General features: G+C 28.9%; 7 protein-coding genes across 10 annotated transcripts in view; 2 read left to right on the top strand and 5 right to left on the bottom strand.

The window, feature by feature from the left end:
• Window positions 1–2,712: 2,712 nt before the first annotated feature.
• Window positions 2,713–8,234, bottom strand: LOC111030025 (activating transcription factor 7-interacting protein 2-like). The gene is made up of 3 exons (XM_022309330.1): window positions 7,538–8,234; window positions 6,295–6,662; window positions 2,713–3,840 (listed from the first exon to the last, which is right to left on the bottom strand). Exons 2-3 carry the CDS (start codon window positions 6,651–6,653, stop codon window positions 2,946–2,948), a joined length of 1,254 nt encoding a protein of 417 aa, XP_022165022.1. The 5' UTR covers window positions 6,654–6,662; window positions 7,538–8,234; the 3' UTR covers window positions 2,713–2,945.
• Window positions 8,235–10,057: 1,823 nt separating this feature from the next.
• Window positions 10,058–15,665, bottom strand: LOC111030024 (serine/threonine-protein phosphatase alpha-2 isoform). The gene is made up of 7 exons (XM_022309329.1): window positions 15,611–15,665; window positions 15,357–15,488; window positions 13,521–13,751; window positions 13,245–13,459; window positions 13,064–13,177; window positions 12,857–13,000; window positions 10,058–11,145 (listed from the first exon to the last, which is right to left on the bottom strand). Exons 1-7 carry the CDS (start codon window positions 15,663–15,665, stop codon window positions 11,047–11,049), a joined length of 990 nt encoding a protein of 329 aa, XP_022165021.1. The 3' UTR covers window positions 10,058–11,046.
• A 3,688-nt stretch (window positions 15,666–19,353) lies between these two features.
• LOC111030057 (probable ATP-dependent RNA helicase DDX55 homolog) lies at window positions 19,354–25,991 on the bottom strand. The gene is made up of 11 exons (XM_022309374.1): window positions 25,705–25,991; window positions 25,532–25,642; window positions 25,160–25,438; window positions 24,872–25,080; window positions 24,634–24,813; window positions 24,446–24,537; window positions 23,162–23,367; window positions 22,912–23,086; window positions 22,299–22,425; window positions 21,932–22,229; window positions 19,354–19,682 (listed from the first exon to the last, which is right to left on the bottom strand). The coding sequence occupies exons 1-11, from the start codon at window positions 25,807–25,809 to the stop codon at window positions 19,638–19,640; spliced, it is 1,827 nt and encodes a 608-aa protein (XP_022165066.1). The 5' UTR covers window positions 25,810–25,991; the 3' UTR covers window positions 19,354–19,637.
• Window positions 25,992–27,529: 1,538 nt separating this feature from the next.
• On the top strand, window positions 27,530–29,380 carry LOC111030080 (zinc finger MYM-type protein 1-like). Its single transcript, XM_022309415.1, has 2 exons — window positions 27,530–27,818; window positions 28,083–29,380. Exons 1-2 carry the CDS (start codon window positions 27,530–27,532, stop codon window positions 29,378–29,380), a joined length of 1,587 nt encoding a protein of 528 aa, XP_022165107.1.
• Window positions 29,381–32,905: 3,525 nt separating this feature from the next.
• Window positions 32,906–60,160, bottom strand: LOC111030047 (isocitrate dehydrogenase [NAD] subunit gamma, mitochondrial-like). The gene is made up of 3 exons (XM_022309363.1): window positions 60,078–60,160; window positions 48,475–48,574; window positions 32,906–33,949 (listed from the first exon to the last, which is right to left on the bottom strand). The coding sequence occupies exon 3, from the start codon at window positions 33,922–33,924 to the stop codon at window positions 32,926–32,928; it is 999 nt and encodes a 332-aa protein (XP_022165055.1). The 5' UTR covers window positions 33,925–33,949; window positions 48,475–48,574; window positions 60,078–60,160; the 3' UTR covers window positions 32,906–32,925.
• On the top strand, window positions 36,440–41,937 carry LOC111030048 (RING finger protein 121). 3 transcript variants are annotated; one of them, XM_022309364.1, is made up of 9 exons: window positions 36,440–36,803; window positions 37,535–37,691; window positions 37,788–37,840; window positions 38,678–38,819; window positions 38,881–39,035; window positions 39,400–39,628; window positions 39,933–40,066; window positions 40,139–40,240; window positions 41,773–41,893. In XM_022309364.1, exons 2-9 carry the CDS (start codon window positions 37,662–37,664, stop codon window positions 41,891–41,893), a joined length of 966 nt encoding a protein of 321 aa, XP_022165056.1. In that variant the 5' UTR covers window positions 36,440–36,803; window positions 37,535–37,661. The 3 variants fall into 3 exon arrangements, with proteins under 3 accessions (XP_022165056.1, XP_022165058.1, XP_022165057.1); XM_022309366.1 differs by having other exon boundaries at window positions 36,675–36,803; window positions 37,547–37,691; window positions 41,773–41,937; XM_022309365.1 differs by lacking the exon at window positions 36,440–36,803 and adding an exon at window positions 36,840–37,460.
• Window positions 60,161–65,980: 5,820 nt separating the features above from the next.
• Window positions 65,981–72,089, bottom strand: part of LOC111030064 (T-box transcription factor TBX10-like) — a 15,170-nt gene continuing 9,061 nt past the window's right edge. For both annotated transcript variants that reach the window (XM_022309386.1, XM_022309385.1), the window contains 2 exons: window positions 68,291–68,519; window positions 65,981–66,148 (listed from right to left, as the gene is read on the bottom strand). In XM_022309386.1, coding sequence (XP_022165078.1) covers window positions 66,004–66,148; window positions 68,291–68,519 — 374 coding nt within the window. In that variant the 3' untranslated portion in view covers window positions 65,981–66,003. The remainder of the gene's footprint in view (window positions 66,149–68,290; window positions 68,520–72,089) is intronic.

The following is a 72,089-nucleotide window of genomic DNA, read 5'->3' as shown; positions in this document are numbered from 1 at the left end:
GCGGAAACGGAACGATTTCGTAAGTCCCATGCAAGTAAAAGCCTGGCATAAACCGGAAAAATGACACTTGCGTATCAAATCTAAACCAAAAATCAGGTATGAAATATATAGATATGCCGATATGCGTATGTACAATGTACATCGTTAAATAGTGATCGACAAAGAAGATAAAATTGTTCTATAGGTACATATTAACATATTCGTACAATATATTATGTACATTGTACATACAATGCATTATCGCATTATTATTATGTATTATCGCATCTTAAACGATACGAAATTTTTTCTTTGTAACTGTGAAACAGTCGTACGTACTGCACTTTTAGTTTTATTTCATCTCCCGTTCATCGCATTAAATATTAAAATGCCAAAATATAAGTGTCTTTCATTAAATGAAAAATATCAACTGATCGATGTACAAAAGGTCATTCAGTAAAACAATTACAAAATATATTTAATTGTGGAAAAACTCAGGTTTACGATACTCTTAAAAATCAAAATAGAATTAAAGAAGAATGGTTAAAAGGTTATTTTAGTTTAAATTTTATGAATTATAAAACCTATATTTTAGTTTAATTTTAATGAATTACATTGTTTAAAATAATAATTTGAAAAATATTCTTTGGTATTTATTTGAATTGAATAATCCGGAATTTTTCCGTTTTATTGAATAAAGCAGAAAACCGCTTAAAGTGGAATTTTTTGTTGGTCCTATGCGATTTCGCTTTAGACAGTTTTCACTGTATAGTATGAATACTTATTCTACAAATTTAAGAGAAGAAGCTTATCTACAGGTATAGCCGTATAGGCCATGTATAAGGGACGATTTTCGATATTTAATGTAGCTCTAAGACTTGTGATATTTTACTTCTTATAGTCACAGATTAACTTCTCTTCTCGTTTTTTTATTCTAGACCCCCTCAATAAACTGTGTTATCGGAAAATAAATACACAAGTTAATTTTCATAGCAATTTTCCAATCTATTGAAACCCCTTGAGAAACTCTTATTTCTATGGAAAATGTTAGAAACGTGAAGTTCCTAATGAGTAATGACGAACTTCCGAGTAACTTAAAAGTTTATGATCATATTGGCAGAAAAAATGTATCAATATTAAAATAAACTGTTTTAAATAAAAACTCACCATTGAGTGAGTTTAATGATTTAAATAATATTAAAGTGTTATAATATTTTCTATTGATTAAAAACGAAAACCACAAGTTTGTCATATAATTTCAAAAACTTGAGATAAAATCATTTAATTCCATAATATGTTCAATCTAATGGATAGAATTTTGCAAATTTTACCTGCATTACATTACATTATTTTTCTAATATTATTGCCAACCGCGAATCAGTCGTTCATCGATTTATGAATTATTATGAAATTTCAAGTATTTTTGTTGTATCCGTAGGCTTGCAGACATTATTAAATCATTTTAATTTAATTTTGAGGAATTAGTTAACATCAATTAGACCTAAATATTTAATTTACTAAGAAAAAATTAAACTAATCAACACAATTTTTATAATTTTTATTAAAAAATGTCTAGTAACCATCTAATAAATCTCTCCAAAAATATTTAAAATTTCATAATAATTCATAAAATTCTAGAATGATTGTTGAAAAATTCAATTTTGATTTTAGAGCTATGGTAAAAAAAAAAGGACCAAATTGACTTTAAAAAATTCGGTCTATCTGAATTTGGTATTCAAAACATCTGTTTCTATTAAAAAATGCAAGTTGTATTGCGCATGCACACACGGAAAGATCTAAAAATGTCAAAATTATCAAGAAATTTGTTTTTATGTATTCCCTATCTCCTCTCGAAAACTGCATATCAATCTGACGTCACTGGACAGAATTATCTAGTGTTACCCTTAAAAAGAAACACACTGTATCATATAATATTGAATCTTATAAATAAATTAAAAACAAAAACTTATCCACCATCGATCCCAAAGTTCACAACTTGGGGTGAAAATATTATGAATAAAAGTGACACTTTATTTGTACCCATGGACTAGCCTTAACGGGGAAACCACGATAAAAAAAATGGGCCATGTGTAATACCTCACGCAATCAAACAGACTTCGATATTCCAATGTTGTCGTTTTTGAGCAAAGGTGGTGAGGAAATTTGCACACAACTACCTGTTTGATAAATAAATTACAATTTTTATTTAATTTTTTTATGTATGTTATAAAGCCAATAACATCGATGTAAACATCACCTATGTATAATTATTATTGATTTTGTACACTGTGTTAACTCACGTGGTGGAGAGTTTACTTAAATAAAGTTGTGATAAATATGTAAAACAATTCTTAATTTTTCTTGAATGGTTTATCTTTTCCCAGCCAGAATTTGATTACAACTCTGCTCCTGGTTATTCATCAGGCATGCTCACCCTTTTTTCATCCATGATGCAGTTATTCAAGATCCAACTTTTGAAATTTTTAAATGCACTTGAAACCATATTTCCAAATTCTTGAGATTTTTTGTACCACCTAAGGAGAGCCTATGATGATAGAAACTTCTATTTTTCACATAGAATCCACTTTTTTACTGTAAATTATTTTGTCAATAATTTCCCTTAATATATTGATGTATTGAATTCAAAATTCGGTGTAGTTTTTCACTTATTTAAGTGATTGTATTAATGAAAATAGTCCTTAAAAGTGGTATTACAAAAGTAAAAAGTTCACGTAATATGTAAAATTATATATATTTTATTATATTTGAACCATAGATATCAGTAGACAAAAGTTTACAGTCAAACAAATTCAACAAGTCTTATAGTTTAGAGGTAGTTAAAAAAAAATGTAGGTAGGTACTCATTATTGAGAAAAAATTATTGTCTTACAATACTTAACAAATTGGCAAATAATTAAGTTACAACAAAAAGTTTACATACAAAAAACTTATTGTAAATTGATAACCTAAACCTTAGTTTTTAGTAAAGCAAAAGGTGCACGTCTGTTGTGAACATCCACAGCTCTCAGAGCAAAATAGTAAACATATCCTAAATCAAATACTTCTAGTTCACAAGCCATAGGCAAAATATCTGCTTCTATACAGCCTTTTTTTTTCCACATTGAGGCTTCTGGAGGTTTATCTGTTTCTTGGCATACAAAAAGTTCATACAGTTTTATTTCTGCTGTCTGGTAAGTCACATTCAAGTTCCAAGTTAATGTAACTTTATTTCCTGAAGTTTTGATTGTCATATTAGGAATTGGTGGCACGTTTTTCCATGACGGTTGATTATTATGTGGTGGTATTAAGGGATAAGGTGGTGGATACTTTAAACTTGAAGACTTAATGAGTAAATTATGATTATGCTTCTTGGGAACTTCTAATTTCTTTACTGAATTACAATTTAACAAATTTGTAGTATTTGATTTTTTGTTTTTTATATCTTTACACTCATTTAAACACATTTTTTTTTCAACAGGTTCCTTATTTACAGCCTTATTAGGAACTATATCATCAACAACCATCGTCTTTGATTTTGGCCCAGGTTTCCGTTTACGTATAGTTGTGGATAAACGTTCTCCATTACTTAAAGTTTTACTGGCTTCAGTATTCATGGGAAGTTCTTTATTATTATCATTGGTTTTGAAATCTTGTTTAGAAACAATTGTTTTCGATTTTGGACCTGGCTTATATTTAGCCTTCAAGTCTTGGGTTTCATTATCTAAATCGATAATAATTTCATCTTGAGTTTGTATTGCTTTGTTTTTTGACGTATCAGCCGTTATGACGATAGGGTCATCTTCACTATCTGATATGGTAAATACTTGACATTCCGTAAAAGAATCCTTATGATTGTTGGCCCTAAAAAATAGTTACGTTAATTACTATTTAGTAACTATAATATTATACATTGATTTATGGGATAGGTGCACTAAACAATTTGTTTATAAGTATGATAAATCTAATAAACAAGTGGAGTTACATTTAAATCCATAATTACCAACATAAATATTATAAGGAAAATTGTTCAATATTTGTATTAAATTAAAATTAATTAACATTTTAAAAAGAGAGAAAGTAGGTAACCATTCATGTAGTACCAAATGTACCTCAAGTCAGTCACTGTAAAGCATGTGTTAAATTTGAATCCAATGATAAATCATTAAGTACGAAAAAAGATTTGGATCAAAAGCAAACCGCCTTTTCGGTCTGTCCGCCTATATTACTAAGTATATTCGATGATATATTGCTATTAATTTAATTTATATTACTATTACTAAACAGTAGGTTGAATCAATTATTAGCGAAAAATCTTGCATTTGAAAATGTCATTGTGAGAATAAAATATAACAATAAATGTTTAAAGTTTCAAGTACCTAAGAATAAAATTTTTAAATTACAACAAAATAACTTAAATTGCAGTTATTAGCTTGAATTTATATATTTTGAGCTTTGTTGGTTATAATATGAACTACTTATGAGAAATCTTGTATTAATTTAAATACTTATATAAAAAAAAAACATGCCTATATATTTTTAAATAGCTATAACAATTTATGAGGAACCTTGAATTAAATTTTCAAATCTTGGGTATGATGTATGAATATTAAAAAATGTATAACTTTCAACTGCAAAGTAATTAGCTAATTTTGTATTATCGACAAATTTTGTCTACATTTTCACATTAAGCTTATAAAAAAATAATGTGACTATGTATTCACATTTCATGGAACTTTTTAATAGTAAATGCACAACTTAAGAAGAACTTCCTATTAAATTTTCAAGTTTTTAGAGGCAGCAAAAAATTATAATGATATTTAAAGAAAAAAATTGAAAATGTCTTTAAACAAGAGTCATCGATTTAATCATCTATATAAAATTTATTGACACATCTGATGAAAAATGCATGAATCCAAGATTTTCAAAAAAAAAAAAATTGATTTTATCAATCTAACTGGGTGCATAAAAAAAAATTGTTTTCAAATATTTGGAAAACTTGGAATTTTTACTAATGACTAACCAAACTACCAACTAAATTCAATTTGCTACCAGAAAACCGAAAATCAAGTAGAAAATCGAAGCATTTTTTGTTTTTTTAATAACCCAAAAGGTGATCACTAGGGAACAAATTTTAATTTAAATAAATATTTTAATCTAGTCTTAGCATCCGAAAGTTTTTGATATCTGTATATGTTGCATTTAATTTTAAATAATCTGATGTTAGTATTATTTTAAATATTTTAAAATATTTTAGAATAATAACAATTTTTTATAAATAAATACATAAAAAGTATGTAATATTGTAGAATTTTTGTGTACATTTTAAATATTTTACAAATAAATATACCCATTATGTATTATAAAAGAATTTCCGTTTTTATTTTAGTATTTTACGACACGATTAAGTCTCTGTACTGTACGCCTTTGACATCAAGTCATCAAATAATAACAATTCAATATCTTATCTTAGTAGTTGATAGTAGGTACTAAAATTTCTTATTTCAGTATATATGCGTTCGCTTTGTGATCAGTATTCATATGAGCGTTATTCGATCACGTTATTTTTGTATTGTGTTCAATTTAAATTGAAAAATATACTGGAAAAAACCCAGGATTTAATGCCGTTATGTCGATAAGGAACATACTATAAAACAAAACTCCAAAGTTTTCAGTATAATACAGATTAAAAGAATTAATGTGTACGAAATATGCACCTATCATGTCTGTTGATGTGGAGAGATCATTTAGCCGTTATAAAGCAATGCTAAGATCGGATCGTCGTCACTTTAAATTTGAAAATTTCAAGTTAAATTTTCTAACTAGTTTCCTCATGAAGACTATGATTCAGAATAAAGTTTTTTTATTTGCATTATTTTGTATTATATATTATTATTTTTTTTTTAATAAATTCTATCTTATTTTCAATTTAAATATTATACATTTATAAATAAATATTTATTAAGTAATAAACAAATATATATATTTAAATATTTTTAATTTTATGTTAAATTAAAATTTGTTCCCTAGTGATAACTGTCAGGAAAAAAAACACATACATCATTGTAAGATTAATACTTAGGTGGTACTGTTGATGGACGGTTTTCCCCCCTCAAGTCATTCAAGTCATGTATTATACTACCTTATTATCAAATTTACTTATTGTACTACTTGTTGTATAGATTATAAATATTGCATTAAAAAAAAAAAGAAGATTAATGCATTCATTGGTCCAAATCTAATTTGGTTGAATATCAACTAATTATTTAAATACAAATTACTTAATACTTTTAATATATTTTTTTATAAAAATCTTACATTTTTACATTTGTTGAAATGTTAACATTTTGACTAACTGAAGTAGACATACACCTCGGTGGTTGAGCAAACTTATCAGTTTCTAAATTTCTCTTAAAGCGGTGTATAATGCTACGAAGAATATTGGCTTGGTTTTCCAATTCTTTATATTTTGTTTTCCAACTCTGAACATTTACCAAATCATTCAGGTCAATAATATTATTTTCATTAGCCTCTTTTTTCAATATATAGTTGGTGATTTCTCGTTCTAATATATCATTGAAGGTTGATAGTGGAAGTTGAATTACACTGCCATCTAATTCGATAGATATTTGAGGTTTTTGTTCTATGTTGACTTGTTCTGACTCTTTGTTATTCATTTTTTTTTACTACAAATTAAAAATACAATACTAGATTAGCCAATAAAAATACAAATGTGGAAAACAAATAGGTAATATACTAATATGCTGCATGATAATAAATAATAGCTAGATAATGGTAAAGGGGGAAATGTATCTATTCTGTATTCTTGTAATAAAATGTAACTGAACCATACACCAGTAAGCAGGAAATACAATACTAATATTTGTATCATTTTTATAATATTTTTACTTCTATAAAAGATTTAGGGATCTAGTTCCCAGAAATATTCTGTAAATTAAATTACCCCACTATCGTGACACACTATTACACAAAATTGATTTGATTGGTCACAAACATATTGATATTTAAATAGTATATTAGATATACGTATACCTATTATATCATTAGCAATAGTAATTATTTATTTCCATAAGGTTACAGGTAGGTTCACAACATCATCTATAATTCAATGGAAAACATGTCCAACGGAAAAAAACATGTATGATAGGTTTATATAACTGATATAAGTATTAGCTAGGTGCATAGTTTCATCAACCAATAAATCATGAGGTAAAGACCTAATGGCACCTGAGTGCAGTGGAGTGACAAACAGGGATTTATGACTCTTAGGCATCATGAACATTTTTATGGTAGGTGGGGTGGTTGGATACATTATGGTAACCAATAACATAAAACAAAATTTTTAATATTTACATAATTTTTAATATATCATACATTATATTTAGGAGATAGAGAGTAGTTAATTACTGAAATATATACTATGCACCATGGTTTGGTAATGTTCACTGCCTGCCTAAGTGTAAGAATTGAATTAAATTTTGTACAGCAAAACAATATACCTTTCTAGACAATAATAATATTATATTATTTATTTATTTACCTCAATGACTGTCTGAGACCATGACAATAATGAAAACCACTGTCCGATAGAGATGTGCCGCAGAATGAGCCATACAGACAGGTACCAACTACTCAGTGCTCACAGATCATTTCGACCACCACAGCATTATCATAATAATATATCATCAATAATAATTATCATCACTGCAGTGAATTTAAGTGGAAATAGCAACTGTGCATCTAAACATTAAACGCCATAGAAAATATATAAACTCTAACAATATACATAGCATGTCATGGAGGATCGTTAGAGTTTTGAGCAAGGTATTTCTCTACAACTCCACAGTCGTGGTAGGCAGATTTTTTAGAATCTTTTCTATGGAGGTAAGCCGGTGATTGGTCAGTGAAAAGACCTTGGTTTTGAAATATTATGATTTCCAGATGTCTGAAATTCGAGATGTACAAAAAGAAACATAACCAATAAATTATTCGCTCGCATCCAAATTCCATAGAACTATAGAGATTTATCATCTATATGTTATATTCACGGTTTAAGATAGAATGGTCAAATTAAATAAATACATATAAAAAGTATACAGGGTATCCCGAGAGGATTTATTTTTATTACTCAAACGTCTCAAACATTTGCGGTCACAGACATTTTGATATGTTTATGATTGCGATATCTCCCGAGATAATAGTTATATCATACATCTGTTTTTTTTTTGTTTGACTCACAGAGACAAGGACAACATTTATTTTTAATTCAATTAAATTTTTTGGTAAAAAGTTAAGTTATTTTTGAAATAGATAATTGAATATAATATCCATCTGTTGAGTTTATTTTTCAGAAAATGTTGACCTTTCAGCATTTCATTTTTTATTAATTTCATGATTTTTAATCATTTTTTTAGTTTATAAGTAAAACGGAAAGTCGGCAACTAACCGGTTTTTGTCCAGACGGAGTCAATTTACGCCTAAATGGGTATATCCTCAAGGGTCACCCTGTATAATATGGAATTATTAGGCGGCGATCTATACAATCGTAGAACCATGATAGAAATAATTTCGTCATGCGTAGAACAATCCCACGGTCAGTCATAGAGTAATTACCATAATACCACAGATTCTGTGATAATACCATGATATGGATAACCGGGTAAGATAACCCACATGACTCTGACGTCACGAGCGCAACAAATATACACTGAAGTAACAACACATGTGGATTGTGGACATGTGGTGCACAAAAAATGCCATAAAGTGTTCGATGTTCAATGTGATCATACAAAACAAGAACGCAATACACACGAACATGATATTAAAACAAAAGTTATTTTTATCGGGGTAATTTACTATAATGCTGTTACTCTAAATCACAGACCGCATACTCATCGCGCATATTATATTAGAAAACAATTTAATCTGTGCTCATATCCGGAACATTGTAGAAGTTGCCATCGAGAATAAGAATCAACTATTTATTCTAATTTATCTCGATGGTAGTAATACAGCATAATATGATAGTTATTATTCTACAAATTACACACTTACATAATACGTTGAGTCTCAGAGTTGACGATAGTAATATGGTGCGTCCCGCGGCACCCACAAAGCTCCGAAGAACACTGCACTTGCGCACTATAGCGACAGACAACAGCCCACGATGGAGATAACTCAGATAACGCGGTGTGCCTTGAGCCGGACGCTTGTAGTCAGTACTCAGTTGTCAGTAGTCACTGTGTAGTGTCGTAGTCAGTCATAAATTTGGAATTTGACGTCATTTAGGGCGGGATGCGTCCGCCAGGTGCGCTAAGGCCGATTTTTTAAAAAATACTGTGTAGCAGTATAATACACATTTTAAGTATTTTTAACTTTAGGAACAAATATAGCTTACTTCCTCGTCAATTTTTTTTTAATTTATCCGTATACCTGTCGTGTAGTATTGACGACTACGTTTCTTTCTAACAGAGTTAGTCATAACACAAAATCAGTTAAATTTAATAATCTAGTCTGTGGTTAGGTATATTATAAGAAATAATATAATATTTATTTATAGTTAATAGTCGCAATGATCATTGAATTCAAAGTGAACACATAAATTACAGATAATGAAGGTAAACTTGAATCCTTTTTGTATTCTCTGAACCTACTATAGAACGGATTTCCCCATTTACTTTTGATCCAGCCCGATCAATTTTCGAATGTATTCAACAAGATAAGAATATGATACCTACATTGTTTTTTTCCAACAGTCGTATTGACTTGTGTTTAATTATTTTAATCGGGAAAATAAGGGGCAAAATTTTCGATCGACCTTTTCAGTGGCAACTACCATTACCAAATCATTCACAAAGATTACAATCAGGTAACTATAATGTTCAGAAACCATATATAACACCCATATATGCTAGGCCTAATAAATAGTCAAATATATATCCAACAAGTAATTTCTGTTCTTTTGTAATGTTCAAGATTGGCAGCAAATATATTTTAGTCTTTGGTATTTAATTTTTTTTTTGTTTTATTTATAAGGAGTTCAACAAACAAAAACACAATATTTTTTAATTTGGTTTATAATAAAATAATACATACGCTATCAACAAATTACAATAAGTGTTACGTAGGCAAAGAATTTGTTCATTGCCAAAAAAAGTAATCCAAGAAGTTCATTAAATAAATTACATTTTGCTACTTTTAATGTATTTGCATTAAAAATTTAATGCAAAACGTACATTTATAGTATAATTTTAAAATTAATATATTGATATTTACATTGCATGTGATTTATATATTATATCAATTGGGATAGTATTCAACATTTTCATATATGTTTTATGTTCTGATTTACGTATTTCTACTGAAAATGTACAATATAACGTTATAATAGTTTTATAACGAAAGTGTAATCTAAATACACAAAACAATAAATAACAATAATTATTATGTTGTACTTAACTTTGGGATTTTGATTTTTTAATTTTTTATAAAACAATAGTTTTATAAATACATCTTAGTTACAATAAAATAAATGAGCTAAAAATGTCTGATAAAATAACAAATATAGTTGATTTTATGATTCAATTGTAATTTATTTAGAACTATTCTAAATAAATTGCAACTTCTTTTTTTTTTTTTTTGTAGAAATTGTATGCAGTTTAAAGTATATGGACAAAACTAAGTTAGCAAAAATAAAATATAATTTAAGACTTAAACTAAAAACAAAAAAAGGAAAGGAAAAAACGACCGAGTATGAAAAAAAAATAAGTGCAAATACAATATATCAATAATAATATTAAATTATTAAAAAATACTCCAAATGACAAGTTAATAAAATTGATCTTGAGATTTTATGTTAACATTATATGATGGAGTATAAAGGTACTTAATGATATAAATACATTATTATTTAAACTAGTTACTCGGTATAGTTTTTTTTCTATAAAAAAAAATTTCATTTGTTTTTCATATTATATAACATTTAATTTTTAAAATTATACTTTGTTGTTGCATACCTAGATATAGAAATATATATTGCATCAAGATGGGTTATTTTTTATTTTTTCCTTGTTTACCAGATCCTCTGGGTGGTGTAACTGGTCTGCCTGATGACAATCCTCCATACATGTACTTTCGTTTGTCGGCCGGCTGGAATGAATATTTATAGTTTAAACAATTAATTTGACTATGAATTAATGTATAATTATTATTTCAATACTTGTTTGCATGTTAAAGTTAGTAATTAATAGGTACTACATAAAATATTTCAACAAGAATTATTTAGTTTTGAGTTAACAAGTTAAACGGTGGGTAAAATAATTTAATTCATCATAACTGTGTCAAGATATAGAGATTGGTTACCTCGAAGGAGTACATACAAGAGCAGAAAATTTAGCTATTGCCATTTTGCCTGTAGGCTGACTTTCTTTGTCGCTACTGAAGCGACTAATTGTCATACTTTAAGACTTAACTAGCAAGGTTACACCCAATTTGCAGGTACTTTAGAGATTAGTTTTATCGGATCGTTAAACTAAAATATAGACTAGCTTAATTTTCCACTGCCTCTTTAGTTCTTATATATCTGTGATAGCATCCTGAGTATGACTATGGTATTATATGCAGTTTTTTAAAGACAATATCCTTATACAGTATACACAATTCTTATTTTTATTACTCATACATATACACTACTGAACTACAAATGCTTTTGCAAACAGGCCAATATCCAGCATTATGAAAATAGTGAGTTAACAATCAAATATTTAGGAACTTTTCTGTTTAACTAGACATCCTTTTTCGTCAGTTATAACATGTATTGTTAAGTATGCTGATATCAATCTTTGGTGGGCTCATTTACTTGTAGTTAATTCATATTTATAGTATTTTCATATACACTCGGCATGGTCACTTACTCGGACAATCAATATCAAAAACATCCATTGACTTGTTGTTTAAAACTACCAGTGAGTCCCAGACTTTAAATAGCTAACTTAAAAACTAAGTATGACTTCCAAATTCTGACTTCACCATCGTTTTCAGCATGCTTATTAATCACATATGTTTAACATCAAAAATTGAACAAAAAAAGGGTGTCCAGTAAAATAGGAGTATACTAATATCTATATAACTTTAAAAATCACGTAATGAATAAACAACAATAAACACTTATCATGCTACTTTTATAGAAAAATGTATTAATACCAAGTTATGGCCAGAACTCTGTATGAATACATGTTAATTACATTTAAATTAATAATAAAAGGTAGGAATTGACATACTCAGATGATTTGGGACTCTGCTCTATCATAATTCGTGCAGTTAAAAAATTAGGTCAATATGAGAAAATAAATGTGAACAGCTATAGGAAAAGGTTTTAAAAGATTGCCCCATTTAGACTTACTAATTAGACAACGGAAAAGATGCATTAGCATCATAGAATTTTATGCGTCTCCAGTATTTGAATCTATCAGTCTTTAAAACAAATAAAACAAGTTTAAGAGTTATTTTTAATTTAAACTCTTTTACTATTATAGTTTTACATTTGTAGGGATCAATTTTCAATTATCCAATATGTTTTTAAGTTGGTAATTTAAATTTTACAAGATTACCTATATTAAAATCATAATATTCAAATTACTTTAATTAAAATGTCTAAAATAATATTTTTTACTTAATAAATATACACCTAATACTTGTTAGTACATTATTTTAACCAATTAAAAAAAATATAATATCTAAACCAAACTCACCCTAACACAGCTATGTCCCTTTTTAAAGTTAATGATATTTCATATTGTTTCAAAAAATATTAATTGTAATAAGCTCCAATTTAAAGAAATTAATTTAACAACAATCTTACCTTTAAAATCTGGAATGAGCACATTAGAGTTTCGTCGACAGACATCATTGCTCCTGCATTGTCAAACTCTCCACAATAGTTTGGTGCTGAAAATAAAGTGACCAACTGACGCTTTGCAAAGAACTCATAACCATCCTCTACAACCTAAAAATAAAATTACAAAATAAATTAACAATATGTTATTTAGTTGTTAAAATATTTACAAACCTGGTGAGCTCTACATATGAGATCAAAATCATGTTTATGCAAGAATTTTGTCACAACTTCAGCACCAAATGTAAATGATACACCTCTGTCATTTTCTCCCCAGCCCATTGTATCCTTTAAAAAATCACACAGTTAAATATTATTAATACATTTACAAGTATAAATAATAAAATATAATTACTTTGTCAGGATCAGACCAAAGCAAGTCGCATAATAGTCCCTGATCAGGAACATCTGTCGGCCTCATAATCCGCCTAATTTGTTCCATTGATTGCAAGTCAGGACTAAGACCACCATGACAACAAAAAATCTTTTCGTCAACAATTGCTGCCACAGGTAAACAATTAAAACAGTCCGTAAATATTTTCCAGAGCTTTATATTATACCGCCGTTTACCTAAAAACAATTTAAATAAATTATTACATAAGGGCTTAGAATTTGTTTGATGATTACTTACATTCATCATAAAATCCATATATTCTGTTTATACTAGCGCATTCGTGATTACCACGTAAAAGGAAGAAATTTTCGGGGTATTTTATTTTATATGCCAATAACAGACATATCGTTTCCAGAGACTGTTTGCCACGGTCGACATAATCACCCAAGAATAAGTAGTTTGACTCGGGTGGAAAACTGCCATACTCAAATAAACGCAGTAAGTCATAGTATTGACCATGAATATCCCCTTGAAAAAAAAAACAATTCACTTTAAATCAAGAACATTTAAAGCTATGTACTGTATAAGTACATATATTAATATACCTATATATATTCATATTATACAAATATTAAGTTGCATGTTAAATGAACTAAATATCAAACAATCTAGAAAATTTTTTAAGTATACTTATAACGTATTTTTAATTTTTAACAATTGTACATGTAGTATATTGTATTACGTTTTCTAAAGCATTTACATATTTCATTAATTATTCAATTATTTTAAATCTTATTTGTACAAAATATCATAAGTGACTACTTTTTTAACTGATAAGAGTTATTACAACACAAGAAACAGATAAAAATATCTAGGAAGTTTAAAACACTAGTATATTTTTATGTTTTTTTTTTAAACTTTGATTATATGTAGGATACTAATCTTAAGAATATTTATGAAATTTTATCATATTTCCCACAAATTCTTATTTAAAAATAATAAATATTATACACTTAATAGCGAATAGTCAAAAATAAAGCTTTTAGAGCAGGAAATCTCAAACTTTTATAAACACTGTACCCTTTTTTATCAATACATTTTGTTGAGTATCCCCACTTAGTTACTAAACTAAAATATATGTAAAATAAATGTAAAGACTTTTAAAGAATGTTTCCCTTGTTGGTTTGTTGGCCAGTCTTGTACCCCTTAACACATTTTGAGTACCCCCAAGGAGTACGCTTACCACAGTTTGAGAACCCCTGCTTCAGAGTAATTACGGTACTTCTTTTTAAATTAATAACTGAACACATTAAAGGGTTTAATGCAGTTAAAGATTTTTTATCGACAAATTATGGACAGAATACACATTTACTTAGTTAAATCAATCATATTTTCAAATAATGTTGGTTTCCTTTAAATACAAAAAATATAACTACATTTTAAGACTAATTAGCTATGAAGGATACTTTTTGTTCATAAAATATGATATTTATTCCAATTTAATTTAATAACTACACCATCTCAAAAGACAATTATCAGATGACCGATTTATGTCAGTGCTGCACATCTCCCACCAACTACCCGTTGTTAGCGTGATCTTGTAGTTCTCAACATGCGAATCACATTGTCCATGATGCGCGAAAAGTATATAAATTGTATTTGTACTCAAACATTTTAGAGAAAAGAATGAAGGATTTAATAACTTATCAATATTCATATATTATGAAATAGTTGATTAAATTGAATAAATAATTTTAAATTGGAGTATTTCAGAATAACAACTACAATATTGTTCATTTAAATATTTGAGATAAAATAGCATTAAAAATGAGTTTAGGCAAGAAATTTGATTCTATTTGTTGTGCATGTACTTAATAAGCACAGAAACAACCACTACATTGTATTTGTTTGGTGGCGTATACTAAACACGATATTACAGTGGACTTTTTTTCCGCTCACCATTTACATTGCACATTTGCACGTTATTATAGAATACGACTACAAGATACCCAAACAACACACCGATTACAGTAAACAATGTACCTGGCAATAATAAAATCAGTAATAGTTAGGGGGTATGGCCAACAGGCACGTAAACACGACATCCAGAATCGGAGCGGTGGAGGTACTCACCACATATTTTCAACGGCGCCTCGAGCTCCAATAGTATGGGTTGCGACAGGAAGATCTCCCTTGACTTGAGGCACAGGCCTCTAATTTCGCCTTCGGACAGCTGAACGTTCTTGCCGGGTCTAGCACCGCGCACTGTTGAACAGTTACAACAATTGTTACAAACGAATCACCATTGGTCCAGGGAACTGACCGAAATGGGTGTCCAAAGACGGACGGCGGAATCGCGTTCGCGATATGGCCTACCGGCGGCTTACCTTCCAAGAGTCTCGAAATTATGTTGTCGATGTTCAATTTGTCACTGTCTGTCATTGTTTCGGCGTGCGCGGTGTGTATGTGTCGTGATTATTGTCGTGCCGGAGTCCGTGGTCGTGGTGATAGTCGTAGCCGCCGCCGCCGCCGCACACGATGCTCGATGGGATGACCGGGTGCGATGTCAAGCCGGCGTACGAGGTTCAGGTGCGTGCAATTGACGCGGACGCTGCTAGCTGAGAGGTACGCGGATTTGCCTTGCGGGAAGCCGAATAAAATTAATAAAATAAAATATTTTTGTTTACGTTATCGCGACCGACGAAAAGGGAACGCCGTCGTACTCGTCCCGAGTATGTAAAGTGAAATGACTGAAATGGCGTAGTTCGGACGTTACGTCATCAACCATTTTTTTCCTCTCTCGCTACCCCTCCACCGCACCCGGTATCGTTTATTCTTCCAAGACGGGTACCGAATACCGACCGTTTTTCAAATATCACACGAAACTATTACGGTGGTGGGGAACTTGGGGTATGTCATCTGCGTCTGCGGCGGCAACGGCGTCTTCTTCCTACTTCTTTTTAACGAATTTTATGATTTTCTATTCCAAAGAACATATTAATAAGTAAAAGAAAAATAGGTGTATGAATTATTATAGTAATTATTGGTATTATTGGTATAAGGTACATACTACATAATTATCATTTATCAGTAATTGACAATATTGTACTTTAAAAACCCGATTTTGTAGATAGTGACCATTTATTGTTTAAATATACAAATAGGTACACCTCTGTTAAAAACTTTGCACAATGAAAGCTGCTCCGGCCATTGAAATGCTTTGATACGGCAACAAGTAACAACCCGTTTAACGAGTCCGGAATACGTTCACGATTAATGAGCAACGACTGCGAAAAATTGGTTTCTATAGATTTGTTTTCGCTCCGATGTAGTAAAAAATTGAAAAAATATTTATATTCGTACAATATTCTCAACGAGACGCGACTAGCACGATTCTAATCCTTTATAGTTTCGCATACCTACGTATGTATTAAATAATTACTGTGCAGGCGTAAACAGGGACCGAGGTCGCGACGGGACCGTACGGTTAAATTTTTTTCTACGGAATCGAGACTTGTCACCTGTGTGATTCTATAGTGGATAATCGCCGTACAGATTGGGACCACAGATCATAGATAATAAAGAAATTATTTATCTTTATTATCTATGCCACAGATATCTAAATTATCAAATTACAGATATCTGTGATCGAGACGGAGAATCGTGGAATGATGAATGAATGATCGAAATAAACCATAGAACTATATAATCTTAGTTGTATCTACTACCATTGATAATAAAATATAATCAACGCTTACTACCTATCTGCATCATAGAGTAATTATAATATAAATATTATTTATTATATTATAATATTCATCATAGACTCTATGGTCTGCATCTTGGATAAAAAAAGCCATTGAAATAGAGCTACGGGATAAAAAAGACACGGATTTATTTTTGTACCAAAACAATTTACTACAAATGTCATGCTAAAATGTACAATTATTTATTTTAAAATGTAATACAATTAATATAATTTAAAAAGGTTATAGCTTAAAATACGCGAAATATTTTGAAAATTAAACTATATAATTTAAAGAAAATACCAAAATACGTGTCTTTTACGTGACACATTTTAAGTCTCCCTAATATTATATTATTATTAGTACGCTATACTAAATAAACTACATTGTCTGATCATTTTTCACTATTAATTAGACTAATCTTATCTTAATCGTATTACGTATATACCGACGTATTGGTGTTCATATCATGTAGACAATAATTTGGAACACAAATGTCTAGATGGAAATTGAACAAATTACTGCGTGATTGTGTCTATAATATAGCAATATTATTATAGGTTGACAGAAATATAAGAACAAATATGCCACCGGAGGCAACAGATTTGGTAGATTATTTTGGTATCACGTATGTCCATGGAAAGTGTTCAATATAATCCAAATAAAGGTCCCCACACACTGCAGCGGTGGCGGTAAAATTCTCTTGTCTTGGCGGTGCCGTCGCGGTGGCGGTAAATATTGTGTCCGGACTCATTTCACCGCCACCGCTGCAGTGTGTGGGGGGGGACCTTAATGGTATCAGATTTTGAAATATTCTACCACTCTATAAACCATCAATATGGATTGTCCATCAAACTACCCTTGATAATGACCATCAAACCAACAACCAAACTGAAGGGTGAAACCATTGGTTTTCAAAATTAGTAGGTCACAACCATCCTTCTATTTGGACGTTAATTTAAAAAATGAGGTTAGAGTTGTCTTCTGACGATACAAAGTTAGCCCAATTTGCTATAGGCAATTTAAATAGTAAAAAAAAAGCTTTTGAAAACATGCAAGGCAAATTATTTAAAATATGTAGGGATAAGTCATGGCTTAACACACCGGAACATAGATGAATATTTGACAGCTATTGTTTACACAATAAGATCAAAATAACTTTTTTTTTTATTATATTTTAATTTTATATTTTTAAATTGTAGATTGTAGTAAATTGTTTTGGTACAAAAATAAATCCGTCTTTTATATCCTATGGATTTTTTACCAATGCCTTTTTTGTCCGGTTACCACCTATCTAGTATCTATTATTCCGTGGTGTTATGAATGATCGAAAAGTATAGGCTACAGTGCATCATATAATTAATAAGTCCATTGTCTATGACCCAAGTCAAAAACACATTCATGCATGGTTGAAAAACAAAACGTTTTCTTAATCTTAATTTTCGGTGGTTCAACCTTAACTTTAATAAGTTGTTTGTAATAGACAATAGTATAATTCTAGAACTCAGGAGTTAATAATTAGCACTACACTGCATAGGGCGTAGCACTACAATAAATAATTATTTGGCAATAAATTCTGATGACGTATAACGTATTAGGATATTTTTATAAAACAGACGGCAAGCATGTATAAATAATAGAAAACTGTAATACGACTATTTTAATGTTATTATTTATTTACTGTAAATTTATTGTAATATAATATATTTATTATTTACATTGTCGTTTGTCGCAAGTTGCAAACTCGCAATCGTAATGAGGGACGGACAACGGGTGGGCACAGTGACAAGTACAGCAATTATTCACATTAGGCACGCAATTATTGTTTTTGCCGAGAAAAACATTATGGTATGAAAGCTGCTTCACTTTATGAAGTATTTCGTGCTCCCGAATTGTTATAGGACAATAATGTAAATAATAAACCGTAGGTACGTCTGTAAATGTTACACAAACAGCAATTAGGTACTCAATAAACCTTATAACTCCAAATTTGGGTTGCATTTTGCATCCCCTAATTGTGTTAATGTACGTGTGAACTGTACATTTTTTTTCTGTTACACAATAATGAAGTTAACTTTAAAATTAGATATAGGTTGAAATTACACTTTCACAAACTCGTAAAAACTTGTAAGAACTTAAGCCCGAACATATTCTAAAATATAATAGTAGTGAAAAGTGTTTACATTTATGAACAAAATGAAATTAGAAAATCTTATGTCATATACACATTTTGAACTTTGTGCTTTATCTACATATTATATTATTAAAGATTCATCCAATATAAAATAATCATTTCAGAGCAATGAACATTAAAATATAATATTATAAATTTATAAATGATAATATTATGATCCATTGAAGAACAAATAATATTAACAATAATGTAGCCTTGACTCTTGACTCTTGAGTATATTATTTAATTGAATTTAACTACACACTTCCTTGTTTATTTAAGAACATTTCAAATATAAACATACCTTCAATATAGAAAATTATTGTTTAAAAATAATAAAATAACAAGATCTATTGGTTAGATATCAAGATCCAATTAATTCTTGATATTTTAAAACTATAAACAATAAAATAAGCATTTAAAAAAAGTTACTGTCATAACAATAATTAACATTGTTTTATTTATAGTTTTATATAATTAAATACAATTACATTCTTAAACATCTTCTCCAAATTCCATATCAAATTGTTCTTTAGATATCTGAAACAAACATTCAAGAAGGTACTTAATAGGTATTTCAAAAATAATAATTATATTTTATTAAGAGACCCACACGCATCTGTCGTCTCTATTTTAGTATTTTACTAATGCATAAAATATATCAACATTTATATTCAGCAGTTCCAATGAGTATTAATTATATAAATATTAATATTTTATATGGTCATTTAAAAATTAAAATATTGAAAGACACCACCCGGGGAACACAAAATAAATAATGTTCTCACATTTGAATTTGTTAATAGGATCATTCTAATATTTAATATAACCACAGGCATAAGGATATAAGTTGGAACCACAGGCATAAGATATTATTAGATATATCTTAGCCCCCGGTTGGAACTACTGAACATAAATTTAGGTATATCATACTATGTTACATAGATAGATACAGCACTTACAGACACAATAACTATAAGATAATATAAATTACAACACAATGGCATGCATCAAGTATGTATTATAATTTATAATATTTATTGCTTATTTCATTAAAGATAAAATACGTAATAGTATAATAGTTAAATTTATAAAAGATACAAATAGGTGAGAAAATTTACATCATATAACCGGCACTATAAGTGACCCTGGTGGCCTGGTCGTTATGTATTATATTCACTAGAGATGATACAAATATCAGTATGTCACCCCATGTTGACAATATCGCTGTTGAATGTTGTACAGCACCACTAAGTGACACTCTCGCAAAGGATAATTAATAATTTAAATGTAAATATAAATGTAATTACTTATGGAACCAAAATGTTAATGCACACTGTATATTCATTTTAGTATTCATGATAAATCATATTTATATATTATAAGCTATGTGCACAACAAAATTGTAAATACATAGTCTAGTCACATAGGCAGAATGATGTTTTAATGACCCAATTAATGACCAGTTATTTAAAAATGTTCAAAGTATCATGTACTCCCTTCAAATGAGTTATATATTAATTACTTTAATTTAAAATATGTATGATTTCAATTTGCAAGTTTATGTGTAAAACTTTTATGCCTTTTTATTTACGAGTTTATGACCTTTTAAACTGTATTTTAATAAGTTGATTACAACACTCAAAGTTTGTTGTTAAACTGCCAATTGGCATTCATTTTTCTATTTCAAACATATAAATAGACCATTTTGTATTAAAAATTCTCAACAAATTATTACAGAAGTTCATTAAATTAAAAAATATGTACTATATAGTTATTGTTTTTATTGTATTATAGATCTCTGCTGTTATAATACTGGCTGAAATGAAAATTATTTACTAATGGATATGATTCTAAAAACCAGGATAATTTTTATTAAAATGTCATCACCATTATAACACATATTTTAACAGCAGGTATAAAAAATGATAGGAGTATTAAGTAGGGACACATTTGATAACTTATACCAATTTGTAGATTTTAGAATCAAGATTTTCAAAGAAGAAATTGGAGTGTATCGATTTTGAGTGTTCAAGAGTTACATGTGCAATATAAAAGCAGTACATGCTGACCTGTATTGGACTCAGACTCCGATATGAGTCGTTACATAATTATTGCCTATTGATATGCATCAAATTTTTCTTCTTGAAAATCTTGTCTATTTTTTAAGTTTTCGACTTGGTTAACTTTTGTACCAATGGGATATAAAATACTACTAAATTTTACTATTAATTTTATAACATACAAATTAAATATTTATTACGTTTCAATAAAATTAATGAATCCTCTGATTATTATTTTTAATTTTGATAAGAAAGAGTACCAGTGTACTACCTATACGATGCAATGGTTCTATTCATTATAAATTAGATTATGAGTTATAAATAACACTCTGTTAAATATTTTCCTACTACTTTTTATTAAAATATTTTGAATTTAGTTTATATATTTTTTATACTTTTAAGTTGCATAGACATATTTAATTTTTTTATATTAAGCATAATATACATCATGTATATTTCAGCAGTCTATTATAAACATGTATTATACTCTGTTCAACTTGGAACATACTCAGCAGCTGAATTATGCACAGGGGTAAGTTTCATAAAACGGCAGGTGTAAGATTCAGTAGGGTCAACAGGCAACACACAGGGCCTGACAGCTGTCGGATGAAAATTGTTTGTTGCCAAGTAGAGAAGTTAAGAAGTTAAGAAACACTTAAGTTTAAACATTTTTTTACCAAATAAATAGAATTTTTTTATTTACTGTATGAAATGTTCAAAAATTACCTTTTTATTTTTAAATTTTTTCATTAGGGCAATATCTTTAGCTAAATCGTTCAAATCTTCTTGACTGAAAGCCTGTTCTCGTTTCTTTTTTGCCTTAGCTTTTCCTTCTAACTCCATTTGTTTTCGTAATTCTTTTTTCTTTTTACGTTTTTCTCTTCTTTCAAGTTTTTTCTGTTTGGCATCAGCCCATGCAACAGTTTGTTTTAACCCTTTTTTATGTTTCATTTGACCAAGCCAAATTCCAGTTTCCATGTAATTTTGTAACTTCTTTTGCCGTGACTCTTCTCTCTCATTATTTCTAATTTAAAACATATATATTATTATAATGAAAATATTCAAAGAATCTACTCATCTGTAAACAACTTACTGGTATTTAATAGAATTGAAATCCATATCAACAGGAATAAAATCACTGGTATCCTTATTTTTTAATTCTGGCATTTTTGGGAGTCTTAAAAGACCAAAGCCAGTTGCAAGTTTGCCGAATTCCAAATCTGTAGATAACAAATTAATATAACAATACCTTTTTCTCAATGTAATTTAAAATAAATACATTTTAAATTATACACTCAACACTTTAGATATTAGATTTTACAAGTATACAATAATTATCAACTTATTTTATGCTTAATTCAAAATAAAACAATGACTAAAATCAGAAATATATATTTTACATGAAATGGCTAATAAAATATAATATAAGTCAGCTATAAAAAATTTACCAACATTTAGATAAAATATAAAAATTACGTTAAACATACACAAAACATTAGGCTACCAGTCAAATCAACATTCATATCTCAACGTATATCCGTACTTCATGGTTGATAATATAACACCATTGTGTAATATTATAGTATCACATTAGATATAATTCATCATAGCCAATAGTAAGTAATAATTAATAAGTATAAATAGTAGTTTTGGTCATCGTATTATTTCTAATAAGTAATAAAGCATCAGTCACAAAGATAAATTACCTTTTATACGTAATAGTAAATGACATTCGTGTTTTGAATAAGCTTGAATGTAAGATACAAATGCTTTATTAGCTTTATCAAATATTGTTCTATCTTTGAGTTGACGCTTTCTAACTTTTTCTACTACAAGATCCAAATTTTCAACTTCTAATTCAGGCATCAATTCCAATATTACCTAAGAACATTTATAGTTTATACACATGATATTGTAACATATATTCTATAAAATTAGTTCCTTTTATATATTTACCTTTTGATTTGAATAAATAAAATGTATGTAAGCATCTTCATTTGGCATCAACATAACTAATGAAGATCCACTTTTACCTACACGAGCTGTTCGACCAGCTCGATGTACAAAAGAAGATGCATTATTAGGAGGATCATATTGAATCACCCAATTTACTTCTGGTATGTCAACACCACGGGCCATTACATCGGTACATATCAAAATACCTGAAATATATGCATTTTGTTAGTAATTAGTTTGAATATATTAACAATTTAATTAAAACAAGTAGTTAATATAAATAACAGATGAAACAATCATTAGATTAACCATTTCATTTTAAGAGATTTCAACAATAAAAACAAAAGTTTTGTCTAACACTATTAAATATTTGTCAATGAGAAACAAAGCTTTTGTTTTATTTCTGTGATCAGTGTAAACAAATCATTAACAATAAATACGGTGTGTCCCTTAAAGATTTACCCATTGCGATATCTCCTGAAATAATGGAGATATCATAAGTTGTGGTTCTTTAATAAAACTCACAAGGACAATAACTAAAAATATTTCATGTTTTTATTTATTTTAATATTTTGGTAAAAAGGTTAAAAAATATATTTTTTTATTTATTTTCAAAAAAATTGAAGATAACTATTCTGAAAATATTGACGTTCCAACATTTTATTTTCATTCATCTCCTGATTTTTAATATTTTTTCTAGTTTCGAGAAAAATTGTGGGCCTCACTGAAGACGTTTGCCGGCCGTCTGAGCACAAGTTATATGTTTGATCCTAGTCTATTGATCAATGGTGTTAAATAATTCAAAATTAGAAAAAGTATTAAAAATCAAGAGACGAATGAAAATAAATTGTTAAAACATTAATATTTTCAGAAGAATAAACTCGTCAAAATAGTTCAATTCAATTTTTTTGAAAATAATCAAATTAGAAAAATATTTTTTAACCTATTTACCAAAATATTAAAATAAATTTAAAAAATATTATTTATTTTTTATTTATTTATAAATTAATATTTATAGTTCTTGTCCTTGTAGGTCTTATTAAAAAACCACAACTAACGATATTTCCATTATTTCAGGAGAAATTGCAATGGGTAAATCCTCACGAAACACCCTGTATATACATCATTAGTAATGTACTAAATTTGTATATTTAATTGAATGTATGTAAATGAACAGATATTAAAATAACCACTATTAATTAGATCTGCTAAATTCACTGATCATTATAAATGAACTTCAGTTTCTTCTTCAGTGAAAATGATATTCATAATATTAATATTTACCTCTCTCAGCTTTCCAAAATAGTTCAAATATTCTGTAACGTTTATTATTCATTTTCCCATGTAAGCTGAACAAATTTATTTCAGGAATCAAACTACGAATTACAAAAATAAAAACTTTAAAATCATAAAGGAAACGTATACCTATAAAATGACACAAAATTCAAATCGCATTAATAATTAATACTTACCTTCTTAAAATTATTGAAAAGTATTCAACACAGGCACATGTTGATAAAAACAACATATATTTTGAATTTAATCCATTTTTTTTTAAAAAAGTTACTAAAAATGCTAACTTTTTATCGGCATCACATATTGTATAAAAATTTTTTAATGCTGAAGGTGTAGATATAGATTCAATTTGATTACTGAAAATAAATAGTAACTTATTATCACAGTATACAATTTAATAATATTATAAAATACCTTTTTGGGTTCAAACAATGTTTTTCCTTTACAATAACCATGATAGGATTTCTGAGTCCTGCCTTAACAAGCATTGCTACCTGTTTAGTTTGAGTGGCTGAAAACAAGCCTGTTCTTCTTTGCGTAGGCAAATATTGTAAAACAGTATTAATGGGCTTTTCAAAACCTAATTCTAACAGCTTATCAGCTTCATCTAACACCAACATTTCCTATTAATAAATTCAAAGTCATTCAATAGTTCTAATGAACTGTATGTATTTCATTATTTCAATGTATTCAACTTCTTACCAATGACTTAAGTGATTTGTGTAAATGAAAATTTGGTATCTTTCTAGTTAATAAATCTTCCAGTCGTCCAGGAGTAGCCACAAGAATATTTGCTCCATTTTTATTAAATGCTTTAACATCAGTTTCTATTGGATTGCCACCTAAAGTTAGCATCTGTGTAACACCTTCAATATTCTTCAAAAATTCAGCCAATACATGACTGGTTTGAGTAGCTAATTCTCGAGTTGGAGATATGATAAGGCCACCAACTTCATGTTTCTTCAAAGGATCACTGCGTTTCTAATAACACAATATTTATTTAAGTATCATACAGGTACAATGGTACATACAATATATTCTAATTGTTTTTGAATCATGAGAAGTAAAACTTACTAGAATCAATTCTAGCATAGGAACTAAAAATGCCAATGTTTTCCCGCTACCGGTGACCGCTTCTGCAGCAACATCTTTTTTTTTTTCTAAATAATTCTTGATAGATTCGACCTGAAACAATTATATTTTAATTATTAAGTATGTAATATTTTTGCTATGTTGCAAACTATTACCTGTATTGGTGTCATACATTTAAATTTAAAATGTTCTTTGATTGTTTTTAGAACAGGTTCAGACAGATTTAAAGATTCCCATTGCAAAGATGGTGCTAAAGACATACTTACATGTCTTTTATGAATGAATATTAGAAGGAATTTAATATTACAAAATGTAACTTTCACAAATTAGTGAATACTCAATTCTATTATTAAATATTAATTACAGAAATACTGAATAATACTGCCAATTGTCATATTATCTCGTAGCGTCACACGTGTTGTTGAAATACATTTTTATCACAGATGTCCGTGTTTTTTATCATATTTTCATGTTTTTATTTATCAGTAAATGATATTACACTATCACCTATAATTGTTCTGTACTATCAGTTATCACCAACTAACCTAACCTAACCGAATTCTATGACTTATCATAGTCTAAGACCGTGGCAAGGTTAGGTTAATAAGCTGGTTTATGGATAATATTATACCACAGACTCGGATTTGTTATTTACACGTACTTACTACTTATGTTCATTACTTTTTATATCTCTCGAAAACTTACTTGAGCGCCAGAGCTCCCTTGTACTAACAACGCCTGAATCAAGGAGACCCATTACCCCCACCCCTCCCTAGATCCGGAATCGTAGTAAAAAAAAGCGGGTTTATTAAGTTTAATCGTGAAATATCGATCTGCAACTCATAAAGTGAGAAGTGTCAAGAAATTCACTGTAATGGATGGTATTAAATTTAAAATTCAATGATATTGATATAATATCATTGTATACGAGAAACGATTCTGAGTGGAAACGGTATGTCAGTCTGGGATATTTTATATTGTTATTTACTTATTATTAATACGGTTACCGGTAAATTATTTTTCAGTGATGCTGGAAAAATATTATATAATATGCTACTGTAAAATTATTCTGTTTTGTGAACCGAATTACAACAAAATGACAAAAATCGTTATTCTTAATGATATGTAATTTTGTCTAAATTTGACCTTAAAAAAAGCTCTGTTTATGTTTATTTTTAGATTTTTTGGTTACAGAAATAACTACTTACGTAGAACCTTGTTATAAATTTTCAATACTTGGGTATGAAAGTTGAACATTTAATACATTTTTTAACTACAAAATTATATTTTTCAATTTGTTAAAAAATGTCCAAATTTGAACTTTAAATGCTTATAAAAAAAATCGTGCCTATATATTTTTAATATTTTTCAACTGCTATTGTAACAATTTATCAAAAGTATTATATTAAATTGTCATGCTTTTTGACCCAACCAATACAATTTTATGGACATTTATGAAAATGTCTGTAAACAGCTCAAAACTAATCAAAATGTTTTGAAAATGTTATCATGTGCATAGGCGTGCGCACGGGGTGTGCAGGGTGTGCAGCTGCACACCCTGCAAAAATGTGTGCCTACTTTAAATTGTTGATGAAACATTGTTTAATTATTTAAAAATGATTATTGAGAGTTGGTATAATTAATTCTGTATAATATGTATACATGTATAATATATAACATAATTATGTATTATACACTATTGTAAATTACATAAATAATAGTCCGTTCATCGAGATAACGCAATACCTAATAATAATATTTCATAAAGAATGGTTTAAGAGTTTCAGCTGGCTGGAATACAGCGTTAAACTAGATCGTGCATATTGTTTCAGCTGTAGAGTTTTTTTACACTCTAATGGAAAAAATAATGGACAATTAGATAAGACCTTCTCTCATTTGGGTTTTAATAATTGGCGTTTAGGAACTAATAAGTTTAGAACACATCAGCTTTCCAAGTCCCATATTAACAGTAGTACTTCAATGAGTAATTTTTTGAACTGTAAATCTATAGATGTTCTGATAGACAAAGGAAATGAAATTCAACTTGCTCAAAAAGAGAAACAAAAATTGCATAACAGACAAATAATGTATCGTCTTATTGATGTTACTTTATGCTTAGGACTAGGTGGCCGTCCATTTCGTGGACATATTGAAAAAAGTTCAGAATTACATCAAGGGTTGTTTTTAGAATTAGTCAATTTGCTTAAAAAATATGATCCAGTATTAAAAGATCATTTAGATAATGGACCTCGGAATGCGTTATATACGAGTAACCATATCCAAAATGACCTAATCTTATCAATTTGTAATATTATTCGAAGAAAAATTTCTAATGAACTTTGTGGAAAAAAAGTTTCAATAATCGCGGACGAAACTAGTGATGTTGGTCACAATGAGCAAATGTCTTTTGTTATCCGATATTATTCATCCGAGCAAAAAAGACCAGTTGAAAGATTTTTTTGTTTAAGAAGATTATTACATGGAGATGCTCAAACTATTTTTTTGGAATTATGTGATGTATTGAACAATATAGGTATTGAATGGCATAATGTGTTGTCGGTTTGCTTCGACGGTGCTTCTACAATGTCTGGTCATGTAGCAGGCGTCCAAGCTAAATGTAAAGAGATGAATTCAAAGCTTTTCTATGTTCATTGTTATGGGCATTGCTTAAACCTTGTGTTAGTAGATTCCATTGGAAAAGAAAACCGTGTGACATTTGATTTTTTTGGTACTGTTCAATTAGTTTACAATTTAATTGAAGGTAGTTGTGTACGTCATGCTATATTAGAGAAAATTTCAGCTTCAATGAATATAAAGTTAAAAACATTGAAGACACTGTCAACTACAAGATGGGCATGCCGTTCTGAAGCAATTGAGGCAATTAAACATAATTATGTAGCAATATTAAAAGCATTGGAGGAAATATCAGACTCAACAAATCTTCCAGATGTAAGAGCCAAAACAAAAGGTCTCATTTATTCTTTGAAAACTTTTAAATTTGTTTTTGCTATGTGTATGTTAAGCCCTATTCTAAATTTAGTAAACAAAGTTAGTGCTACATTACAATCACCTAACTTGGATTTACATACAGCAGTTACACTAATCATTGCTTTACAAAACTCTCTTCAAACGATGAGATCAGACAAAACATTTAATACAATTTTTGATGAAACTAAAGTGGCTTGTACTAAAATTGATGTATCCATACCTGAGATAAAAAGGCGTAAAGTATCAACTAAAGTAGATTATGAGCATCATTCGCAACATTTTTTTGAAAATACAAAAGAAGAAATGAAGATAACTGTGTATAACAGTGTTATTGATAAAATGTTAAATGGCATCAAAGTTCGTTTCAGTCAAGATACATTAAATTTAATCAATAGTGTTGGTAACTTATTAAAACTAGAAATAGAAAAAAAACATCTACAGACTATTTCTGATACATTTGGTTTATCTTTTGATCAACTCAACACTGAAGTCAGACTGTTTACACAAATAGATGACATACCAAGAGGAAGTAATAATAGTACAATAACTCAGTGGTTGAGTTGGATAACTAAAGATGGAACAGACCGAATGAGAACTTTTGAAAATATATTTAAAGTTCTACAAGAATTTACTACCATACCAGTCACTAGTTGCTCTTGTGAAAGAGCTTTTTCAAAAATGGCAATAGTTAAAAATAAATTAAGAAGTACAATGGCTCAAGAAAGGTTAGATGCCTTACTTACAATTTTTGTTGAACAGGAAATTGCAAAATCTTTAGATATGGAGGAAATTATTGATGAATTTAAAACACTAACACCAATACAAAGAAGATTACCATTATAAAATACCTATAAATGTAAATGCTAGTTGTATAATATGTAAACTAATAATTATTTTATTTTAAAATTAAAATTTATTATAAACTAATTATTATAATATTAAGACAGTATTTATCTTACTGAATTATAGTAGGTCAAGTAACCCTTACTAAAATAATTCTGCACACCCTGTGAAAAATTCCTGCGCACGCCTATGATCATGTGTAATGTGTATGCATGATAAACTAAAAATATGGTGTACATTTTAAGTACCTATCTACAGTTATTCGTTTTTGACAACAAAATTAGGAAATCGCTACATGGGAAATCTAGTGAATATCCAATGTTGTAAAAATTTCAATTTCAAATTCTCATTCAGATTTAATTAAACTTTCCGGTAAATTTTTTTTTTTGATATAGGTAGACAAACTTATAAGAAATCTTGTACTCAGTTTTCCATTTTCAGTTATAAAAATGATTTTTTTATGAATTTCTAACCTAAAATAATTTTCTTGATTTTTAAGTATTTTCTCGAAATTTAAAATTCAGAGGCTCATAAAAATATAATTGTAGATCTACGTTAAACTGTTTTTTTTAATTTTCACTAACAACAACTTATGAGGACCCTTGTATTATATCTTCAAGTTTTTAACTGAATGAAAATTTTTTTATCGACATTTGTAAAAAAAAAAAAAATAATAATCGAAAATTTCATATAACTAAAAGTAGTTCAACATGAGTTAAAATATTTTGAATTATTTAAATTGTATGGTGTTTAGAAAACGGGGATATAAACATTCAGTGGAAATTTCATGTATTTACGATATTTTTTTTTTTTGGAGTTACATCAAAAACAAAAATCGATTTTGTAAAAAGCCGGGTTTCCGTAAAAATTTCCGTTTTTCCTTATTTTTTTGTTTTTTTTTTTTTTTATTAAATAAAGTTTTACTGACTATGGCATCTTAATTTATTGTTAATTAATACATTTTTTTTTTAACCTATGAAAATTGATAAAAATTAGTAATAGGTAATAGATAGTAGATACTATCAAAAATACATTTTAAAATACTTAAATCAGAAGAATTAAACTAAATAAAGTTAATAAATAAAATTATAATGACAGGTCGTGAGGACGTCTACGCTTGAGTCGGCGTACAAAAGGAGGGTCACTTAATCTGTACTATTTCGCACTGTGAACAGCATTGATGTGGTCGAAGAAGTTGATAGTACATTTTTTTATGTAGGTACTCTGCTATTGACTATTGTGGGTAGCTGGAAGTCTTGATGAAGTGCATCATTGCAGCGTACAAACCATGGGACATTAGAAATGGTTCTCAGAACCTTTGATTGTAAGATTTGTATTTTGTGTAGGTGGGTTTTTGCACAACTTCCCCCCACAGGGGCTGCGTAAAGAAGTAATGGTCGCAATATTTGCTTATATAGCATTAGCGAAAATCTCCAGCTTAAAGCAGTTTGACCGTGAATCAATGGGTAAAGAACTTTTAACCTTTGGTAGCCTTGTTGTGTTTTGGAGGTGATATGTGCATTCCAGGTTAATTTCCTGTCCAATATTACACCGAGGTATTTGATATTAGGTGACCAAGGAATACTATTACCGTACATTTTTAAGTTTCCAGGAGTTTTAGGGCGCCGGTTGGAGAAGAGTACCGCTGTACTCTTTTGAGGGTAGCCTTGTTCTAATATATTATGATTTATGATTTATGAGTTATAGGGCCCGGATTTATATGCATTTGCAAGTTTTTTTTAACAGCCCAAAAAGTAGCTAGATAGTAAGCTATACATTTGAATATTAAACTAATGTGATAGGATAGTATATGTAAAATTTAATGTTGCCTATTTTTGCATATTTGAACCAATTAAAATTGTTATACATTTTTTTAGATTTTTTCTAAAATATGATATATGACTATTGTAATTTATGGTTGTTTTTGATCAAACTTTATAACTGATGTTTCATGAATAGGCTTGTGAATTCGAATGAAAATGTGTATTTTTTTTAGCTTACTTTTGTAAACTTTTATTTACCTACTAAGATTTGAAATTTTTCCGACGACAGACCGGCGGTTGGTATGCGAATCCGATTTCCTAAGCAAGGTGTCTACTTTAAAAAAATAGACAAGATATTGGATAACCTTTCACGTTCGATTTAAAAAATGCATTTACAATTAATGGACTTTAATTCTATCTTTCTAAGTATATGAAGGAAATGTGAAGGTGCTTGTGGGCAAGCGAATAGGTACCTAATGCATTTTAAAAAACATAAAGTAATAAGGCATCCAAAAATAACAGAGAAAGTATAAGACATGTTTAAATTCATAAAATGTGAACTTTAATCAAATTTAATTCCGAAATATTAATATACATTAATAACAAGATTGATAGAAGTTCAGACATAGCCACATATAGGGTTAATTTATTTTTATGTGTTACCGCTAAAGATTGCCAGAAACATGTTTTATACAATATTTACTATTTAGGAAAATTAAATATGAAAACAATTTGAATAAATAAAACATTTTCATACTTTATTATATTTTATAATATACTGTAAATAGGAACGGAATAAAACTGTTGTAGCTTGTGAGTATATATCATAACAAAATATCACAAAAAAAAACATTTATAGTTTTTACTAGTTCTCTATCGATTTATAAGGTACCTTTATGGCTTCAACCTTCAGACTTTATACAGCATTGAAATATTGTTACACTTAATTTGTTTCAGTTGTAAATTTCACCACAAATTTTTAATATTTTTCTATTTATTATTTGGTAGATGGTTCACCCACTAGCCACTAGGAGAAAGTACTCATGTAAATCCTAAATGTAACAGTCAACAGTCAACTTAAAAATATTTTTATTTTTAATCGTTAATTAATAAAACATTTAAATAAAAATGTATATCGAGTATCTAATGGTACTGTAAATAAACCATAGTATTGTTGTACTAATTAATTATTGATATCTAAACAGAAAAAACCATCATGATTATTAAATTTGGTTTTATTTTACATGATTACATGTGTTTTTATGCAACGACATAACATCATTAAAGTTGATCACGAAATACTGAAGGTGGGTATGCAATGTTAGAACACGAACGTGTCAAAGGTGTGGTCGAATCCATGAATGTTTTCACTAGAGGCAGTTCTACAAAGTTGGTCCGTAACTGGCCAAAAACTGTAATGGGTGCAGTAATAAGTCACAGCAATCCACAAAGCCAACATTATGCAATTGACGGATGGATTGTGTTTGGAAGCTTGCATAAATATGTTTTCATTGAATTAACCAGACATCAATTTTGATCACATGATTATTGACAACTGTTGCACTCATTTGGTGTCTAATCCCCATCGTAATGTCATGCCCAACTTGTATGGCTCGATCGTATCAATTAATGTAATATTATTATACAAACATGTAAAAAGTATTTCGGGTACAATATATGATCTATAATTATGTTTTATAATGAACTGGGTATCTAATATAAGTCTATGAAACCGTATAGATTTATACCATAGATACCTACCCAGTTCAATACAAAGCACGATTAGTTTCTACCCGTAATGCATTTTACGTGTTTGATAATATTTTGTACCACATCAGAACTTTTTGCAGTACCATTTAGATCAGCTGTGTGCACCTTGTCTTCGTTGAGAGTTTTACATATAGCTGTTCTGATCTTATCGCAGTGCACTTGGTGACCCAAGTGTTCTAACATGTCGGCCGACGCATTTAACATCGCCACTGGATTTGCAGTGTTAGTGCCTGCAATAGATGAACCAGTGTTTCTGGTTCCTGGCTCAAAAATTGCATAATGATCCCCGTAGTTTTTACCCGAAATTATGCCCGCACCACCAACTAGGCCGCATATTACATTTGACACTATTGAACCATACAAGTTGGGCATGACCATCACGTCAAACTGATGGGGATTAGACACCAACTGCATGCAACAGTTGTCGATAATCATGTGATCAAACTTGATATCTGGGTAATTCAATGACATATTCATGCAAGATTCCAAAAACAATCCATCCGATAATTTCATAATATTGGCTTTGTGGATTGCTGTGACTTTATTCCGACCATTGTTTTTGGCCAATTCAAATGCGTAACGGGCCAACCTTGTAGAATTGTTTCTAGTGATAACTTTCATAGACTCGACCACACCTTTGACACCTTCGTGCTCTAACATTGCATACTCACCTTCAGTGTTTTGACGTACAACTATAACATTTACATTCTTGTGGCGACTTGGTATGTTATCGTACGACTGCGCATGTATGGCGTTCACAAATAAATCGAGTTCGTTACGTATGGTGACATTACGCGAAATGATACCAGAATCGAGGCTTTGTGTTTCAATGTTGCCTTTGATACATACGCCGTTTCTACGAATAGACATTATGGCGTATTCCAGATCATCGTTATTTTCACATTTTGGATCGATCTGAATTGTCTCGAAATCGATTGGTATGCCACCTTCTAAAAACACTTCTTTTACATAACCCATCAGCTCTGGTCCAATGCCGGCGCCCGGCAACATAGTGACTGCATTTTTCCCTCCATATCTATAATTAAAAATAAATAATACTATACTGAGATCAACAACTCAGGGTGTTGAATTCCTCGCCATCCAAGTATCCAACAATGCCTCAGAATAATGATGGTGATTAAATATTGAACAGAAGCCATTGCTATACGACCGTACAATTATTGGTTCCTACACGACTTGGCCTAGAAATTACCTGGCTCTAGTAAATTCGACTTGTGTTGGGGCCATGGGTTGCTTCTGTTGGATATCGAAATTAATCGACGATATCTGACGAACAGTTTGCGAACCTGCTTTTTTAAGCAAGGTACGCGTCTTTGAAAAAATAGCCAACATATTGGATAGGTAACCTTAAACGTTCGACTGGAAAAACAGTGATCTTGGTTTTTGATAGCTGCAGAATCGTCTCTCAGCGGGCCACACTCAATAACTCGTAACACTGTAATAGTAACAGGCAACAGCCAACAGGAAGTATCACTGTGGTAAGACTTAAAAGAGTAAAATATGCTATAAGAATAATAAAAGAGTAACGAAAACCTCAAAAGTTAAAACTGGACTGGAGAAACTCTTGAACTGTACCGGTCCATACATAAAACTATGGTGATATGTTTAACAGTATTATTTAATAAAGCCAATATATTTTACAATCCATCTGGTTTCAATAGTATTTATTATGTATAGGTGTATTGTTATCAATAGGTTTTACATTTTTATTGAGCGAGATAAACTTTTAAGCACACTTCCAAATACAAACTAAAAATGTGAAAGATTGTCGTAGACAGTATTGTAGGCATTTGCCTACAGCAGTAATTTCCCCTATTAAGGGGAAAACCTCGGAGAGGGGAGCTTGATAATAATCATGAAAACAAACGTTCGCTTTCAACATCCTCATAACATAAATAACGATTAACCCCAAGGATTCTCGGGGTTGGAAAGGGCGTAATTGTCCAAATCAGATTAATACACGTGTAAATGTGCCGAAATGTTTTATCTTTTATGTCAAATACTATCTGCAGGACATCTCCAGGAGTTTCTGCCGTTCCGTTCCGTATCAAACAGTTACGCCAACGTCAACGTGAATCGAGACCAACTAGAACAGTTCACTATGGATTATTATTGGATGACTACAATATCGATAGAAGCAGCAGAGTAGTGACAACACATGGTGTTATATGACGTGTGGCTCGTGCGGGAAAACCAATACTTATTTCAGTTTTGGGTGAAATAAAGCCCTCGTCTGCGATTCGTGACGACTGAAAATTGAAATAAGTAACTCCCTCACTTCCTGCCCATAGAAAGTCGCCACGCAATACACTATTTCACGTCACAGCTCATCTAATATTCAGGTGTACATTTTTATTGACATCATTTTTCCATCTATACGTCCGAACTTTTTTTTCGAACTTTCATTGTTCTGTAAAATTCACAGTTTTTGACTTGTATAATATTGGCTATTGAATTTAAACAGGTATAGGTATCGAGTTAGACTACAATATCTAGCTTCAATATATCGGTCTGCATCATGATTATTGATTGGGCTCCTGGCCCAGTAGTTTTAAACTAGCCTCAACGCCCCATAAAAAAAGGAAAAAAATTGGACAACCGTAAATTGTGCCCAATACATTTCAGGAATAAATTTCTCTGTGAGACATCGCGCCCTGCAGCAGAGGCTATTTTTAAGTAATATTATTTTTATGACAGGCATTTAGCCAGCGAACACCACGAGGATGTGACTAACACTGTTCTCCAAAAATTGTTTTTTTTTTTATTTGGTTAAAATTTAAAATTTTTTTAAAATATTATGGCTGTATACCGATACCTATTAGGTTATTAAATTTGTTTTTGCTTATTTAGTGAATTATATAATATATAGAGTAAATAATAATATAATAAGTTATACAAAGTAAAAAATATTTTAATGCATTTATAAAAGCTTATACAAATGCGATCTTTATATATGTAACGGTTATATACTTGTATCTACAAAGTTTAGTATCATAATTATATTATACAAAACACCAACAGAATTCGTACCTATTCACACGATTATTATTTCATACAACAGTATCATAGACGCAAAACACTTTTGATATTTTGATGGAAGGGGAGTGAAGCCCTATTACAATAGTGTTGAAAAAACTCAAAAAATAAATTTTAAAAATGTTTAGAGAGGCTATTGAAATTATTTTCTGGGGATGCTTAGTCCCTAAAGCCCTCCCCATCATATTTGAGCCTATCAACAATTTATAAACTGTAGTGCTTAACAAATTAGTAATATCGCTAAGTATATCGTACACTGTAAGTCTGTAAATTATAATGAATAATTGAGTTACATACACTTGGTTATTATTATAAAATCAATGATTTTCACCTTTTCTGTGATATTACTACACAGTGCAAAATGTAACAAGTAGGACAAATTGTTTGTAGAAGAATATGACTGAACCCCGTTTATTATAGATAATATTATATTGATTAAAGATTAAAAAATTTAATGATTACACATCAAATATTGTAAAGTAAGAACAAAATATGTCGAATACCCATAACTATTATCCTAAAACTTACTGTGGTTCGTGATATTCCGTGGAAGTATTAATTCATCTTTTATCACTATACAATGCAATAAGTAGATAGTTAATTGATATTATCATAGAACAATATTATTTACAAAAGGTAAATATTGATAGGCTACCTAAAAAAAAATATAGTTTACATTGCTACTGTATACTTCCTGTGATGTTTTTTTACAAGTTGTATAAATAAATTCACTGGTTGTGACAATTTAGTCGAACCTACTATTGGTTTACCCGACGTAATTTTTAAGACGTCTGTTTTTCTTTTAAAAATTATCTCGATATTTTATTTTGAAGGTAAGTGTAAAACTTTTTTTTTATTATTAAAATTATTTACAATTTATACAGTACAATAATTGTGATGAGTAAATTTGATGGTTAATGGTTATTTTCTTATTGACAGGTTAGTATTTATCAGCAGTACCACCCTACTAGGTACTTTTTAGACATTATTGGTTTTTCTACATTACCAGGAAGTGAGATAGATGATAGTTGCTTAATTAACCAGTTAATGTGAGAGTTTAAGTTAGTTTAAAAATTTAGTAATATAATTTCACCAATTAATTAAGGGTAGTAATTTTTGTTTGTGAAATACCAAAGGAAAGACGTTACTAGTTGTAAGCAGATGGATTGAATGCCTAAAGTGTTTTGGTATTAAATGGCTTTGTAAATGGCTTTCCATAATTGAGTACCAATCTGGTTTTTCCAAACTGGTCGAACTATTGATTTGTATAAGTTAAGTTTATTGGATAGGGAGAGTTTGGATTAGGAGGTAAAGCTTTAAGTTAACAGTTTTGTGTGGGCTCAAGGTTAGGTGCTTACCTAGAGTTAGTCCAAGATATTTAACTTAAAATTGGAATTGTCAGATTATTTAACGTAACAGGTGGTGAATCGAGATTTCTAAGTGAAAAGGTTACTTACAGATTTAGAATAGCTTATATTATCCATTTAATGGTATGTTCTTATTCAATATAAAACTGTGTTTATATTATTATATAATTAATGTTTTGTTATCAACTATACTTAAGGTTTTATATTAGATATGGTCAACTGATATTCAATGATTTAAATACATTCAACAATGTGTCAATAGTATTGCTAGAAATTTCCCAAATATTAGTGAAGTAATCAGTAAACATTAGTCAAAATCCAGAAATGGACGATATAAATATCACAGAGCTGGCCGTGAGTATAATTTGAACATATAAATTAATAATGAGCAACTATTTACATATGCAAACATAAAGTATCATTGATAAATATTTTTATCATTTTTTCTAGATTGAACCAGCGGAAAATGTCACTAGAGTTTTGACCCGGGAAGAACAAATGAGGTATGCACATTTTAATGTATTAATATACAAATCATTAAAAATACAGTTTTATACGATTAGTTGTACAAAATACAAAATACAAATTGTAAAGTGCTTAACATAGAATATTTTACGATCAGCAGATGACATTTAGGTCCGTTACCTTAAAAATTAGAGTGAATTGGCTTATAAAATTTAAAGGTAAGATTTACCGAGGTCTTCTTGTGAGGTTTTTATCATATTTTAATTTCAAAACGAGTTATGAGTATTTTAAAATTGTAAATTGTCCGTACATCTTAAAATACTTATAATAATAACAACGAGATGACATAGATAATAATCTTATATTTACATTTAATTAGAGGTAAATTAACTTTAATTTTTTAAACCATCAAAGTTAAATGTGATCTGATGGGTGTAAAATTTGGTATGTTACGCACTTGTAAAACGGAGACAATAAATGTCAGTGTAAAGTCCTCTTAATAATTAAGGGCTATTGACTATTGTAAGACATCAGTTTGAGCAGATTTCTTTTCTAATACAATTTTATCTGACATTTTTAGTTACAGAAATAAAAATGAAAATTCAATATTTAATAATAGTTATAAGTTTTTTGTTTTCACATTGTAACTAATAGTATAGTTAGAAACAAATTGTATGAATTAATGAAATATAAATAAATAATAAAACCTCAATATACTTATGTCTTATAGAAATTTATACCTAAAAATTGTTATCCATAAATCATAACTTAAAATTATTATATATAAAAATTTTAATTTTTTTTCACAAAGAATTCTTATGTTGTATTATGTTAGGTTATTATTTTAATTTATTGTATAATTTTTTGATTCTTAGAGAAGAGCATAGAAAACTACATGAACTGCATAAAGGCCACGAGTCAATGCATGCTGAGATGTTGATAATTTTAATGATTACCATGATTGTTGCACAAATAGTGCTATTAGAATGGAAAAGAAGACATTTTAAATCATTTCAAGTAAATTGTATTTTTAATATTTATATTATGTTCTCTTGTGCTAACTGATTATTTTTTTTAGGTTGTTACATCTTTAGCTTTATGGATAATACCATTTATTATGTCTATTCGTATGTCATATTGGAGGTTTATTATATTTTGGACATTATTTTCATTGATCACAGGACTAGTGGTACGAAAAGCTTTAGAAAAACCTTTACAAGGATCAACACCTAGGTATGTTTTTTATGCTTGTCACAGGGGCGCCCCTTGAAAATCAGTGCAGTTTGTGCATAACGTTAATCTCCCTCCCCTAATTAGCAATCTCCATTGAATTAAAAACAAAATAACTAAAATCAAGATTAAGAATATTTTAATTTTTGATTCTTGAGTAAGTAGTAAAAATAATAATTTTACTATATATTAAATATATTTTGATACCAAAATTTGGGTTTCAAAACCATCTTGGGTAGTTTTCAACCACTTTCCCATTACAACCATAGTGGGCGCCCTTGGCTTGTCATATTTATCGCTAAGGCGAGTACTTATATAACATAATACATCATGTTGTATATAGTGTGATGGCATAAATGTTATCCAGATTGGTGTACAAATGGTTCTATTTCATCTACAAACTAACTTATGTACTTGGTATTGTTGGATACTTTATCATGGTTGCTGCATTCTTTGGCATCAGTGTTGTATTCAATGTTAACCCAGCTATATGGATGGATTATGGATTGATAATTATGTACTATGGGTTGTATTTTGGTGTCTTAGGACAAGATATTGCTGAAATATGTGCATCTAAAATGGCTGCACACTTGGGAGTAAGAGTTTAAAATTTATAAAATAAATTGTTCAATAACTTAATAAGTATACTTTGTATAAAATATTTAATTTCTTAAATGCACTTTGCTAAAAATAGTTTTTAAAGAAATGCACATCATTAATAAACTCATCAATTTTGTGCTTGGATTATAAAACTTAAACACTTAATTACAAATATAGTCCCATAATATCAATCTCTTTATAACATTAAAAAATGTAATGAGTAAATAGTTATAGACTATTGATAAGTCATTTCACTATCTAAGTATTATTATTTATTTATTGTTGTATTAATATTATTAGTATTATACACCTCAAGGAATGCCAACTAGAAATTTGGATAAAAATATTTGTGCTGTTTGTGGTAACAAATTATTAGTGAATGCTGGTGAAGAAGGTATAATTGAATCTACTTTCCAATTAACATGTGATCATACGTAAGTTTGTTAAAAATTGTTAAATTTATATTAGAATAAAATTATAATCAAAATATATTTTTACATTTTTAGATTTCATGAATTCTGTATTCGAGGATGGTGTATTGTTGGTAAAAAACAAACATGTCCTTATTGTAAAGAGAAAGTTGATTTGAAAAGAATGTTCCGTAATCCGTATCCTTTTTAATATAAATATTTTATCTAAGTTGAAATATTTTAAGAAGATATTATTTAGAATAATTGTATAAGATTATTTTACTAAAATGGAATTTGTAAATTTGTTGACGTCATCTTCTATGGAAACATATAACCATAATAGTTTTGTATAAAATCTCATTGTTTGTAAACTAACATCACTAAATAGTATATTATATATTTAATAGAAAATAACAATTTATGGATAGTTAACCGCCAACAAGAAAACTAATTGTAATGAAGCAGTTATATATTTTAAATGATTTATCTGGAATGAAAAATAGCGTAGGAAAACTCGCTAGTGCCCCCAGCAAACAAAAAAGCGGCTTTTTACCAATTAAAAAATTGACTTAATGCTATCTTTTTAACCATTATTTTCATAACAACAATTAATGAAACACAATTGGAATATTCCTTGTGCTATTTTCATAATTTCATCATTAAATCCACACGTAGTGTGTACAAATAAACAAAATCATACACATTTCAAAATATATTATGTATAATGAAAAAATGTTGTTTTTAAGCACAAAGTTTGCCATACTCTTGCTTTATCACTGGTAATGAATAAAGATTTATTCATTTTCAACTTCGAGTATGGTTATAAACAACTGAGTTGAGCATTCAAAACATTATAAATAGTTCCGTCACAATATATAATCTTCACTGTTACAAAATTTGGTTGCTCAATTATCACTATTTATTTTACAATATTTATTTAATAATCTTATTTGTGCAAAACAGTTATCGACAGTGAAGATTGATTGAAGATTGATAGTTGCATCTTAGTATCTTACTCGTAAAATTATTAAAATATGAATTTGTCTTTATATTTTAAGGTAATTTATTCTATTATTCAATAATACTAATGGTTTAAATTTTGCAATCAATAGAATGTTTTTAATTCTTTTTTAAGTATTTAAATTTTTATCAAGGCTTTGAACCTGAATAATTAAATTCTGGATTTCGGTTTTGGCTCTTATTTTCTTATCATTTGTGTACGGAAAACCAGCATTGTGTTTAAATCTTAATAAGTGCGTCAAATGTTTATTTTCTGTGATAATCAGATTTTGCCTCAATTATTTAATATTAACTATTTTCATGGATAAAAAAATGTACTACTCTCTATCAACAATAAATTTCTCTGTCTCGCAATGTTGAATAATAGGATTAAAGTTGTCATTTTATGTACTTGTTTTTATGGTAGAGGATTGATTTAGATTCAAAGTTATTTAAGAAATTAAAAGTTGACAATACATTATAAATACCAAATGTATGAATAAAATGTCCAATTATTTTAATATTATGTATTAAATTATATATAATATTATTATGTTCATTTGAAATAGTTCATATAGGTCACCTATCAAATTTAAATCAGCTATATTTTAATAGTAGGTCTCTATTGTTGTTACTTTGATAAATGATAGTTCACTTATGTTAATTTTTAAATGTGTGCTACCTACATTTTAATGTAATTTGTACTTTTTCTTAACTATTTAATTGTTCAGATGGGAAAAACCTCATGTTTTGTATGGCCAATTATTAGATTGGCTACGTTGGTTTGTGGCTTGGGGACCAATTATAATGAGCATTATACAATTTTTAAATTATATTCTTGGACTGAAATAGTTCCATATTTTACAATAAACATGAATTTAAAATTTTTGTGATTACATGATATTATAATTATTTATTTATTCACAAATGCATCTCGTGATCTAACCTGGGCCTTGATTTTTGTAATGGTAGGGGGGAAATCTTTCCATTTTGAAATTGTGTTCATTAAAATAAACAAAATTATAATAGGTATTTAAAAATAATAGTTACAACAGTATGTATAAAATGTTATTTTAGTTTCAATATTTTCTATTTGTCACATTTCGATATAAACTGGATTTTAATGAACATAAAAATACTTAAGTTTTTGTTTTTACAACTTTATACCATTAAACTCCATCCTAAAACAGCTTCTTCATAAAGTAATGTGTTCCTTTAGTTCATAGGGTCCCAACCTATGGTCCGCGGACCACTAGTGGTCCGCGAGACATTGACATGTGGTCCGTGAGCCATACTTACAAAATGTAAAAATATTTTAATAATTTCATTTTCCTTTGAGGCATAACACTAACTATTGACAATCGTGTATAGTAAGTCGTTTCTTTATAAATTTATATTACATAGTGAAACCCATGTTATTAAAAGCCTTTATTCATGTAATAATAATCAAAATTCTAAAATATGTGAAAAAAAATTGATTCTTATTTATAAGAAAAATAAGGTATACAATTGAGGTGGTCCGTGACGTATCGAAAGTTCTCATAGTGGTCCGTAGTACCAAAAAGGTTGGGAACCACTGCTTTAGTTAATCATATTTTTAGTTGACTTACAGATTCAATATAAAATAATATGTTTATGTTTAAACATTATACTAATTACATTTTTGTATGGAGCTCAACACACAAATTTATGTTTCGCAGAACCAATCTGTGTTGTTAGCTATAATATTCAATTTACTATAATAAAACTTTAAGCTGGCTCTTTTCTCATTTTCCAATTCATATGCAAACTCTTAGCAGGTATGTAAAATATACACTTTTAAAATACTAATTTTTAATTATTTGTTTAATTCAATTTATTGGTTTTATTATAATACCTACCACCCAAGACCTAGTACATTATTACACTTTACACATAAGAAAAGAGATATCATTAAAGATTAAATGTTTGACAAGAAAAAAGAATGATACAAAGTTTAATAATAATTATTACAAAAAAAGAATTATATTGCAGACAAATTAAAATACCATTAACAGGCTAATGCGCTAATGTATAAGCACAAATTATGTTCTTAACTTTAAGTTTAATGATATGTCAGTTACTCTGATATTAGTTATCTAACAACACTAAATTGATTTTGCTGAACACAAATTTGCCATGTTATGGGTCAAGCACTCAGAGATAGACAATAAATATCGTGTTGTCATATTTTTAAGCACTGTATTTTCAAATATTTGGGATTAAGATGAATTTTTTCAGCATTTGAAATTTAAATAAGATAAAAATAATCATGCCTAAGTATATTTTTGAACTACTATTAAAGCATCTTATGGGAACCCTTGCATTAAATTTATTTCGAGATGTCAAAATTCCCAGTAATTTTCAAAAGCACACGATAAAACAAAACTAAAACTAAAAGAAAAATATTTATGAAATTTTCATTGAATATTTATATTACCATTTTTTACATGCCATAACATTTTCAAAATATTACCACTCATCTGAAGTTATTATTTTGACACAATTCATTAAAATCACGAAAAAGTACAAATCATTTTGGGTTTTAAAAATGTTATCTAAGAATATTTAACATAAGATTCTCTTATCCGTTTGTCTGCTATTAACAAAAAAGAAATATCCACTGGAAAGTCAAATTGAATTTTTATCAGTGATGGAGTTCAAATTTTTACGAAGTAGGTAATCGCCCAATTTTTCATGGAACGATTTTCATTTATTGTTGTAATTCAAAAATGAATAACTATAGATACTAAATTTCACCAGCTTTCAGTTTTTATTGTTTTCCATGCGTAATTATCGCATACAATATTTTGACTCGTCTTAAGCTTTTTAAAGACATTTGAAATTTTCCATTTCTTTACTTTTTTTTCTATAAATATCAATACAATTTTATCGTTGAGGGGTCAAAACGCTTGGAAATTTTAAACAAGGCCTCACACATTGCTACAATAGCAGTTTAAAAATATTAAACACTTAAATTAAAAATGTTGACTATATTTAAAATTTGAAAATTATTTTGTCGTTAAAAATTTTAAATGTTCAGTTTTTATAACAATGATTGAAAAATTTGAAAATCTAAAACAAGGTAATCTAGTACAAGGTGAGTACTAAGTTTAGCAGTTTATACTAAAACAAAAAAATTTAAAAAAAAATTTAAGACATTTTAACTTCAAAATTTGTCCGAAATTAGATGTTTGAAAGAAGGATAACGATTTTAGTTATTTTGTTGTAATTTCAAAATATTATTTGTGAGTTCTTGAAACAATTGAAATATGTTATTACATTTTATTCACACAAATGGCAATTTTCAAATACAATTGTTTAGCAAAAATGAATTTAGTTGTATTTTATTGTAATTTAATGATTACATATATGATATATATATTATATATACATATGATTATCTATAATAAAGCATCCATTTAAAGCCTGGACACAACAAGAAGAGGAAATATCTATTCGTTGGCATAAAAACATAAGGTAACCAGTCGGATTTGTGTTTAGTTTTGTTTTTTTTACAGGCCTCTTCCATACTGTTGGTAGCTAATTTCGTTTTGTGGATGAGTGTCTCAATAGTCGGATGAGTGATGACTGTTATCAAACTAAATGACTTAAACTGTTATTCCACGATTCACATAGGTACATTATTCGTCACCGTCAATCGTTGTTTTATGAATATTCCGAGTATCCGGATGAGAAAGTGGAATTATTTTTTTTAAATTTAAATTTCGTACCAGCCCATACTTTTCTAAGTGGTCTATTCACGTAGGTTGCGTCAAATAATAATAATAACACATTTACACATTGTATTTACCTTTTATAACAATATGTATCTTCATTTATGAAATTGATATTGAATGCTTGATTATTGTTAGTTCTTCGGTTTCTAATTGTTCGTTTTACATCACTTTCTTTTCGTAAAAACAATAAAGCTTCGGCTGGTATTTTACTTACAACTTGCACATAATATATCTGACTTGGTTTATCACAAGATTGTCGTTATTTGACTCCACGTGGTTGTGTTCAATTTGAAGTACAGAGCTTGCTAACTGCGACGATGGAGACAGTATTCCCAGGCAATTATACTAAGTATTTTTTATTACATTTCCATCGTTTTGTTTTTGCTAAAGTATGTTGAAGAGTATATGAATAACCTCACTCACAACTATGTTAGTGCCTATTTCGTTTACTTGTACCTACGATTTCTGACATTGTTTTCTTCAATAGCAACTAATCAATCAACAACATTTCGAACCATACTGACAAAAACGACAACTATTCAGTTATCGTACGTACAGTATGTACACGATGGATATATACCCACCGACCACCACCAAGGCTGGGCAGTTTCATAGATACTAATATATTTTAAGATACGTATTTGTGATACAATTGTATCGTGTATTTAAATACTTTTCTGACTTGTATCTGGAATCTTTTTATGATTAAGATACTATAGATACATTCGAAAATTATGTTTCATTTATACAAATATTTTTCTGATTGCCCAATAAGTTATTGTTTAAAAAAATTAGTCTTTTTAAAAGGTGACCAGGAATTTATTTCAAAACATGGATTAATATAATTATATGAATACCTAATCTAAATTTAAACATTTAATAAATAATGAATTAATAAATAAACATTGCTAATTTAAAAATAAAAGTTTATTTTTTTTCTTAACATTTACTTATTGTGTAAGTATTTTTTAATGGAGTATAAATCATTTCTTTTTAAAATAAAAAAAAGCTAATTTGTATCCAAAGTAAATTATTGAATAAATATATAAAGTATCTTCTATCCTTAAGGTAGAGGACTGTATCTCGTAACTAGTATCTTTAAAAATATTATAGTATCATGTAGGTAGATACCTTGTATTTAGATATTATAATTACAAATGTATCTGGTATTTAGATGCTTTTTTGAGGTATCTTGTCCAGTCCTATATCGAATGTATACGCTATATAGGCTATACGAGTAAAACTCGACAAACCAGATAATCAAGATAAAAGCTAAAGTATTTAAATATTGCATGCTGCAAAAAGTCAAGCCGCGCTCAAACTCCAAAAAAGTTGTGATATTGCCTATATTGGCTATATTGGTAAGTACTTATACCTACAAGAATTTATTTTATTAATTTCATAAGGTAAAAATAATTTAGTTTCAATTCATATTAATACTAATTGGAACGTTTGATATTGTGTACCACATCGTATTTTTCCTTTTACAGAATAAATTATATTATGTACTATTTTTCCTAAGAATTTTTTTACCTCAGAATTTTTGGTAGTCTACCAATAAATTTAATACGTCCATTACTGTGACTTCTCGTGACGACTAATGTACAGCAAAGCGTTATCAACTTAACCGCTTTTTATTGTTGGGTAGTACCTACCTATATAATAATATCTTGTACGTGTCACGTGTGTAAGTCTGTGACTTAAACTTATCCTTTGAGCACAGATTCCCAAATATTTTAACTTGTGGTCACATTTGATACTTCTATAGATTTCCACTACACACACGCGTATTTTATTAGAGACGTATAACTGTCGAAGGCAACATTTATCTGAACAATTTCAATAAACATAAAAAACCGAAGTCTTCAAATGAATGTGAAATTATATTATGAAATACCTATTAGGTAGGTACACACATAAAATTAAAATTACAACAAATACCCACACGGCATAGATACGCGGAGAATTTCACGACACAGTGGTCGGAAATTCCTGGATTAAGTAAATAAGAACTGTAATTTACCTACATAAAATAAAAGGAGTAACCGAAATGATTCCCATTTGAAAAAGGTATATTAATAAGTTGAGTCCAAAAATTGGTTCCCGTTTGTGTTCAGGTCAAAATAGTTTCAATTTTCATTTTTAAGCACTCCTTTGCAATAATAAATTATATGTTTGTATAGTTGGTACAATATATAAATTATATGGTATAAAACATAAATGTACCTACACTCCAATACTCTTATAGGCAATAAAATGGCGATAATTTTTGTATTGGTGTTGTATTCAATTTCGAATTATAATAATGTTAAATGTAAGGAAACTTGCCAGCAAACAGGAAAGAAATAACCAATACCTGGAAAACTGTACGACTGAGTACATTAATGAGAAACCTACACGAATTTAATGTATGAAGAAAGTTTGCTCAAATTTGCAAATCAACAACTTTAAGATTGTATGTATCTTATTTTATTTTTTTTAACACACATAACCGCAACCGCACATTTTTAACCAAGCCTATTTTAAAGCTGACAGTCGTAAGTCTGTAAAACTGAGAAGGAAAATGTGAGTAATTTAAACAAGAACCAATTCGGCATGTGGGGTTGGGGGCTCGGGAACCAATTAGGTACCACTGTACCAGCCAAAATAAAATTTTTCTAAAAATTGTGTTTTGTGACGACTTAAATTAGGCCTAAGAAATATTTTCAAAAAAGTTTGTGTTTCTGAGATACCTAATGAGTGTCTTACTGTAAAATGGTTCATATCGGACACCTCGTATTATAGGTACCTATAATAAAACTATTATAGTCTTACATCTTAAAATTATTAACGGCGTTGAACTTCACATACTTATCTGTCTAAACATTGCGGTGGAGGATATTTTTTGTATTTTTCATAAAACCGTCAATTACCTATCACGGGGGCAAAAACTTTATGAGAAAAAAACGTGTTCAGTCCGTTAAACAACTCGATTATGTAATGTGACGGATGTAGTACATCCGAATATCCGATGTACCCATGTTTCCACGAGACATGCGCTGCAGGCTGGCACACTGCATGTGGACCGCATGTCCGATCGCTGCACGTGTAGGTATAATAGGTATATTATGGTATATGGTCATACATATGCGTGTGTAGGTACTGCGCAAACGATAATACATTAATATAACATTTTTTCGTATAAATATAAACATTATGTCATCTAATAATATGTCTGCAGTGTGTGTTCAATATATATATATATATATATATATATAAGCGAGGTGATGGATATTATGGTAATAATATATAATTTGAGCTCGCCAAGATGATTAACGTTTCCGCGAACCACCTCTGTCGTATTTATATGCTAGTGTGACACACGGGTTTCGACACGACACCCTCCGACGGAGGGCAATTTTTTGACAAATCACCCAACACCAAGGGTGGTCAACACTGGGTCACACTCACACGTCCGTCCGCACCACCCGCCTTCCGGGCAACACTGCACCCACACCGCTGCAGAGTTCTCGATAAAAACAACAACGTTTACGGTCGTATTAACGTCTTGTGTGCACAGTACATACACTATACATCATCATATATTACAATATTAGCTATTCGGGTTTATTATTATTATTTTCGATATATTTACATACATATTATATAGAGTCGATATTACGCATAATATCTTACACTTAATGCGTTCCAGCACCTTGTGTCCGTGTCCATGTGTGAGCGGTGATGTGTGAAGAATGAATATAACATCCTGGTATAAGCCGTGGCCCGCGAGTACCTGCGTACAAACACGAATGTGGTATTACTGGTCACCAATATAATATTATGACTATATATACAATATATTCTATATTATTTTCACGTCTGTACGTCAGCTGTAGGTATATATAGGTCAGTATAGCGTAGCCGGGACTCAATAAAGTGGTGCCCGGGCTGTAGGGGGGGGGGGTTTGAATACTAAATTGTTTTTCCAACAGTCGTTTTGCGCCAAATTTAGGTACCCGTGTAAAATTTCTCAGTGTTAATTTTCATTAAAGACTTGGTTTAATTCATATATTTTAAAGACACTACATACCTATTACCTACCTTCTGTAACACTTGTAACTCGTATTTATTGGTCATTTTCATAAATCTATAGATTTTAAAGTTCTGTATATTTTAGGGTAGACTATACTGAAAACTAGTTTCATATCAGTTTTATCATGTGACACGATGTTCCTAGGTACTCCGGTCTCCGTTATCAAATCATCGAATAACAACGATCGCAGTGTGATTTTATTAGACATTTGTTATAACTTATAAGTTACACTACATAGGTGGCCCAGGTATATGCGATATACTCATTTCTCGTTTGTATTTTGTTTATTTTAATTATTATAATTAATGAGGATGTAATGTACGACAAGCAAAAGAGAGGAATACATTGGCTGTAGACAATGTTTAGGTATAATCAGGCACGCATANGCCCCCCCGAAAATTGATAGTTGTGTAATTTATTTATATCAATCATCGATAACTATAATAACTGGTCGGTGACAATTTGTTTATGACCCCCCCCCCACACATTTTTTTTTTTGTATGTGCCTGGGTATAATATATTGGCATAGTATACTCCTTATGATAGGTTATTATTGATTATGATTTAAAAATATTTAATACAATTTAAATTTAATATCCTTGCCCAAATACATTTTTTTTTTAAATTTTTGTCGTGTCTTTAAAATATATGAATTGAACTTGGAGTAGTTAATGTAAAATGTATTCCCAGGTAAATTTGACGTAAATAGACTGTACCAAGAACGAATTCATTTTCTTTGGTATCTGAATATTTGAAACCTGTATTTTGGTTCCCGATAAACACTATCGAATTGAAACAAATAAGTAACCTACATGGTAAGTAATTCATAAATTATACTTCCATATATATGTTCATATTTCTGTATTTCTATTACATATAAATCCGTTCAATACTCATGAGTGTCTGTCCAAATGATAAAGTCTGCTCAGAATTTAGCGATTATGTTTTAAATAATTATACAGATAATGAATCTCCGTTTCCCCCAAATTTGTTGGCTAAAGAACCTATGTTTGATCCAAAGTAGATCATCCAGCCGTCCCAGATAGGCGTAGATAGAGGAATTTTTAACCCCCTCCTCCATTGACATTTTAACCTTAATAATTGTATTATTTATATACGAAAACTGTAAAAAAACTTGGTTTCATTTATACTTAACAAAAAAATACAATAATCTTCACATCAATGATCAATTAATCTTACCCTGCTACTCTGCACTACCATTCTTACGAGTAATCGACTCATTAAAAAGCGCCTAATGTTGTTTGCTTTCCATTCACTCATTGCTTGTCTAGTATTACAATTCACGAGGTTTACATCAAAATCAGAACAATTTATTTACAGCTTTTTGTCTTTTTTTTTATCATTTTGAACAATTAATAGGCAGGTAGGTTATAGTCGTTATAGACCTTTTCCCCTATTTGAGTTTATTTTTTCATATTTTTATTGTGTTCGTTATTAAAACCATCCGGTAAGTATACAAGCATTTATTTTTGTTTGGAATTTTTTTTTTTTAATTTCATAATCTAAAACAAAGTTCTATCTATTCTAATAAGTTAGGGATAGGCAACTCAAAGTTACTAGAGTGCCAATTTTTAGAAATTTAAAATCTAGCGGGCCAGAGCATAGAAAGCAAAAACAAAAAAAGGTCATTCAAAATATACATTTTAATTAGCATTTATTTTGTTTATAATGAAATAGGTAATACAAAAAGCGTTATTGAAAATAATTTAATTAAATATTGAAATATAAATAGTTATTTGCAGTTTAGTGAGAGTTTTGAGGATGTGTGGCTTCTAATGACAACGCGGCAAAATCGACTTGTATACCTTTACCTAATGCAATTTGAAAATGTAGCGCGGGCCAGATAAAAAAGCTCGCGGGCCGCCAGTTGCCCACCCCTGTAATAAGTAATAACGGACTAATAGCAGGTATCAAAAAAATATACATTTTAAAATAATGAATGATAAAATATCTTATGAATAAGTAATAACTTTGCTTATAAAATAATATACAGGTGTGCAGAGAGTAGAATATATTTTATAGGCACCTATATTATTAATTATTTATTATATATCTATGCAATAACGAGAGTTTGGCGAACTGTGCCTAAGTCAATGACGCAAACTGTAAAGGGGCTCAAAATTGTGCTTCTGCAAAAGTGGTATTTTTACTCCACCCTCTCAACACACATTTTATCATTATTCATTATACATACTACATTTTGAAATACCTATAATTTTATTTATTTTCAAGTGATTCATGATGTGTGTCTTGTAACTTAAAATCAAAGAGCATCATATTGTAATACATTAACATTTATATAGCCTATTAGTCTATATTATATATACTACAATATTGATGAGATATCACTCAAAATTATAATAAACGATCGAAATTCAAGAAATTTGATCGACCGGTGATGCATTTTAGCAGGTATGCAGTGAAGATTTTTTTCAGAATGTGACTTTTGAAATAACAACATTATACCACCAAAGATTACCACAAATTATATTTATATTAATATACTTATATAATCTGTGACATTACATAGTGTCATAGTCAAGGTGGATTTATAAATTTAATAAAATGTATAAATCCACCTTGGCCATAGTACATAAATGGTTTAGCCATATATGTACCTATATATTTATTACTTACATAAATACATAAATTATATATTTTGTCGTGTTCATTTTTTTTTACGATTCAGGATGTTATTTTTCAATATTTCTTAGGTTGGAATTGAATATTTACAACATATTTTAACTTATAAGTTATAATAATTTATATTTTATAAGTGCACTCGTGTAGGTAGTTTTAACACAAGAGTATTGAAAAAATGTGTTTCCTATTGGTAATATATTATCCTAGTCATTTTTTTCTAATGTTTCTGTCAATTGGTACCAACTGTAAACATAATATGTATAGAAAAATAAATAATAATGTTTCACTTAAGTGGTTTCAATTTAATTATTTTACTATACAGTAGCCGTAACATATATACCTAGTCACATAGGTAATGTATCAATATTTAATATACAGCTTCTTGGTAAAACTTCAAATTTAATAATTTCTATTGGACATTTAATATATTGGATTTCATTATTAATAGTTAACCATTAGTTGTCACTTGTCAGCTGTCAGTCCTTACCATATTCTTAAGTTGTAAAGAAAATCTATCACAATTTGTTATATAGCTACGAAAATATAATTTTCTTATAATATGAGCAATTAATTTACTGACAATAATTTGAATATTTAATTTAATTGATAAACCTATCAATTTGATAAGATAAGTAAAAAAAATTACTCAACTTAATTAAACTAGGTATTTAAGAACATTTTTATTTGAGGAGTAGTATTGTTAAAACAGACTCACTGCTGTCGGTTAACAGGAAAAAAACAATTTTATTTGATCTATTTTTAGTTACCAAGTGATAACTAAACTTTCAGGATTACTAAAAAAATGTACTATTAATTTATATGTATATACTTATATTTTAAATTAGGTACCTATTAGTTGTTTGTAATTACTAATTATAGGTATTAAACTACAAATTTTTTTTTAATACTTAGGTAATACCTGCATTTTATTTGTTGAGTGCCAGTTAAAATTGCGAAAAAATAACCTCAAAAGTCAAAATGCGAAAATAAAAACTGAAATCTTTCAATAGTGGAAACCATAATAACCAAAAGTATAGGAAATTCTTCTCGTAAGTATACAATAATATTAATATTATATAATCTCTTTAAGAAAATAGTTTGTGCAAGAGATAATAAGGGACGTACTTATTATCTATTTTAAATCACACCAAATTTAAATATTGTGGTAATGATTATAACTATAAAGTAAAATACTAAAATCCGATTAATGTGTGACCAGTTTTTTGATCATATATATCACAGCTTGGTATAGTCACTTCAGGATTTGGTATCATACGAGACTATTATGTACATGGTATTATGTGATCTATGGGTCTATCTATAATCCATATACCTACCTATAATCTCAACTCGTGACATAAACTAGCCTGTAAAACTCGCACCTATACAAGTTCACACAAATAAACGTTATAAATTTCAAGTAAAAGCGGCCAAATATATATGCCACGGACGTGAATTAAATTTTTTTTAACTAATAAATTGTTCCGATCCATGAGACCATTATTGTATTGGACTTCTGCCACATACTTGCGACCGTTTTTGACGTTCCACTAAGTTGTAATATATGGTTCAGGAATGCGAATTGAAAGGTATCCGCGCTATTCCTGCTCGGCCGTTGTTCTATTTGGCCTGGTGTATCCAAGTCGTGTCAATCGACGTGGTTAAAGTGTAAGAAATATGTTCATTTCTTTTTTGTATTCATTTACATTGTACCCACAAGTGAAAATTCGGCAATATTCACCATTCGGGATGTATATTATGAAGGGGACGCGCGCCGGAAACCCCGAGATCATTTCATTCCGGTGATCGAGGTCAGCAGATAAATTTGAAAGGTCTTGCGTATTGATACAACTTTAATCAGAGTATATAATAATTAATGTACATTGTAGAGAAATATTCATGTTATAAATCACTCTTGTTTAGTACAAACATGGTTGCAGTGCAAAATTAATAAATTAAGCAATTAACCACATGCCATTAAGTAACCAAGATCAATGTCTTAATTAACACATTGTTAAAACTAAAAATGAATTAAGAGCAATATAATATTTTGTATTTATGATACATTATGATGTGATAAAATATTTAATATAGGTGGTTTGTACATTTAAGAGTACTTAACACATTTGTCTAAGTATAATAACCTCTCTCCGTATTTCACTCATTAAGATTGCATTATTATTAAGGTAATTACTATGTTAATAATTTACTCATTAATTAATGTATGTGTAATAATAATCATATATGTGTTTTGTCAGAAATTTTTTTTGATAGGTTCTTTTTTTTGATTTTTTATGTCAAGTGATAATCGTGTTGTAGATTTTGTCGTTATAATATGTATGGTTTTTCGTTAAAATGCCGTATGTAAATGTGTTTCAACAAATGAAGTTTGGAAAAATTATATAAAACTACATAAATTCCAACATAATATGATAACTATTATGTATAATTTTTTTTATTTGTACGGGGTACTCAGTGTGTATACCAAATTTTGTTACTTTAAAAACATTTTATTCAATTTAATACAAGTTTAAAATTATTTCACTTGGCCCTTTCAACAAAAATCAAAAAAAATAGTATATATATAATTACTAATATTTTAAGTTTTGGTTTTTTTTAACTAAAAAATATTTAGGTATTTAAAAAACTACATTTCCTCCTCGAGATAGCCGACATTTATGTATATTTATTTATATTAGCCTGAATTTATTTGGGGGACCATAGCATTTTTTGCTTGTGGTATAGGCGAAGCTGCCTGAACTTCTTGCGCGTTTTGAGACAAGAAAAAAATTAACCTAACCTAACGGAATTCTAGAGGAGGTTATAGTCTTCTTCCCCTCTCCATTCTACACCTATCGCCGGCAACGATACTTTTTCTAAACAATATTGTAGTATTTGAGTGCTACTGGTCATAGCTGACATGTATTCTCTTCTAAATATTATATCTCTGCGATGGATCATATGATGGACCTATTAATACACGTGGGATAGAAAACAAAAATAAAACGTTTTTAATGAAAAAAATGTAACATGTGACCTTTTAACAAAAAGCGATTCATTTATGTACCTAATATATTATACAATTATAATATAATATATGAATATTATTATCGTGCTTGCTTCTAGGGCTACATTTAAAATGACCGCAGTGTATATGTATTGTATGCGTCTGTATGTCAGGCTCACCCACGTCGATGATGGCCGGCCAAACTATATATAGTATACACAATTATAAACACATATACGTGATATTATAAATCCTTCAAAGTCAATAAAATATCGAACACGCACAAAATATATACACAAAATTCGAATCGAACACATAGCGAGATTGTAACTATTATTGTAAGAGTATAAATATATTATATTATGCAATATATGTGTAGGTACAGTACCAGTGTACGACTGCAGTGGCTATTTAAAACGCTTGTAATAGAATGCACGTTATAATTTAAGTGGCCAACCAAAATTTTAGGCAAACATATTATTATAGACGTGTTATAATTTTATATTGCATTTTACGTGAAGTACGCACGTCCTAGCAGACTCATGATATAATCACCAGACTCTGTGATTATTTGTATACAACACACAGAAACAATTATATACCTATATATTATGTATTGTTATAGGTATTTTTTTTAAATCTTTATTAGATATAATACATTAACATTATATATATATATAATATAAATACAAATAAAGATTTTAATATATCTACTCCTTTAAGCAAGCTTGTGGTGGAGCAGAGAGGTTTAACAATAGAAATAAATAAATAAGATACTTCATTTCATATCAGAGACAGACAGATAAAAATCTACATTTAAAAAAAATATAAGATAAAATAATTAATAAACAATAAAATATCAATACATATTATCATAAGACTGAAAAGCGTGAACGTAAATCTAATAGTTGATTACTACATAATTTGAATAATATAAAATAAACACGAGTGTAAAGTTATACATAGTTTAGTAAAAAACCTGTAAAACATGTATAAAAAAAGAAAACAATTAAAGGTATATCTAAAACATTTTTGGACTGCTGGAAATCGTACGATAATATTAAAGAGGTATAGGTTGTCATCAATGTCAATAAGTTACTTGAGTTAACCATATTATATATGAGTACAACTTTGTCTCTGGAGTTCACACCCAAAACGTGTAGAAAAATTGGGATGTTTTTCAAAATGGGAGGGAACGAACTAATAAGTACTGCTCGAAATTTTCTAAGACTCTATTTGGCAGAGTTAATGTGGCATCCAAAACTTAGTGAAAAGGATCATTTTAAAGTTTAAACATATTTTTTAATTTTCGTCTCTGACCATACTTGATATTACATAAATATTTTAATTATTACCGTAATTTCAAATTAAACAATACAATTTTCGATATTTTGATCGTTGTCTTTTTTTGTAATACCTAAATAATTTTTTTAACAATTATTCAAAAATAAACTTATATTAACGGTCTTACGGCGGCTCCGATAGCAGACCGGTATAATATTATATCTTCACATATTATATTATTGTAATAATATACCGTGTTCGTACGTTATAAGCGGAGATCAAAAATTCAACCTACAGCTGTGTTATTTACAATAGCATAAAATATGACACATCGGTAAACATTTTTTATGATACAATATACACCACCTATAGTGATTTTTCGGCATATTGACCCACAACCACACACGATCCGCGACCCGTACGGGCTGATCGCACGCGAGAGGACTATATATTATTAATATGGTGGACGTGTTCAAGTGGCATGCAAATAACAGACGAAAAAACTAAAAAAAAAAAAAAACGCACGTTGCGGCTAACGAGGAGGTATATTATGTGCGCGTAAGATATAATATACAACAATCTCTGGGCGCACATTTGTTTATACCTCGTGAATGTAATATATGTGTGTATATTATTATGTTTATATTTAATATAATATATCTACCGCAGCGTGTGTCGTGTGTATACACTACGACGATGGGTGTTGTGTTACGCGCGGTAGGTATACGTATATAATACCGCGTATGGAGAAGGGGGAGAAAAAAAACCGAGAGAAGAAAAAACCATCCCCCGGACCAGACGCGTCGGACTTTTTACGATTATTAATAAGGGATAGGGTACGAAAATAAGCAATCTGTCTGCAGAACGCGCATGTATGTATATATATATATATGTTATAATGTGCGCAGAGGTGAGCGCGTATAATGCACACACATAATAATGTATCGGGAAGTCGTTAAAAGAAAACGAAAAAAAAAACGGGATCGAAACAGTCGGCCAGATGATTTACCGCCGGCGATGATATATACATTTTTTTTTTATTTTTTTTTCTTATTCCTTTGCACGGCCGAATGCACCTAACCCGCCGACACGTCCATCACGCGCGACACGTACAATATATTATGACATTATATACGCGCGGCTGCTGTGCCACGAATCGATGACGATCGTATTATTATATGGCTTTACGATCGTGTCTCGTGTGGTTTTACCCCTTGTTTTACCTGTGCTGAGATGACGCATTGGCGTGACTAAATGTAGTGGCAGGTAGGCACCTTAGTTGTGGTATAAATACATCTTTATTTTATTTTGTTTTAAAATAACATAATATTTTACGACATTTGCTATATATACACAATAAACAAATATGATAATCTATATTGGGCTATTGCAGGTACCTGGTACACAATATTGAAGAGTTTGTATACAGTTTGGACGAGCAGATTTCAAGCAAAGTTTTGAAGCGCACCTCAGTAGATTCTCTGAGACTATGTGGATGTTTTTAGCTTCTTTTTTATATTTTAACTTTATTCTATAGGGTGACTCAAACATGAATTTCGTTTTGGCTTATGCAAAACTAGTAATTTTTGGTTTATAAATAGAGTTGACAATGCAGGTTACAGTCATTTTTTTTTTTTAATAAATGAAAACAATATTTTATTTATCATACCAAATGCAATGTCCACTCCATCACCAGGGGAAGATTGTCCATCTCGGCGGAATTAGTTCATTAATATAAAGGTATACTGATGACGATTTTACGGTGAACTAAAGTGTATTAAAACCTATACACACCGCGAAATAGCACCATATTTTATTTTTGTTTATTTTCACCCGCCTACAAATATATTGTTATAGTTTTAATACATTAATACATACTACTAATCTACTAACATTTAGCTCATAATTTATTTACACAGTTCATATTTAAGTGAAGTATATTTTTTAAAATTTCAAACGTAAACTGTAACAGTTTTTTTTATACATCTAAAAGAAAAACATAGATCCCATATTACTTATAACTTATAAGTCATAAGTGTCTTGTAAATACAAGACGGTATAGTAATTACTATTATGTATGTATACCTCTCAATAAGTTGACTGTAAATTATACTATCGTAAATAAAAATATATTGTACCTTCTAGCACTAGATATATTTTTGAGACATTTTTATTTAAGCAAAATTGTCTTTCTTAAATGTATTTCGCATGTGAGAAAGTAAATTCAAAATTTCTATATTTAAGTTCGATACAAAAATAGACGAAGATATAAAATAAATATTAAATTTAATATCTCATAATAAAATACATGGATAATGTGTAAAAGTTCTACCTCAGTAAACTTTTATGAAGGTAATGTAGTATTTGTATAAATGCAGCATTATAGTAATTTATCTATAACGTTTACTCGGGTACTCCAGATAATATTATTACAGGTATCATAAGAGATAAGACTAATAGGTCGACTTGAAATAATAATTATTATACCTCAAGTGATTTAAATTATTTTTTACCATCTGTAAACACCTGGTACTGGTGGGAAAAATAAACATTATAGGTAGGTACAAATCGGATCGCCAGCTGCCAGTCAAACGAATTATAAATGTCCTGCAGATAATATAAATGTACTGTTTAGTATTATACACACATAGTCCAGTGAGCTTGGAGGTGACCATAATATCACCGTCACCGAGCTCGTATATATTCGTGTGTTCGGGGAGGCCCAACCCATAAATCATAGTAATAGGTATCATGTTTAATTTATATATATATATACGTGTGTGTGTGTGTGTGGCGGTCCGCGTGTGTGTTTTAAAATGAATTATGAAATGACTATTATTTTAGTTATTATTTATACAACCGCTTAACCATATATATATATATATATAATGTTGAAAAATATCTAAATATATATTTTGTATTACTAATTACTAATTAGGAATACAAAATACACTATATTAGGTACTATATTTGTAGCTATTTGTAAACAACTCAATGGTTTGTTTTATATTTTACAATGCTTTAAAAAATGAAAAAAATGCATTTCTTATCTGACATATTTTGGATATAGTTTTAATTTTGTAGATTTTTAGTTGACAATTACTTATTAGTTATTATTACTTCTCTACTTTTCGTTGAAAAAGTATTTGGACTACAAAATACAAATTGGCATAGTATATATATATAGATAGTCGGACAAAAACCACGGAATTTGAAGTCCATACAAGTGTCATTCAATTGTACTATTTTAAAATATTTTGTTGGTTACACTGTAACATAGTATACATTAATTTATAAGCCAATTTGGAGGATCAAATGAAGAATTATTGTTATAATATTATGTTAGAATTTGTTTGATTAGAAAGATGAACAGGTTAGTTTTCATAATACATTTTTTATATTTGATTACATTTTTCAAACGTATATTAGACTGATAGAATCTGAAGAAGGTCTAATTGAAAGATTGATATAAACCCAAAAAAATTTCAAAATCAAAAGTAGTCTAAGATGAACAGTCTTTAAAACTTAAGTATAAAAAAGAAAAAAATTCTAAATGTAAAGAAGATCAAGAATAATGTATTGAAACGGGAAAGTCTATTGATCATGTTTACCAATGAGGAATTGAGAAGCAGTGAAATGGTGTTTTTTCTGTACTTCTCTACTTCTGATAAATACTTCAAGGATCAACGATAATTTGTTTTTGGGTTGACACAAAAAAAAAATACAATTTCGATTTTGTCAAAAAACGTGTTTTCTGTAAATATATTCTCGTGTTTTCGTAATTTAGTTTTTCCCGATTAACTTTAAAAAATAATGGGCAATTTCTAATTTTTGCTTCCCAACATTTTTACTGATCTAAAAGGTGTTCCATGACTAAAAACACCAATTTGCAAAATCAATATGTTCATTGATCATCATAATCTAAATACAATTTCAAAATGTAGGTAATCTAAACTCTTATACAATGACATAATTGTTTTACAACTATACTATATGTTGATAATTATATACTTTATATACTTGGTGGATGCGATATATCCGGGAAACAATTCTACTTCTATATATATTGTATATAAGCTGATAAACTATAATATAGGCGCTACATATAAATAAAATAAGCGATGATTAAAGAGTCGTACAAAACTATGAAAGTGCACTATTTTCCTACAGGGATCCTAAGATCTATGGATATAATATTATATAATATTATAGGAGACTAAAGCTATAATAATGCTGTATGCTTCTTACCTTGAAGTTCTGCCCGGCACGTGTATAATCTTCTGAAAAAATGCGACGCACCGACTTAATTCTATGCCGTACAGTGACGACTGACGACTGTCAAATGACAATCACAGCTGAACTCGAATAGTATTTTGTAAATTTAATTCACCGTATTTCTGTGAATTATTCATATTTCATTTAACAGCTTGTTGTCTGTTAGTGTTTCTAATGTATTTACAGTATTATTAATACCTAGCCATTAAAACCTAGCTACTGCTGAAGATGATATACAGAAAAAATTACAATGAATATCTACTGATTATATATTGTCTCTACAGGGGTATCTACTAAAAATATTAATTTTACCCATAAAGTTTATTTTTTTCATGGGTACAACATAGGGCACAACATTAAAAAACAAATAATTACCAAGTTAGCTTTGAGTATTATAGCTTAGAAATATAAGTAATCACTAATAATAATATCATACTGTGGTACGCAGTAGTATCTATAAAATAAATATTTTTTTACCAATTGTCTGTAGCTGTCTAAAAATATTGATATTTATTAAGTCGTATGGGTCTTTTTGCCCTCAAATAATTTCAGTAGTAAAATTAGTGAAAATATATCAAATTAGAAATCTCCATATCATAATGAACAAAACAAGAAATGAATCTACTTCAATTTTATTTAAATGCATGTTTGTATAATATTCGCCAAGCTGTGAGAGAAATTTGTATCGGTTTTTCCGTCACAAATTCATAGTTATATGATATTATAATAAATAATTTTTTTTTAAAGACCTACATTTATAATTATCATTTAATAATAAGTACCTACTTACTTTTTCAAATTTTGATTCCAAGCAGAGCGACGTGTGTATTATAGACTATAGTCTTACGATAATACATTGTGTATTTTTACTTTTGTTGTGTACCCGATGGCTAGCTATTTTTGAAAGCATTTTTTGCATCAGATAAAATGCTTTAATCTTCAATATGAAGACTGGTTATTGTTTTTTGATACCAAATTAGCTTTATTGATTTGAACTCGTGAGATAGAAAGAAAAAAATGTTCTGTATTCTTAAAAATAAACGGAAAAATTGACAAATACTGGGATAAAACTGCATTATTTACGCAAACATCAATTTTTGCAGACAATATTTATTTTATTAAACTAAAACGAATTACTTACTTAAAATCTTCACTAGTTATCTAGATATGATACATTTTTCAAAATATGAATATTTGACTATTTATTGACATTTGAATTGTTTTACTTATGTTTGAGTCAAACAGCTTGAAAATAAAATAACACAAATATCTAATAATGATAATGATTAATGTTAAGAATATTTTGATTAAAATATAATACATATTAATATGATATTGAATGATGATGCAAATATTTGAAAAGATCATCTTACGATTACTTTTTAAATTTTAAACAGTTACAACTTACAACATAACTGTTTTATGTATAATGCAACGAAGGAACTTTTATCCGGGGTCTTTTACCAAGACATTTTTTTCCGATTTTCTCTCAATACCCAATACTATACAGTGACTGCTTTTTTTGACTTTTAATTGTTTATAAATTATAAAGGATAATGTAGTAACTAAGTAGGTAACTTTAAATTACCTATGCAAAAAAAAAAATGTCTATAACGAAAATACTTTTTGATACAACGATGTTTACTGTTAAAATAATAATCAAGTATATATATGTACATTTATATTATAAATATTAAAAAAAATTAAAATCGGCTAAAATAAAATGCTGTAACTGAGAATTGATGGATCCGAAAAATCTCGAATTCGATAGAATTGCCTTTGTGTATAAAACTATTAAGTAAAATATAATGTATTTAACTTATATTTTAAGTCGTGTAATGAATTATATTGTTATAATACTCAATTTGTGCAATATTACAGGCACTATAGATATTGTTTCTCGGTTACACGCACTTGAAACGCATTTAAAAACGCTATTGGTATAATAATATTACGATGATCACGTCGCCTCCTCGTATTCAAGTCTCAAGAGGCTGCGACAGGTAGCTATTATATAGAAACATGTTTCCGTATATTTTATAGGCTGTTGTCTGTAACACGTTATATTTTGTTTAATACCTACTGATTAATATATTGTGATTTGAACGGCTATAGGCTAAACATGTTTATGTTTTCTATCAAGAAAATAGGAATTCTACTATTCTAGATTTGACATATCCACTGAGTTCTATGTAGTTAAAATACTAGTGATATTATGTAGCCAAATATAAGAGATTCTGAATGACAATAAACATTTAATATTTTGATAAAGGAAATACATATAGGTATAATAATATGGATTATTAATTAGTATTAATAACAGGAAAGTAGGTAAATTTGTAAGCCCTCCCCCTTCAACAAAAACCCTGAGCTTGATGAACATAGTTCTAATATGAACATTGGACATGATAATATGTAATGTAATATTAGGTTATTTTATTAAAAAATCAATTTAGTCGTATAATATAATTTTCTGATTTCGTATATTATATCTAAATATAATATATACCACGTGTTTACGTATTCGTGTAGCTAAATGTTCTTTAAATGTTCTTGTAACCATTACACACATGCACACCGAGCAATACGCTGCTACTTAAATTTATTCTCATGAAAAAATTGTTTAAAAATATTTGGATATGAAAATCGGATGTACAAAATAGAAAATAATAAATATTGATGTGTATCAGCTAATAGCGTAAAACTATATAGGTCATTTAGGCACTATATAACCATATAGGTACTAGAATTTGTATCAGTTGTATTTATACTATTTTTGCTGACCCCTTCTCAACTGACCTTAAATTATCTGCGACTGTTCCTATAGTGGCTATGCCTCCTACGAACAGAACCCTGAGCTTGAAATGATTTCCAAATTCACCTTTAATTTTGTCGGTAACCTATTTTTCTTACCCGTTAGACAATTTTTAAATATTTAGTTAATTTTTAACTCGACGAAGTTATAAAAAAATATATTAGTTAATTTTCAACTTAATATAGCTCTGATTTCGCTAACTTGACTTAAAAAAGTCGTTAACTTGCCCAGCATCGGTTTAAATGTGTTTATAATATATGCTTTATATATATTAAATATTTACTGCACCGATGTTGCACCCGCCAAAAACGACCGCGCAAAGCGCACACACGGCATTCCTCGCGACGGTGGCTCGTCTATTTGTAGATACAAATCGTTGTAAATTACAATCAGACTCTGAGACGAAATAGAGCTTTGTGTCTCACTAAATAATATTAACTACTTTATCTGCCGCCGCGCGCATTGCACCACCGCCGAAGCAACAGCCGCCGCCACCGCCGCCTCAGCGGCACATGTTTGTTATTAACCCCAATATTTTCGTTGGCATGGACCATAATAACACGGCGGTGTATGTGACTGAAAAGAGAGAATAATATTATGACGATTTCGAATAAAACATATTATTATTATTATTACACCTATATGTAGTACGGCAATACTAATTTCAAAGAGAACTTTCAGGAAATATGTATAGGTATAGGTATTTATTTAATTATTGTAATGTGTGTATAAGTATATAGGCACGCTGCAGCGTACGAATCATATAGATTGACACGTCACATTAAATATATTCGTACAATACATTTAGGCACCCCATTAGTGTTTTTGGTGTCCAAACACCTCCCGAAACATTCTCTGATTTTTTGTAGTCATTGCTAATGTACCTATACTTATATAATGGTTTCCACTATTCCTATACATAATTGCACACAGTTGCACCGTAGAACGTCGGTCGAAGTATATATACTATATAGGTTAAGTATATATATATATATATATAGGTACCTACTATGTAACTGTTAAAGTATAGTATACATAGTTGGCATAGTTGGCCCACCCGATGTCATCCCTATAATATTACGCATATAAATATATAATACATTGATACATACTTATACATTTAATTATTATTTACTCTATCGATTTGGTAATTTGAATTCTGGTAATAATATTTATACTATTATTAAATTATAAAAATAATATTATATACAAGTAATATAGTACATCGTAGGTAAGGACACAACTTTTTAGGATTCGATCATCTATTAGAAAACTATACCTACCTACTTTACAATCGAAATAGTGATGGGTTGAAACAGCACCCGATATATATATTATATTTAACATTAATATAACCATATAACAGAATAAAAACTGAGCCTATAAAACAAGTTCTTTTGAAGTTTTTTTTTATGTCGACATGGTTGGTAGTACGACTTCAATACTCGCGGGCATGTGAACTTAATGTAGTATATCGTCATGCCCTTTGCAAGTCGTATAAGTATATTAACGGCCATTAACGCATTGCCATTGTGCCGTTTACCAACACTAATCTTAGCACCTAATGTACTTAATAATATTTGCGAAGGCCTTACACGTACAGTTGTGAGCAGTGACATTAAAAATGTACAAGCGGTGTCATGAAAAATAAATAAAATCTATATATTGTAGATCTTGATGACGTCTCAATGTGGTTAAGTCATTAAAATAAAAACGACCCATATTATACACGTACACACGACTAACTATACTTTATGACTTGCAAGACTAAGACATTGCAAAAAGAAATATATGATATCCGTGCAAAATTATTTTCCAATGTAATCTACCGATCTTAATAATTTATAAAGATAATAATAAATCGTATGTTTTCAATTGGAATTTCGCGTAAAAACGAAATAAAATACGGTAACCGAATCATGACTTATACCTTTTGTGAAGAAAAAATATACATCAAATAGGTTTACACGGTGTAGTATTTGAGTTTGAAGTGATTGATATTCTTTCTGGAGTTTTTGAACCCAATGTTTATGTGAAAATAAATCTCTGAAATTAAAATAAATAGTCAAGGGACGATGTTATGTTTTGAGTCCCCGACGACCTCGATAATGATTAAACGTTAGTGCACGGAAACTAAAACCGTCGCCTTGTAAAAATCGTTTAGACTCCGGCGGCTGGGGGACAGGGGTAGAGTGATTTCTACCCCTTAATGGGCTGCGGGAAACACACGGGTGGTATCGGGAACAGGCACACGCGACCTCTGCACCTACCCGCCATCAGTCATTGCAACACATTTACGTGGAAGATGTTATGAGGGTGTTCAAAACTCGACATGTTTCTTGTATTTTGTATTCCAAAGGTAATCAACATTCTAACCAGAAACGAAACCACCGGGACACGCTGCAGTAATGGCTTTTGTTTCAATAATATAAAGTAAAATATTATAATACTATATAATTTTGAAGATATTTTGAATTACATCTGTAGTGTAAAGTAAACATGTCGCTGTTGTTGAGTATAAACGAAGTAAACTAAACAAATGAAGAAATGACATTTGCAAATCCGTGACGATGTTGCTGTCTTAATACAACGAATTAATTACAAAAATAAAGTACTGTATTATTACAATATTAACATTACGTTCATATTATATTATCATTATGTATACCACACTAATAATTTAATTATAATAAAAACACGATAGAAAATATATATATAGTTTAAAATCTGGAACTTACTTACTCTTATATAGTTATAAGCCTATAGTTCATAGTATAGGCAGTTAAAACTATCAATTATTATAATTCAAATTTTCAAACATTCGTCATCCTTTCCGTTTTATTACAATTCTAAACAAATTTTTTTACAAAAGTTTAAATTTAGTAATTAAAATTAAATTCATTAGACGTTATAATTTTCTATATCCTATTTACATAAGTATACAATCCCGTTTTATAATTTATGAATAAATACAAATTTTAATTCCACCTAAATTGATTTTTTACAACTTAATATTTACAAATATCTATACATACATTAAATAGATATTACTCTAATTAGTTACTGTTTCGACAAGAACGCCTTTTACCTGGGCGCGTAATCATTTTGCAAATATGTATTGGATGTTTTTTGAGCTCCATGAAATGTGGAAGGCCTATGGTGGTAATGGTGCTGGTAAGACATATGGTATCCGGTCGCTATCTCAGTGTTAGAATTCTTTTGATGTAGTCTATATAGGTAAAAGAATAAAAAAACAAATTATAAAATTCTTACTTCTTATTTATAAAATAAAAATTATAAATAAATATTTATTATATTATCATCAATATCATAATGTTAATACTATATTACGTTATCCGTTATTATAATATTGATTTAAATTTAAATTTATTTTAATTGAAGGTGACTGCTTAGTAAACCAATAGCATTTAGATTGTAACGGATCAACTTAAAGGGAATCAATACCCAACCGTTTTTTTAAGTTATTTTTTATGAAAACATTCACTAATAATACTAAATCTGAAAACACGATTAAATTCATTAAATATTTTACTTGAGATGGATCATCCTACTTAATCAAATTTCGATTCAAGTCTACCTCTTAAATTTTATTTTGAAATATAAAAATGAATGATATTTTTACACAAGAAAAATATACAACAATTTAAAGAAAAATCAATTTCAAGTAAATTTCATAACAAATTTCAATATGTTTTGAATAGCGCTCTGTCAAACTGTCATAATTTTTACAGCACTGCAATGTAAATACGAACAGACTCACAACTCACAAGAACACGCCAATACGTATGTATGACGTCAAAACATAGACAATTTCTGTATTGAATTTCTAAAAAACGGTCGGTAGAATTCCCTTAAGGCAATTATAATAGGTATATAATATAAATTATGTTTAAATATGTTATGTAAATGTTGTTTTTGTACATTACATTGCAATAATACGAAATACTTAATTATTACATTTTTTGAAACAAAATATTATTATTTCAAAAATATCAATATATGAAACTAATTTCAGTACCCATTACACTATTTTATTTACGAATGTAAATGTGTGTGAATATTCACAAACCTGTAACAACAGTTCAGTCAATTACATGTCCTTAGATACTACTTGGATGTTAGAATTCTTTGTCTTAGACGATTAAGATGTACCTACTCGTCCTGCTCTACATCGTTTTCTGTGCATACTAATAGACGCAATTATTTTGTTTGCACGGTACATTTCACTCGTGACGTATAGTTAGAGTTCTTATGTCAGCCCGACAGCGACAATAATATTTAGTGCTACGATGTGTATATATATATATTTATATTAATTATATATAGACAATCGGCTAGCGCCACCGTAACGCTTTTCGTCTTTATTGTGATTCCAGCGCTAATTTTGACCTTTCGTTATTGTCCTTGCTACCCATACATCAGCTAAATGAATTTTTAGTCTTTTATAATTCATTTACAATTACTAGGGTAGTCAATATTCGTCTATAGGTTGGTAAATGTGGTCGATTAGTGGTGGAAACATTGACATGCATTATGCATGCACACCTTTGATTAGGACACGACACCGGTTACAGGACCAGGTGATGCTATAGTAGGTTGGTAAATGTGGTCGATTAGTGGTGGAAACATTGACATGCATTATGCATGCACACCTTTGATTAGGACACGACACCGGTTACAGGACCAGGTGATGCTATAGTCACCTCAGTTATAGATACGCCATTGTTGACACTTCTTATATATTATATTATATACTATACTACATTATTACCAAATGTAGGCATTAAAATTACTTATTAACTAGCATTAATATATATATAGGTAGATAAAAATTGTTTTAAACTTTTTATTCTTTAAATTGTTAGTTAATTTTCTGATAACCTTAAGAACTTTATAGTTTAAGTATGATCGCCTATTCAACTTGACTTTTTTCAGTTGATTTTAAAATAATATATCAAGTTACATCAGCTAAAAATGTTTTCGACATTTTTGGTTTTAATAGTCTTATACATTAATTGTTGTATACATTTGTTATAAATAACAATAATCTAATGAGTACTATATTTAAATTATATTTGATAAAATAATATTACACACAGATCTCTTTATACTGTTTTACATGTATATTGCGCTAATTGAAAAAGTATATTAATTATTTTAAACTTAGTTAAGTAAATTAATATTATGTTTTTTTCATATTAACTATAAAATGTACGTATGACCTATCTGTTGACTATTAATTTCTAACTTAACTTAACTTCATTTAATTGTTTTCATTAACTTTCTCATCTTTATTAGGTGTATAGATTCTCTAACATTATATTATAGTATTACGTAAGTATTTAGATACCTGTCATATCCATGAAACGGCGAGTAGTTATGATGTGCATATGCAGGCGATGCGAATATCGGTCCATAATTGCACACTTGGCTTAGGTAAGGCGTGACCGGTACGGTTGCGGTAGTAGCCGCTGTCGATGCATTCAGAGGCATTTGGTGTTGGCCGTGCGTCGTAGCCTGCATGTGTGGCGGCGAAGCAGATGAGGAACTGTCGCTGTTGTACATGTTCTCCATCACACCTGTCGATAGAAGAGACGCTTATTTATTAATATACAATGTTATTTCAATATTTATGTCTATACAATCATATTTTTATACAGGGTGATTTGCTAACATGCTCACCCTCATTTAACATTTTACCTTTAATATTACATTTAGGTATACAATTCTGATCATAAGAATTTTTAAGTTTACCTGTACCTAAGACCATATTTTCAAATTCCCAATGTTTTTTATACTACTTAAGGCTCAAGTAGCTTCATGTGGTGATACAAACTTTTATTATTTAAATAAGAACCCCCCCCCCCCCACAATTACTGCAAATTATTTAGAGAATGATTTTCTTGAAAATGTTGATGTATCTAAAACAAAATTCTGTTGCTTAGTTTCTGAGTTATTAAAATGTTTATACTAAGGATAATAATCCTTAAAAATGTTTTTAGAAAAAAAAACTATATGTATTATTAAATGTAGTATTTATTATACTTGGGCAATTTTTGCAAACTATTTATATTAATTGATTAATAGTAATTACTAACATTTTCAAATTACTTAAGCCTCCAGGACTATATCTCTACTTAACCCATTACAGCATAGACACCTAGTACACACAGTTATGTAACTCAAAAACTACTCTTTCGAATTTTGATTTCAAATTAACTTCGAAATCCTCAAAAAAAAATATCTGCTGAATAATTAAAATTTATAAGGGGGGGGGGGGCGTTTTGAAAAAACAGAAATTTGTATTGGCATACATCATCCTTAAGTGGTACAGATTCGAAATAAAAATTACCAAGCTGACCAAATTGAAAATACATAAATAAAATATGAAATATGAACTAAAGAAATCTCATTTTACACTATATTTAATACGATAATATGGAATACATATTATATTTAAACCTAGAAAAAACTAGAAAAAATTATAGTAGGTAGGTATAAGATAAAAAAATAAAAAATAAAATCTAAAAAATCCTTTACCAGCTATCATATAAATAAACAAAAAATATAACTTATAATTTATAAAATCGATGATTTTAGATATTTAACCAAATTTATTACATGTGCGTGTATTCTACAATAATTAGCTGAAGTTACGTGAGATACTCGTATACTGAAAACAAGGTGTTGAAATCGGTTGTTTTGTACTTAATAATACATGCGTTTACCCACTTTACAATATTATTTTTAGTGGATGAAAAATGTATAGAAGTAGCGCATTCCGTTGACGTGTTTAGTGATTAAAAATCGGTACCCACGGTTAGGATTTCGAAAACCACTCGAAACCGTTGTAATCCCATGGGAAAAAATAGGTCGGCATCCAAGTTTCATAAGTTCATTGAAAAAATGTTTACTATATTATTACGAGCTATTTCAGACATATAGCTCTCATTTGTCCATCAAAATATTTTTAATATTTTTGTATTTAAATTAAGGTGCGAGATAATAGGTAGAATATAAAAATAAAATTTTTAATTAAATATATCGGATACTTATTTATTTTGTGTATTCGATTTAATGCAATAGAAGATTTGTAAAATATAGTATACTATAATTTAAGAGAAATTCACTTTAAAAAAATAGGTGCTTTCCTTTTATGACATTCAATGTCTTAAGATATTCAATATGTATTTATTTATTTGTAAACAAACACTAATAATTATGCATTCTTATTTTATTTATAACTTATTAAGAAATTAAACTATAATATATTATTAAATTAAATAACAAATTAATAACCAAAAGCCATGCATGTTTTTTATGAAATTATTTGATTATAATTTTTTGAGGTTAGGAAGTATTAACTATGAAAATTATTATGTACCTACTGCAGATCACGATAACTTTACAAAATGACTTAAAGTTTTCTACAAATATATTATATTTACATAATTACATGGAAATAGGTACCTCCTATTAAAATGAAATTATTTATAAACATAAATCCTAAATTTGTAAATATTAAGAGAACATTAATTTTATTTTTAGGTTAACGACACGTAATTAGTATGTCTAGATGTTTTATGGGTAGTTTTTTTTCTTAAAAGTTAGCTGATCCAGTAGGATTTTTGTCTACGTGACCTCGATGATTTGTGAGACAGTATGATGCACATTTATCATTCTAACAGGGACGGCTAGTCAGTCGCTTGAACGAATACAAAATTGTTATATTATACAGTATATATATATATATATATATATACATTACACATAATTTCATTAAGTACAAAGGATTACTGCTGCATTTTAAACAAAGTCCTTATTATTAAATTTCAAATCAATACATTTGTTTCATCAAATTTCAAATCGCATACCTATTCGTAATATAATTTTTAATATCATCATTTTTTTGAATCATGAAATGAATAATATTTCAGTATACACTTTATTAAATATTATATAGTAAAACACATATGTATAATTATTATTATGGTGGGATACTAGCTGTGATAATAATAGTATCATTGTATAAATGTACGCCTTAACGGTATTTTTTTCAAACAAACGTGTTATATTCTGCGATGTGAACATTTTATTTTTGTTTTTATATATATAAGTTCTGCTAATTAGACAAATAACTTTTTAAGTCCTTTGACAGTCAGTTGGTTTCAATACAAATTACTTATATAGTTGAGGTCCAAAGTGGTGTAGGATTAAAAAAAGAGATTGATAGGATTTTTAGATTTTTTTTCAAATCAAGGAAAAAAATCGTTATTTTTAACTGGTATATTTGTATATATTTTATTGGCATAAATTTAGGCTGTAAAAAAATGAACTGAGGGATGTGGTGAGGACTGCTGTCGGAAACGGTACGAGCGTCACACATATTTTGACATAGACGTCGCTACTCAGTTTACAAAGATATTTTTATTTATACTTATACACATTATGTATGATATTTAATTTATTTTGTTATTTTGTTCGGATAAACGTTCGGGTGGCACAGTAATAAATTGACTAAGATACCCACAACAGTGACAACTGTTTTCAAATTTAAATTAATTTGTCGTATATAAATTTGTTTTGGCACCTGCCATCGGTAGGTAGTCATAAAACAGAATAGAAATAATTTTAGTTATAATAATATGCCAAACTACCATTATAAAAAAAGTTTACATACTCATCGCTTTACATTTCATTAGTACCTACATTTTGTGATAGACCAGAAGTTGTAAAATACACAAATATCAAAAAAAAAAAGTTATACCTAACTATTATTACTTATTCGTTTCTAATCTAAATGACTTGAATAAGTATTAAATTTGTGCGATTATAATTTTGTTTGACTTTAATGACATTATACTATACTTTAAAGATTTTTTTACCTATTTCAAATAAATATACATGGTTTTATTTTTAAGATTGCCGTGAATAGTATTTTACTACAAGAAATTATAATTAAGTGGTATTTATTTAAATAGGTATAGGTAAGTTTATTGTAGATAATATGTATCACCAATAAATAATCGTCAGGTATAAATATTAAATATATGTTTTAGAAATTTTTCAAATTGAATCAACAATAAATTAGTTTTAGGTGTGTTGAACTGTTGAATACAAATATAAAAATTAATACAAGTTTTCAAGTA

This window comes from Myzus persicae, unplaced genomic scaffold (assembly GCF_001856785.1).
Source record: "Myzus persicae strain clone G006 unplaced genomic scaffold, MPER_G0061.0, whole genome shotgun sequence".
NCBI classification, from domain to species: Eukaryota; Metazoa; Arthropoda; class Insecta; order Hemiptera; family Aphididae; genus Myzus; species Myzus persicae.
The sequence above is the reverse complement of the archived record's forward strand: the minus strand, read 5'-3'. Positions and strand labels throughout refer to the sequence as shown.

What these genes read in the sequence shown, in the direction of transcription:
- LOC111030025 (XM_022309330.1), bottom strand. Translation starts at nt 6,653, where the DNA reads ATGAATAACAAAGAGTCAGAACAAGTCAACATAGAACAAAAACCTCAA. An exon ending in ATTTCAACAAATGTAAAAAT is followed by an intron (nt 3,841 to 6,294) that starts GTAAGATTTTTA and finishes ACTATTTTTTAG; the next exon opens with GGCCAACAATCATAAGGATT.
- LOC111030024 (XM_022309329.1), bottom strand. Translation starts at nt 15,665, where the DNA reads ATGACAGACAGTGACAAATTGAACATCGACAACATAATTTCGAGACTC. An exon ending in GGCGCCGTTGAAAATATGTG is followed by an intron (nt 13,752 to 15,356) that starts GTGAGTACCTCC and finishes TTTTTTTTCAAG; the next exon opens with GGGATATTCATGGTCAATAC. An exon ending in GCTCATTCCAGATTTTAAAG is followed by an intron (nt 11,146 to 12,856) that starts GTAAGATTGTTG and finishes TATTCATTCCAG; the next exon opens with CCGGCCGACAAACGAAAGTA.
- LOC111030057 (XM_022309374.1), bottom strand. Translation starts at nt 25,809, where the DNA reads ATGTCTTTAGCACCATCTTTGCAATGGGAATCTTTAAATCTGTCTGAA. An exon ending in CATTGTTTGAACCCAAAAAG is followed by an intron (nt 24,814 to 24,871) that starts GTATTTTATAAT and finishes ATTTATTTTCAG; the next exon opens with TAATCAAATTGAATCTATAT. An exon ending in TTTTCAATAATTTTAAGAAG is followed by an intron (nt 24,538 to 24,633) that starts GTAAGTATTAAT and finishes TGTAATTCGTAG; the next exon opens with TTTGATTCCTGAAATAAATT.
- LOC111030080 (XM_022309415.1), top strand. Translation starts at nt 27,530, where the DNA reads ATGAGTAATTTTTTGAACTGTAAATCTATAGATGTTCTGATAGACAAA. An exon ending in TCGGAATGCGTTATATACGA is followed by an intron (nt 27,819 to 28,082) that starts GTAACCATATCC and finishes TGAACAATATAG; the next exon opens with GTATTGAATGGCATAATGTG.
- LOC111030047 (XM_022309363.1), bottom strand. Translation starts at nt 33,924, where the DNA reads ATGTTGCCGGGCGCCGGCATTGGACCAGAGCTGATGGGTTATGTAAAA.
- LOC111030048 (XM_022309366.1), top strand. Translation starts at nt 37,662, where the DNA reads ATGGACGATATAAATATCACAGAGCTGGCC. An exon ending in TAAATATCACAGAGCTGGCC is followed by an intron (nt 37,692 to 37,787) that starts GTGAGTATAATT and finishes CATTTTTTCTAG; the next exon opens with ATTGAACCAGCGGAAAATGT. An exon ending in CAATTAACATGTGATCATAC is followed by an intron (nt 40,067 to 40,138) that starts GTAAGTTTGTTA and finishes TTACATTTTTAG; the next exon opens with ATTTCATGAATTCTGTATTC.